The following is a 70445-nucleotide window of genomic DNA, read 5'->3' as shown; positions in this document are numbered from 1 at the left end:
ATATACCGGCGTATAAGACGACTTTTTCATGCAGGAAAATCTTATCAAAAGTCGGGGATCATCTTATATGCCGGGCATCCCCCACCCCCTTCTCGGACTTGCCACCGCCTGGCCGATCGACTGGCCACTCCAGCGAGGGAGCTCCCTGCAGCCAGCCCAGTGACGACAAGGGCCCAGGGGCAGATCCCAGCATTGCCACAGTCGCCGCAGCCTGCTCTTTGACCTGCCCCCTTGATGATCGAGGCCAAGGCCACCCGGGGTGCCGCCGCCGCCACTGTGTCCTGCCCCCACGATGATCGGCCAGCCCCCACTGAGGCCAAGGAAGGCCACCAGGGGTGCCACCGCTGCTGTTCTGTCCTGCCCCTGTGACAATCAGCCGGCCTCCGCCGAGGCCAAGGAAGGCCACCTGGGGTGCCATAGCCACTGTTCTGTCCTGCCCCGCAACGATCGGCCTGCCTCTCCTGAGGCCGAGGCCACACAGGGTGTCGCCGCAGTCTCTGCTGTGGGGTAGTCTTATAAGGCGAGTATGTGCCAAAATCTATATTTTAACTGGAAAAGAGGGGGGGGGGTCGTCTTATACCCCCAGTCGTCTTATACGCCGGTATATATGGTACTGGAATACAAGGGATCCCCAAAAGTAGCATTTTGATCTGCAGCAGAACACAGGAACTCTCCAGGGCCATGACTGGCTCTATATTCAGAAAGACAGACAGACAGACTGACGTATGGACGCAAACCCATAACCATAGTAGGACTAATTATGGGACACAACACTACCCAACTCGTTTCACCGAATATTTAAAAAAGAGACTGTTTAATTTATATTTCCCACTTTTTAAAAAACAACAACAACATACTGGCTGCTTTTAGAATAGGAACATGGAGGCAATTGAGTCCATGAAAACTTGCAACATTCGAAGGTATTACAAACTAATTTGGTTTGCTTTCCAACCCGGAGTTCTTCCTAGACGGAAGAGGATTGTTCAAGCTCAACAATCTGACCACGTGAACATCTCTGTAAATAAAATCTCCTTCTGGCTACTACGACTGCATGGTAAAGTGGTTAAATGTGGCAAGAAGTTGTTCTTTTTTTTAAGTATTATTAAATAAGGAAATATATTTAATTGGTAAATGTTTCTGAACTTAGCTAGTTTTACTCTTTTTTGCATGCTTCTGCTGCTAACCATAAAAAGACCCTAACATTCATTTAGATACTGGAGCTCAGCAATGGGTTTTAGAAATGTCTGTTGTTTATAAATAATATTCTGATTTTTTTTAATTCTTTCTTTGCGGAGCACCATGAAATACAGCCACTTCACTTAGGAAAAAAAATCTGACAGTGGTCCAGGTTTCCTCGATATTTGCCGCATTATCTTTGGGCCATATTCATTTCAGTGGAAAAATTGTAACCCCACCATGAAACTTTTAACTTGTATTAAACATGAAAGCCGTGGTCCCAGTTAGTTTCCCGAGAAACTTATTCTGATTAGTAACTAATTTTCTGTTTCACATTCCTGCTTTCACTGTTCATTCTTCATTATTTCATTAAATGCATGGGGCTTGATAAACCTGACTTGCATAAACAAAGAGGGATTTTATTCCAAGAGGCTACTGAGTGGATGGTACAAATCACACTTTCGGAAATGACTCGAGGCAGAAGCTGACTTTTAATCCAGTTATAGAGCATGTTATTAAATCCTCTGGATGAATAACATAAGGCAGAATTATTCATTAAACTTCCAGCACCGTCCTTTCTGCATGAATGGCGTTATCAGGTTAAAACGTTGGACTGCTACCAGGTCAGATCCCTGTTCTGTTGCAAAGGGCACACAGGGGTCTCGAACCAGTCGCTATCCTTCACCTACGCATACAGCTGCCAGCTCCAACTGGGGAAATTTCTGGAGATTTAGGAGCAGTGTTTGGGGAGGGAAGAATTTGGGTTCTGGATGGAACTGAGGAGGGATGTGGTACCATACACTCTGTAAGTTTTTGTTTCCTTTAAGGCAGTGGTGGGATCCAAAAAAATGTAGTAACAGGTTCCCATGGTGGTGGGATTCAAACTGTGGCGTAGTGGCCGGGCATTCCGAGGGCATAGCCGGGCATTCTGGGGGCGGGGCATTCCTGGGCGGGGCTGTGGCAAGGACGCAGCCGCTGCGCTGGTCCTTGGGTGGGAAACAAATGCACACAGGTGCAGGCTGCCACGCACGCCGGTGCACCTCCTGCTAGACTGCTTCCAGTTCTGTGCGCTACTGCTGAGAGGAGGGGTGTAACTAAGGCAAAAATCACATGGCAAAATCACAAATTAGTAACCCCCTCTCGGCACACACAAATAATTAGTAACCTACTCTCAGGAACCTGTGAGAACCTGCTGGATCCCACCTCTGCTTTAAGGGAACTGATCAGTGTAATCTATTATACCCTCAGGAGTATTCCAGGCCCCACCTAGAGATTGCCAGCCATATATCTAGCCTACTCCACAGAGTTCTTATGAGAATAACAGGTGGAGGTGAAAGGCCTGTGATAGCTACACAAAACTCCTTGAAGAAGGGTGGTAGAAAAAGCTAATAATAAGCCATTAACAGTCCAATTTGGGGCACGGATGAATCCACTTGTGGAGGTGGTGTGGGTCCACACAGGTGACTTTTGCTTCCATGGGCATTTACCCCTGCAGAGGGGCAAACACATTGGTGGTAAGATGTCATGGCCCTCTAACACACCTGGATGTGGCGCCAGGCACTGTGTCAGCACTCCCTTGCTGCCATCAGCTCTGGCCCTTTCCCCACTTACCTTAAGCCCTGCGCTACTCTCCTCAAATAGTGTGGGGTCCCCCGGCACTCCCCACTACAGGGGCGGCAACAATGCAGCCGCCCCGACGCTGCCACTCTCGGGCCCCCTCAGCAAGCGGCATCCCTGGCACTCCTCGAAACGGCACCTTTTGATGACCCCGCACAGAGCGCGGGGTCGTGGGGATGCCCGGGCGCACGCCAGAGATGCCGCGCGCTGAGAGTAGCAAAGGGCAGCAAAGGTAAATGGGGAAACACCCTCTGACAGTGCGGCAGGGGAATGACAGTGGCATGCCCAGTGGTAGGACCAACCCTAGCTTCCACCCTGAGTTTGTGGTCAATTACACCACAGTCCCAAGTGTAGACTTATGTCACCCCATGGAGGGCTTTCTGGCACTGATGGAAAGCCCTCTGGAGGCGACGGGGCAGCACGGCAGAGGTGCTGTCCCTGCTGCCTGGGAGTCTGAATTATCTGCACAAACTATAAAACACCCAATCATTTTTGCTCTCAACATTACTAAATGCTAAAACCTGGGATCCACCTGTGTTCCCCAAGATGTTAGCTCAGGACCCACTGAGCTACAAGCATGAAACAGGAAGTGACACACACCTTACAGTCACATGCCATCCAAGTTTGGCTTCCAGCCCGAGCTGTCAATCCACTGGGAGGAAGTGAGAATGAACAAATGAATAACCTTATTATTATAACCATGGGCCTGACAAGATAGCAAGTTAGAGCAAACATAAGTTAAAATGGGGATGAAACGAAACATGCAATAGAATATCTAAAATTAATAGGAAAAAAGTCAGACAAAATTAAAATAATTAAGCAGGTCAGCTAGTTGGTGCACCAAGATAATTTTCATATTTCCCCCCGTAGATTAACTGATGATAAAATAAAAGATACAACTGCATAAGTAATCAATGGAAAGACATCTGCTAACAAAACCTGAATTTGGTCTTCAACCGAAGTGGAAAGGTTTAACAGACAGCGTTTTCCCACTTACCTTCTGCGGTGCGCTACTGCAGCCAAGTAGCGTGGGGTCCCCCGGCACTCCACACTACAGGGGCGGTGACAATGCAGCCGCCCCGATGCTGCCGCTGTCGCGCCCCCTCAGCACGCGTCATTCCTGGCGCTCTTCAAAATGGTGCCTTTTAATGACCCCGAGCAGAGTTGTGGGGAAGCCAGGGCGCGTATCAGAAATGACGCGCGCTGAGAGTAGCATGCGGCATAGGGGGCTCATGGTAAGTGGGGAAACGCTCAGAGTTAGGTTCAGCTGGGTCCAAATAGAAGCATACCATGGACAGCGATGTACCTAATGAATAAAATGAAATGGGGAAAGGGGAACGGCGTGCTGGCCGTGCACTGGTATGCAACATCACTTCTGTCGAAGAACAGGAAGTGACATCATTGCAGGGGGGAAAACCATAAAGTTTTGGCTGAACCCTAGAGTACTGCCTGAACACAATGATGTCATTTCCAGATTTGGGCCGGAAGTGATGTTGCACATTGGCAAAACGCTGAAGAGCTTCCCCCATGTTTTCTCCCAGGCAGACTGTGAAGTGATAGCAGGAAATTGGGAGCTGAGGCTGGGAGGCATCCAGTTATAACCGGTCCTCCTAAGAACAGACCGTGTTTCAAGCGATTAAGACAAATGGAGCACAACAAAGCTGACAGCGTGAGCAGGGATTTACAGTTTCCTCTACTCTCATGAAGACTCTGGCTGCCCGCCTTCTCCCCCTCCTTGATGCCTGGAGCACAAAAAACTACAAAAGTAATTGCACCTCCCCCCCACCCCTGGGGCACTGGGCTTGCATTTCTTGAACAGCCCCTCCTCTTGACCTGGGACAAACCAGTTCTATGCCTTTCAAACACCATCGGTTATATGGCATCAGGGTCTTTGCAGAACATAGCCAAGTGCTCTGCAATAGAACACCAGGGCTGTTCCTGCACGGCACAATTACACCGGGGTTGAACTGGGATCGTATATGAAGGGAGTTTTGTCTCTCAAAACTTTATACCCTGAAAATTGAGCTGGTCTCCAAGGTGCAACTAGACTCAAGCCTAGTCATACGGGTCGGATATTCAAAACATCCACTTTGTATCCATATACAAACATTGCCTTTCAAGAAATCTTATTGCACTTTAAAAATATACTGCCATGCATAGCTTATTTTAAGAGATGCATGTATGTAATATCTACTCTGACAATACATACACGCATGGTTGTCTAATGTGAAAAGTTCTCTGTATGACATCATTATTGCAGTTGTTTTTTAATGAAGCATTTTGCACATTATTATAGGAGTAATTGCATTTTATGGAATAGATTTTTTCTATTCTATGCTCATTATTATTATTATTATTATTATTATTATTATTATTATTATTATTATTATTATTATTATTATTATTATTATTATTATTATTTGATATACCGCCCCATCCCCAGAGGGCTCTGGGCGGTGAACAACACAAAAACAGTATACATAAAATCATTAAAATATAATTATCATAAATGTTTGGAACTTCAAATGGACAATATACAACTACACAGGAATAAAGTAAGCTGTGCCCCCTGCAGGCCAAAGACTTAAGCAATCTTTGGAGCATTGCCCTTTTAAGAAAGTAATAGAGACTGGCCGCTTGAGCAGCAGCTTCCTTGAAGCCGAGCCTCAGAGCCTGCGGGGAAAGGAAAGGGTGAGTGAGTGAGGGGCCAGTGCTAAAAGGGGGCGTGGTCGAGCTGCAGTGGGTTGCAGTGCAGGGCTGATCGTGGAGCTGCTTCATTTCCCACCCTTGACTTATACCCGTGTCAATACGTTTCCCCAGTTTTTTTGTGGTTAAATTGGGTGCCTCGACTTATACTTGGGTCGACTGATACATGAGTATATATGGTAATATTAGGGATTGGTCATAGGAATAGAGTATTGTCTCTCAAGTAATTGTTTTGTTCTGTTCTGTGTGCTGTTCTATTATCTTTGCACTTTTCTACTTTTAAAATCACCTGTTTTCTTAATTGTTTTGGATTTTGGGCCAGTGGGCAGAGTGCAATAATTGTTGTACAGATAGCATTTGGAGTCACGTCCATCGGCTTGATGCTTATTGTGTTGTTTATGAGTACTTGGCATTAAACCTTGATTAGTATTCTACTATTGTCCTATCTTGTCCCACGAGGTTTAGTGCTTCTTGGTTTATGTGTTAGCCAAAACTTTGGTCATGTCACAAATAAATCTTAAAATCCTGGGTGGGGCGTTTACTTGTGTCACAACTCTTCTTGTAAGTTTACATGGTTCTCTTTCTCGATATATGATTTTTGTTCTTCATTGTTCGTTTCAACAAGAGAGAAATGAATCTTCCGCAGAGTAACTACTGCTGCAGTCCTCCGCAGAATTACACCTTTCTAAATCCACTGAAATAGGCTTGGAAGCCTGTAACTCTCATTAGGACTGTAGTGACAGTCAGTTTTATTGGAGGGACATCATTCAGAGAAATGCACCATAAATTAATAGCTGGAATGGGGAAGTCCAAAGAGCACCCAGTTCTATTGCCTTCTGCAGTGTGAAATGTCTAGAAAGCAGACATAATTCATTTATGGAATATTTAACCAGTCCAAAATGGAGTTGGAGTTAATACTCGCACAGCTCTAGTGAGATTGATATTCTGAGAGCACGGGCAATTGCCCCGGGAGAATTCCTTTTCTTTGTTTCCATATAAAGAGGGCAGATTTTGACCTTGTAGCTTGTCTGGTTGCTCAGCTGCATCTCTTTTAGTTTTCCTTCACAGGAAAAACATGGGCATGCCACGCACAACAAATTGTTCCTACCCTTCAACTGATTTTTATTTCATCCTTGATAAATGTAATGAATTTGAATTTCTGCTGCCCATGTCCATATTCATATACATGTATACACACACACACACACACACACATACACATGCAGAGAGGGGGGAGAGAGAGAGAGAGAGAGAGAGAGAGAGAGAGAAGTGACGTGGCATCCATTAAAAAAATCTCTTGTTTCACCGAAGGATTCATAATCCCACTCTTATATTTGGACACTAAGACAAGGGATGGTGGAATTTAAGCATAAGCATTTTATTGTCATTGTGCACGCACAACGAAATTTACAGCAGCATTCCTTGATGCACACAATTTCAGACTCAAACCCCATCCTCACTTTCCCCTTCCTCCAGCCATCCCTACACAGCCCCAAACACATCAACACGAAGCCACGGAGTTCAGCATAGCCACAGCTCTAGAGTAGAATCTGTCTCTAAGCCTCTTTGTCCTAGTTTTGATAGACCTGTATCGTCTGCCGGATGGTAACAGTTCAAAAAGAGAGTGTGCTGGATGAGACGGGTCTCTCAGAATATTTTGGGCTTTCTTTAGGCTTCGGGAATTATAGAGTTCTTCCAAAGAGGGGAGAGGGCAGCCGATAATCCTCTGTGCAGTAGTGATCACCCATTTGGAGCGCCTTCCTATCTGCCACTGTGCAACTGGAGAACCATACACAGATGCAGTAGGTTAAGACACTCTCTATAGCACAGCGGTAAAAGGACACCCTTTGGGGAGGGGAGGGATCTCAAATGTTATGGATTCCACCCTCCAAAGCAGCCATTTCCTCCAAAAGAAGCTACCTCTGTAATCTGGAGATCAGCTATAATAGCAGGAGAGCTTCAAGCCGCACCTGAAAGTTGGCAAACTATCCATATGATTACATCCTCCTTTTCCTCCTCCACCCCAACCACAATTCTGACTTGCTGAAATAGGTTCACAACACAAGCGGGAAATACTTTTATTTATTTGTTTGTTCGTGTTATGAATAGTCGATTTTTCTTGCTTGGATTGCAGGTGCACAGAGGGAGAATGGAATCGGAGATGGGACATTCACTCAACAATGCAACACAGTTGTGTAAAAACTAGCAGTCTAAAATGCAGAAGTGAAGCTGAGCATAAGCATTAACACGACCCTTTAAATAATGCAAAATTCCCGACCAGGATCCTGGTTTCAACAAGCTGTACACAGCAATGTGGGTCACAGTGCCTAAAAATTTTTTTCTAAGTAACGGTGTGAGTCACTCAGTGCAGCACAAGTCTATTGTTTACATAGAAAAGCCTGTTAAATAATTCAGTTTTGCATAGTTTGCAGGAAGTCAGGAAAGCAGGAGCCTTCCTGACCGCCTCAGGAAGGGTGGGGGTGGGGGGAATGGAAAAGAGACATGTACAGGTAGTTGTCAACTTTGCCATTTGCAGGTTGGCAGCTGCAGAAGACCCTGCTTGGATAAGCGAAGCTGTTGTGGCATAGAATAAGGAGAGAGGCAGACTGGCAGATATGAGGATCCAAGGTCATTGAAGGACAGCCAACATCTTCAATTGAACCTGGCAGCTGATGAGCAGTCAGTGAGGTGCCCGCAGGATCGGTATCCTATGCGTGCTCCATGTAGAACCAGCTGTTAGATTTAGTTGAATTATGGATCAGCCCAGTAGTGTGGGTGAGTGCAGCTTATAGAAACTTCCCAAGAGAGAAATGTCAAAGATAAAACTGACATGTATTCAAGCATCTCCAGTTCACAGCTTTGTTTCAGGTAAGAGGTAGATAGGAAGAAACCCTAATCTAAGAGTTACTTTCCCTACAACAAGTGGGCGCTCCGCAACCCCCAAGCGGCGTGAAGCCGCTGTTTCTGAACCTCGCTCCCTGGCTGAGATTTTTCAGAAACAGCGGCTTCCAACTGCTGCAGTGCGAACGGCAGTGGCTGGAAGGTGCCATTCCCTCCCCCTTTCCCGAACATCTTACCTTCCCTCCGACCTTCCGGCGCATCGACTAGGCCTGGGGACACACACCTCCTTCCCTGCAACTCCAGAGCTGTCGTGCAGGGCAGGGGGCGTGTCCCCTGGCCTGGGTGACGTGCCGGAAGGTTGGAGGGAAGGGAAGGCATTCGGGCGAGGGCGCAGCCTCTGCGCAGGCTGCGCCGTCTTCCCCGCCCCTACCGGGACCGTTCGTGTGAACGGTCCCGGGGGGGGAGGGGTGCGTCGGCGTCATGTACGCCGACGCACCCCCCGATTGTGGCTGTGCGGAAACGGCCTAAGTCTCTGCTGGGGAAAGGAGTGGGGTATAAACATATAAACAAATATTTATTCGACTTTTATACCGCCCCATCCCCAAAGGGCTCTTTTAAATAAATAAAATACATAACTTGAGACAAACAAAGCTCCCTTTACCAACCTTCCCACAATCAAAGAAGGAAATGGTTGTCCTTAACAATGACGGACCAGAGTTTGCTCTGTCATGAGGAAAAATGAGACATTTGCCTCAAGAATTAGATTCTGAAGGGTGGCAAATGGTCATTTATTAGCCTTTTGTGCATATGTGGGAAGACTCAGGTGCCTCAGGCGGGAACTGCGGATGACTCAATGTGAGGGCAAAGGGAGAAAAAATATGAGTGTTAGGTCAGCTGCAAGACGGCTTAATGTAGTGCTGGAAGGCTGGGGAAGTGGTGCGGAGGTAATTTATTACATCATTATAGAAACAGGGCCTTTTTAAAAAGAAACAAGGCGGGAATAATGAGAAAAGGACAAATGCCTTTGGGACACGAGGGCTGCCAAAATTCATTAATATCGAGTTTCTCGTTGAATTATGAGGCCTCAGCATTCAAACGGTATTTACCAAATGTTGCTGACGATCTCAAATTTGGCCATGACTTTGTGTGGACTAAAGAACAAGATTTATAAGCGGCGGGGGGAGAGACTTTGATGCCAGATTTTTACATTGGGGATGGGGGTGGAGACATGAGACAGGATTCAGCTGTCATGAAAAAACAGCATGGACTATGGTAGTAATGGCACAGCACTGTGTTGTCATTTTCTGATTTCTGGCCTTATTGTTTTGTACGTGAAGTGGAATTCGCATTGTCTGTATTACTGCAACACACCTTATATTTACAAATTGCATCACTTTTTGTATAGCTGGGCTATATTTTTTTTTTCCTTTTTGGCATGCGATTTGTTTTCAATAACCCATTTTGTGGTTTGTTTACTATTACAGTTGCCAGATACTGAAAGGGCTGCGGATGGTGGCTCAGGGAGGGAACAATGGCCCCTTCCGCACACACAAAATGATGCGTTTTCAAGCCACTTTCACAACTGTTTGCAAGTGGATTTTGCTATTCCGCACAGCTTCAAAGAGCATTGAAAGCTGTTTGAAAGTGCATTATTCTGCATGTGCGGAATGAGCCAATGTCGCTGACATTGCTATTACAAGGAATAATAATTGGGTTGGAGTCTGATGGTCTCCCCTTCTCACATCATCTTAGCATGAGAAGAATCCCTCCCACCCACGTACATTAGTCAGACAAGAGGTTGCATTCCATGGATCAATTCCACTGGTGGTTACATTGCTATGTCACTTCCGGGTTCAGCCCAGGAGTCCCACAGTGATGGCAACAGAATTGCTCCAAAAAAAAATCTCCCACCACCCCTTGCAGCGATGATGGTCAATGGCGCTTCTTGCCATGATGCCTCCTACTATAGTGAACCCTCTTTATTCCTCATGCTCAACTAGCTATACCACATATTCAAGAAGAACGTTTAGAATGCATGCCATAATTCAACATAACTCATCTGTCGACTCTACCATCACCTCATAGGAGCAGCAGTGGCGTAGGAGGTTAAGAGCTCGTGTATCTAATCTGGAGGAACCGGGTTTGATTCCCAGCTCTGCCACCTGAGCTGTGGAGGCTTATCTGGGGAATTCAGATTAGTCTGTACACTCTCACACACGCCAGCTGGGTGACCTTGGGCTAGTCACAGCTTCTCGGAGCTCTCTCAGCCCCACCTACCTCACAGGGTGTTTGTTGTGAGGGGGGAAGGGCAAGGAGATTGTAAGCCCCTTTGAGTCTCCTGCAGGAGAGAAAGGGGGGGTATAAATCCAAACCTCCTCCTCCTCTTCCTCTTCCTCTCCTCCTCCTCCTCCTCTTCCTCTTCCTCTTCCTCTTCCTCTTCCTCTTCCTCTTCCTCCTCCTCCTCCTCCTCATTATTGCTGGGGGCAAAAGCTTTCCCATTTCCATAAGAGCAGGGAGTAGACGTAAATAGATTTAAGGGAGCCCTAGTTCGTATTCCAGTACTCACTAACAACTGGCCAATGAGAGAGGTGGATTTAAAAGGTTTTTCTGAAGAAATTTAGAAGAGGGTGAAGATACAATAATCCTTAGGTTGGATCTCATGGATCCAACCATGTAGTGGAAGAACCTCTAGCATTGGAGAAACAATGGGTAAAAGGTGTAACCACCAGGGGAATTGATCCATGGAATGCAACCTCTTGTCTGACTACTTGGCTTGGGGGGGGGGGATCCTTCTCGTGCTAAGACGATGTGACACGGGGAGACCATCAGACTACAACCCAATTATTATTCCTTGTAATTTCTTTTCCTGCTAACGGTTCTGGAAAGTTTTATGCATGAAGAATGCTGGGTTCGTGGCTGTTATGGAGGAGAAAAAAAGAACTCAAAAGTATATAACAATAGACCCCTGAAAGCTTCCTTTTGGCTAGACAGTTAGCAACTTGAAGATGAGGGCTGACATCATCCAAGTCACACCTGGGTATCTCCCAGAATTACAGATTTTCTCTAGAGTACAGAGGAGTGTGGCTCATTGGTAGAGTACCTGCTTGGCATACAGAAGGTCCCGGGGTCAATTCCCAGCATTCCTAGTTAAAAAGATCTTGCAGCTGGAAATCTCAACGACCCTGTAAAGTGTCAGGACTGAGCCTGTCAGTGCCAAATGGCAGGTAGGGCAGGGGGAGGCAGTTTTCCATCCTCTGATGTGGGGCGAAAGTCTGGTGTCTTCCCCTCGGCGCCCCAGGGTATCCCGGACGCAGATCATATCAAAGGAAGGTGTGAACTGTTCCCAGCCTAGCAATGCTTTTTAGTAAATGCTTTGTAGTTTGTAGAGGGGAGTAGGAGTCGTTTGGCTCGGTGGGAGGGGGCAACGGGATATAGGCAGTGGGTTTGCGCGGGGAATCGCCAGATTCCTCTTTTTTACGATGTTACCTATGCTCTGAAATAAAGGCTTTACAACAAATCTACAGTTTCCATGATTTCCAGATACGAGGTTTGACATAAAGCCACTTCCAATTTGAGTAAATGCCAACTGTGATGGAGCAAGGATGTGACTCAGAATAAGGCAACCTCATAAATTCCTGCATTCATATAGGTTTCAGTTCGCTTAGGGAAAAAATGGCTGTTTTGGAGCATGGATTCTATGGCAACATATCTTTCCTGAGTTTCCTTCTCTCTCCAAAATTTGCCCTCCACAGGCTCCACCCCCCCAAATCTTCAGGAACATTCCAACACCCTGTTGACAAATCTAATGGCAATGCAAAGAAGTATTTGGGTCTTCTTTTCATTTCACTCTCTGTCAAAATGTTTGGAAAGTTTTGAGCATCAAGAATTCCAGATTTAATGACTGAGGAGGAAGCAGGAACTTAAAATATGCCACACACTTCCCTCCAAAGACAGGGGAGGTGGGCACATTTTTAATTTATTAGCGACTCTGTGCTAGCAATCCAGATAAATATTTGTGCTAGGAGGACTGATTTAACGTTCTCCGAAGAAGAGAAAGCAAAAAACGAATGGCAAAAAAAATGTTATTTATAATGTCGCCAGGAAACCTGCAGCGGTAGCATGCCTTCCATAGTGTAAAAAAAAGAAGAGAGAGAGAGAGAGAGAGAGAGAGAGAGAGAGAGAGAGAGAGAGAGAGAGAGAGAGCTCCAATACACCCACACTGTAAGCAACAGCTATTTTCAATTTATTGTGCCATTTCCAAGCATGCTACATAACAATGTAGCTCCAAGTCATTTGTCTTTCCAAAAAGGCTACCAGCAAACGAGCTGAGCTAGGATCATGAAAGTTGCAAGAATGTTCCATCCCTCGATCTGGCCGAAGGGAGAGTCTAGTTAATCATCCTTAATCAGTGGCGTAATTTTAAACACATTCTAGCAAGCATGTTGGGGTTGCATAATGGAGTCACACACGTCGCTTAATACCAAGAGCAAGCAAAGAAACATCAGGATGTGGTCAATTATCCAGTGCTCCTGGCAGCAACAGCTATTTCCTCACCATTCACCATCCAAATCCAGAGGGAATAATTCAATGCTTTTTTTTCTAATTTAAGGACCAGTTGCATATATAACCAAAGCAATTCCTCCTATTCAAATCCAAATCCAAAACCTTTATTAGGCATAAAACCGGTGCCAAGAATTTCAAATACAATAAAAAGACCATTATTGCTCAACTTGCAGTACACAGAGTAAAACTATAGCAACAGCTTCAGATATTTCAACATTAGAATTATTTAGAAGCTTAGCCATTTTTATCTTATCGGAAAGGAGCATAAATCCTGTTGGTAATACAGTTCTCAAATCAGCTCTGATGTTGTTGTATTTTGAACAATGAAGCAGAATATGAGAAAGTGTATCAGTTGTGTCAGGACAAAATCGACAGAATTCCTCCTATTAAAAAAATAAAGGTAATAGGGTTGCCAAATCCAAATAGGGTTGCAAAACTGAGACTGGGAAATTCCTGGAGAGTTGGGGGACAGGCATAGTTTACGGCCCTGGCCCCGGCCTGGTGGAACGCTCTTCCTCCAGCTGTCTGGGCCCTGCGGGACCTTGGTGAGTTCCGCAGGGCCTGTAAGACGGAGTTGTTCCGCCGGGCCTTTGGAGGGACCGGCCGCTGAAGGTACCCCCCTCCTCTCCCTCCCCCCTTTTTTGGCTCTTTACATCTGGGCCCTTCGCCATCTGATGGGACTCGCTGTCCCTCCCTCCTGGGGGAAAATTTTTCAAAATGGGATTGTTGGACGCCACTTATTATACTCATTATACTATTTTTTCTTATTATTCCTATCGCTGTTTTTAAAGGTTTTAGTAATTATTTATAACTGTATTGTGATTTTATGCTGGACACCACCCGGAGCCCCTCGGGGATGGGGCGGTATAGAAGTCTAAAGAATGAATGAATGAATGAATGAATGAATGAATGAATGAATGAATGAATGAATGAATGAATAAATAAATAAATAGTTTGTTAAAGGGAGAGAACTTCTATAGTCTACTTTCAAAAGCAGTCATCTTCTGCAGGGGAACAGACCTTTGGAGATCAGCAGTAAATCCAGAAGATCTAAGGGATGACAGGCTCCAGGTAGGACCAGGTGATCTCCCAGAATCACAGCTCACCTCCAGACCACTGAGGTCAGTGCTCTGGAGAAAATGGATGCTTTGGAGGATAGACTCTATGGTATTGTACGCCTGTATGATCTCTGTTCTCCCCAGGATCCATCCCCAAATTTCAAGGAGCTTCCCAACCTGGTAGCCAGGAGGGATCAGGCAACCCTAGGAGATCTCCAGGTGATGTCAAGGGTTGCTTAGCAACCAGTGGAAATCTGAAGGTTAGGTCACAATGGAGCTCCCTCACTTCTGTGATGTCAGTCTACATTAGGTAGATCCTACAGTGAACTGATGTCCTGTCCATGTTGTCCCCATAACAGACACTTCTGGAAGGGAAGTCAGACTGAGGGCTACATTTACCGCTTGTAAGTCTCTTGCTGGTTGGTTGAACAGCACCAGGGTGATGGGGCTCAAATTGGGGCATCTCCCACCCCAGGAAGAGGTGGGGCAGTCCTACCCAAACTCCATCTTCCACAGACTCTGCCCTAGGGTGGTCAGCTTCCAGGTGGGGCCTGGAGATCTCTTGGAATTATAACTTATTTTCAGTTCATTATAACTGATCTTCAGTTCATTATAACCGATCTTCAGTGAGAGAAGTTCCTCTGGAGAAAACGGCTTCTTCAGAGGGCGGGCTCTACGGAATTGACTCCACTGTGCATCCCCCCCCTTAGTTTCCATCCAGTGGTGGGATTCAGCAGGTTCACACCACTTCGGCACAACTGGTTGTTAAAATGGTTCTTGTAAACAACCAGTTATTAAATTGTTTGAATCCAACCACCGGAAACGGTTGTTAAATTATTTGAATCCCACCACTGGTTCCACCCAGAGGTGGGATCCAGCAGGTTCTCACAGGTTCCCGAGAGTAGGTTACTAATTATTTGTGTGTGCCGAGAGGGGGTTACTAATTGGTGATTTTGCCACGTGATTTTTGCCTTAGTTACGCCCCTCCTCTCAGCAGTAGCGCGCAGAACTTGAAGCAGTCTAGCAGGAGGTGCCCCGGCGTGTGTGGCAGCCTGCGCCTGCATGCATTTGTTTCCCACCCAAGGACCAGTGCAGCAGCTGCATCCTTGCCAAATCCCTGCCCAGGAATGCCCCACCCCGGAATGCCCGACCACGCCCCTGTCGTGCCCCGCCCAGCCCCATTGATGCTATGCCACAGTTTGAATCCCACCACCATGGGAACCTGTTACGAAAATTTTTGGATCCCACCACTGGTTCCACCCCCAAATCTCCAGGAAATTCCCTATCCAGATTTGGCAACCCTAATTACTTCTCACAACTCCCGTGCTATTTGAATACATTGTTTTGCTTTTAGCTTATAATTTTAACTGTATTTATACTGTATGTTCTGTATGCCAATAATGGCTTATTGAAATGGAAATTGACATTGACGTTGTTTTGCATGGTGCTTTGAATCACAGTGAGAAAGGAGGGACACAAAATAAACAAACATAAATCTCTCAGATGAGAGGAACCTTGCGATGAGCTTCTATAGCCATTAAACGTAGAGTTTTAAATTGTGGTACCGCGCCACTGCAGAGGATTGAAACTCCACGACTGATATAAGGGAGATTTCGCTCCCAGTTCCTAGATAAGTGTTGTTGCACAGGCTTTTTATAAAGAGGCACCATCTTTGCAGAAGTTAAATGGCCAAGTGCTCAGAGGTCATGCCTCTGGCCTTTGATTACTTTTCTCCCAAAAGAAGCTTTTTTTATTTCAGTTGGACACATTTTGTGTCGTTACTGTGCTCGGGTCTTTCTGTGCAGCAACATAGGAAACATGAAGCACCGGGAAAGGTCAGAACCTGTGGCAAATGAGCCGCAGAAGGAAGGAGCCCGTGCTTTTGGGTCATGGGGAGAGAAGCTTACCAATAAGGTTATGTCTGTCGTTATTTTTATTTTGTCAGCCAGAAACAACTTGGCGAGAGCAAATGGTGTTCATTTACAACTTCCATTCACATCCCTTGCGCAAGTTCTTTTTTTACAAATTGACTGCAGCCAGAAAGATTCTAGAACCCTGAAGGGCCCAGGCAAAATTTCAGAAAACCCACGGGAGGAATTCCCCAGGAAGAGCTCCTTGTGAAAGCTCATAGGGTTGCCAGACTCCAAGACTGAAGCTTGAGCAGTTGCTGATATAGTGTTCTATTGGCTGGAACTGTAATTTTCCCCCCAGAAAGCATATGGTTTAAGAAGAAGAAGAGTTTGGATTTATATCCCCCCTTTCTCTCCTGTAGGAGACTCAAAGGGGCTTACAATCTCCTTGCCCTTCCCCCCTCACAAGAAACACCCTGTGAGGTAGGTGGGGCTGAGAGAGCTCCGAGAAGCTGTGACTAGCCCAAGGTCACGCAGCTGGCATGTGTGGGAGTGTACAGGCTAATCTGAATTCCCCAGATAAGCCTCCACAGCTCAGGCGGCAGAGCAGAGAATCAAGGATTAAGGATGATTATTTGTGGCTGAGTGTACATTCTCTGTATCGTCACAGGCTTTCACGGCCGGATTCAACTGGTTCTGGTGGGTTTTTCCGGGCTGTATGGCCGCGGTCTGGTGTACCTTGTTCCTAACGTTTCGCCTGCATCTGTGGCTGGCATCTTCAGAGGAAGGGCAACATCGGGAAACAGCGGCTTCGCGCCGCTGGGGAGGCGCAAGGGCGGCGCGGCTGCAATGCAGCTACGCCCCCCATGCGAACATTTCCCTGGGGACTGCGTTTTTGCCATCCCCAGAGCGCTGTTAAAGGCCCGTGCGGAAAGGGCCTTTGTGTCTTGCTTGCAACTAGTGAAATATGCCAACTTTCCCCCATCTCCCATTTCCTGGAGATGAGGGTATGTCTGTCACGGTCTTGGGTAATTCACAACAATACTGCATTCACACTATTTCTTTTCAAGTGAGCAGTTGTGGGAATCAATGGGAGGGGAGAACTTCTGAAGGGGCTACGGTTCAATGTTTGAAGATATCAACTAGCTGCAAAAGTTTGAGCGCCAGCGCTGGCTTTCTTCAGCTGAGGTCTTGACACAGTTCAATAAAGCTCTTGAAATTTTCCTGAGTCTCAATCATTGATTGGAGCAACAGACCCTTACCCCTCCCATACTATTCAATGCATCTTGTGCAGGAGAGCCACCTAATAATTGTCACATCATCAAGGCTGAATCACGAACATTTTCAAGGTGGAACTCAAACAGTAGCCTGACAATAAAGCCCCTTCCTCACATGCAAAATAATGCATTTTCAAACCACTTTCACAACTGTTTGCAAGTGGATTTTGCTATTCCGCACAGCTTCAAAGAGCACTGAAAGCAGTTTGAAAGTGCATTATTTTGCATGTGTGGAATGAGCCTAAATCAGTCCAGAATGTCTCTCACCAGTGATCCTTCTGAGCAAGGCCGTGAATACTCATCAGCGGGAATGTATTGGGTGTGTGCAAAAGTTCCAACCAGGTGACTACTTTTGACTAAGGTCAAACAAGTGGATGCAAGTCAACAGTTGCATCTGCCAGGGGAGCAATTATGACAGCCCGGTTAAACTCTCTCCAGTCCCTTGAGTGGTACGAAGCCTGAGGCCAGCACTATAGGGCACAGATGATATAGATGTAAGCTGTGTGCTTTTATTGCCGTATATCTATTTACAACTCCCGAAATGGGATCTTGTGGAAACAAGCAAGTGCCTGTAACTGGCTCACAAATACTAATCTTGCGTCAAGTTCAGAAACTGAACAACTGCAAAGTGCTTTTCAGCCAACTTGCAGATTATGTGGGTTTGTGAGGTGATTCATAACTGCCTGGTTTTCTTACAGATATCCTGAAGGGCCGTGGAGTCAGACTCCAATGGGCAGGTAAGCCCAATAACTATGCATAATACACAAATATACAATATGCATAATATACAAACATAATATATATATAATATGCATAATATACAAACAAGATAGTTACAGAAGCCAGCCATGTTATTCTGAGGAAGAACAGCTAGACCTGAGTCCTAGAGACCAACAAGTATAAGCTTTTGAATATACAATTTAAAGAGTGTTGGTATACACAAATGTCAGCTCTTTAAAAAGTTAATGATGCCACTTGCTAGTAAACGTTAGCTAGATTAGCATAGCCAATAGGGTGTTGAGTAACTAGTTACCTGCATAAAGTGTTCCATTTATTGTCATTGGCTAATCAATATGTTGGCAAAGACTGTGTGTTTCCAACACAAAAAGAAGTTGAGAGGAAGCTGTAAAAGCAGTTTCTAATCTTTGTTGTCAGAGTCACTTCTCACAATGTAGAAGGAGCATGTAGCTCATCTTAGAGAAGATTATTTTTCTTAGTAAACTTTATTTAAACTAACCAGCAGCATCTGTGATTATTTTCTCTGCTAACTGTTTATATTTCTCACCGCCCATTAGCTTTTGAGAGTCAAAACTCCCTTTATCGGGTATGTGATGAAGGGAGATTTAACTCTCAAAAGTTTATACCCAAAATAGTTTGTTTTCTAAGATGCTACTAAACTCAAATCTAGCTAAACATACCACAAGACAGCATTAATAAAACCTTCTCATTGGTGAGATGCCTGCTTTGACAATAAGAATTTTCTATAACAAATTATTGAAATATACAAATGTTAAACTACCCCTCCAGATCAAGCTAATATAATACTAGTGCAATCAAAAAGATTGTTAAAGCTTTTGTTACTATTTCATCAGTGTAAATAACATCATACCAATACAGCATTCCTTCTCTTAAATTAACAAAATGACTCATCACCTATAAATGATCTATATTTGATGGAAATATCTAATATAGCAATTGATGTACTCTACGCTGTTCATAGCAGCACTGCACAATTATACCAGTCAAAAGATAAACTTATCTCTCACCTCCAGAAATCAAAACATGATTTCCAACAAGCAAAAGAAACAGGATTTTTTTTTTTAGCCCGCCACTTCTGTGATGAACTGTTCCGGTTAACTTGGATGGTTTTAAAGTCGGCTAGATTTTTTATCAGACATGATATAACATTCAAATGTGTTGTTTCACTTTGTTTTGTTTAATCTTTCCAGCTTTTGGCAATTATCGCTTCAGCAGCTATGATGAGTTCCAAAATCACAGGACTAAGCTTGAAAGCAGTTATGTTTTCTAGACCCAATCATGCCCTGTCCACACAACACAGGCCTTGACAAATATGAATGTCACCATGGAAATGACCCACACATTTGTCCAAGCTACATGTTACATCTATCATGGAATTACCACAGGAACTGGAAGCAGGAAGCAATGGGAACTCACTTCAGAAGTGTTCCAGGGGACAATTCAGTTTGAAAGTGTAGTGTGGTAGGAGAAAGGTTTCTTACTTTACTCTCCCCCTGATTCAAAATGGCCCTTGGGCAGTGGTGGGATCCAAAAATTTTAGTAACAGGTTCCCATGGTGGTGGGGTTCAATGGGGCTGGGCGGGGCACGACGGGGGCGTGGCCGGGCATTCCGGGGGTGGGGCATTAATAATTTCTCTTTTACTGTAAAAAAAACTCTTACTGTAAAAAAAAAGTTCCTAATTTCCAGCTGGTATCTTTCTGTCCATAATTTAAACTCATTATAGCAAGTCCTATCGTCTACTGCCAACAGAAACAACTACTTCTCCTCTAATTGACCACCTGTCAAATACTTAATACTTTCAAATACTTAATTTTGTTTCTAGAAATCAAAAGAAGGATACTTTCCTTAAACAAGGAACTTTACCGTATTACTAAAACATGTTTTTAAAACAGCCCAACAGGGAGAATTATCCCGTTTTCTACCTTTGCTAACCAGCACATAGGAAACAACAGGACTTTATGATTTTTGGACCTAATGGAATTTCTAATGGAAAAGCTCATTGGTATTAGCTTTAGTAACCCCCTCTCGGCACACACAAATAATTAGTAACCCCCTCTCGGCACACACAAATAATTAGTAACCCACTCTCGGGAACTGGTGAGAACCTGCTGGATCCCACGTCTGCCCTTGGGGGTATTTTCCTCCTGCAGGGGGTTCATGTACAAGCATGCAGTGTATCTACAGCACCTTGATAGGGCAAATAACCCCCACAGCACATTTGGGGCCAAAGAAAACATAGGTTGAGGACCTTCTCTCCTCATGCTGCTGTTTTGATCTGAATCAGGCCTCTGTGGTAGCTTTGCACTGAGTTCTCACAAGGAACTTGCAGCTATTGTACGGTGGGAATTCCCCTGGTGATCACGTGGGAAATGTAACATGTAGTTTGGACTGTGCTTACAAATTCCTCTTGCTTCCCTTGTATAATTTACGTTATAATTCAGCTGCCCTGTACTAAGAATTTCATTTTACTGTCATGTCCCGAGTATTTTTGCTAGAAATTTCAGAGCGTCTTCAGTTCAGGACAAACTTAGGGAGGACCTATAGAAGGAGACCTCCCACTCTGAACTTCAGGTGTCTGCTGGTGCTCAGTAGAGTGGTGAGAGAGAAATGGGGCAGATGGGGCCCGTCTGGTGCAAACCTGGAAGTGATGTCATTGTGTCTGTGCAATGCTCTAGGATAGTTTTGGTAGAACCTAGAGCATCACATGGACTGGTGACATCACTTCCAGGTTTGTGCCAGAAGTGATACTGCAGCATTGCAGCAATTCCTATTACCCCTCTATATGCTTATCCCCATTTGTAAGCCTCCCGTCAGTTGCTAGCGCCTGGCTGGAAAACTAACCTTTTTTTTTTTTTTTTTTAAAAAGGACTTATGTAGTGTCATATTCTCAGTGGTGGGATCCAAAAATTTTAGTAACAGGTTCCCATGGTGATGGGATTCAAACAGTGGCGTAGCACCAATGGGGCTGGGCGGGGCATGACGGGGGCGTGGCCGGGAATTCCGGGGGCGGGGCATTAATAATTTTTCTGTTACTGTAAAAAACTCTTACTGTAAAAAAAAGTTCCTAATTTCCAGCTGGTAACTTTCTGTCCATAGTTTAAACTTTCAAATACTTAATTTTGTTTCTAGAAATCAAAAGAAGGATACTTTCCTTAAACAAGGAACTTTACCATATTCCTAAAACATGTTTTTAAAACAGCCCAACAGGGAGAATTATCCCGTTTTCTACCTTTGCTAACCAGCCACATAGGAAACAACAGGACTTGATGATTTTTGGACCTAATGGAATTTCTAACGGAAAAGCAGACCCAATTAGTCACCCCCTCTCGGCACACACAAAAAATTAGTAACCCACTCTCGGGAACTGTTGAGAACCTGCTGGATCCCACCTCTGCATATTCTATGTTAGCTATTAACATGAAAATGTGAAGAGCTCCTCCCATTCAAGCACTGGGTACAATGTGTAACAGACTTCCCTCTGTGATACACCTCTGAAGATGGCAGCCACAAATGCAGGCGAAACATTAGGAACAAGATCCACCAGGCCACGGCCACACAGCCCGGAAAATCCACCCGAACCAACTGGGTACAGTGTTTGCGATCATAATTTTCTTGACCCCATGGTTTATCAACAAAATTTTGCAGGAGGTCACCCATAAATCAAATGGCTGTTTCATTCAATTAATTTTCAGTAGCTATACATGAACTCTGAAATCGAATTTCATGTAATAATTTCCGCCGACAGATAACATAATCAAAGCAGTGTTCTATTTCAACTTAGTGCGTGACAGTTTAATGCAGCATATACAGTATAATATATTTTCCAGTGTCATCCTGAGAATAATGAAAAATACGTGCCACTATGACGAGACTGAGAACCACCAAGTAGCATTAAAGTCGCTGCCTGGCCAGAATGCAGGATCATGTGGAGTGATTAATGGAAAGAGTGGCAGAAATATACCCACTCACCCACCCCGCCCCCATCTTTAGAATGGCTCATACACTTCCTGCAGATGTCTTATATAGGTACATAGTCCATCCCAGCCATAGTTTCCTGCTGTTATTGGAGCAACCCCACAACTTGGACGATGTTTAGATGAATCGGGGTGCTGTTTGGTTTCCGGGCTGTATGGCCGTGTTCTAGCAGCATTCTCTCCTAATGTTTCGCCTGCATCTGTGGCTGGCGTCTTCAGAGGATCTGTTAGAATCAGATCCTCTGAAGATGCCAGCCACAGATGCAGGCGAAACGTCAGGAGAGAATGCTGCTAGAACACGGCCATACAGCCCAGAAACCACACAGCACCCCAGTTATTCCGGTCGTGAAAGCCTTCGACAATACATTTAGATGAATCCATCTAAATATTACGAGGACAAAAGTATTGACTACTGGGGAATTTTTGAAATTGTTCCAGCTGGTCTATTCCGTGGCTCCATCAACAATCAAAAGTGAGACTGCAACCAAGAAATCAGAAGCGGATTGATATTGGGAAGGGCAGCTAGGCAGGAGGTAGAAAAAAAATTCTTAAGTACAAGGATGTGTCGCTAGCAACCAAGATTATTCCCTTATATATTTTGAATGGGTGCAGAAGTTGGGTGATGATGGGGAGAAAGTAGATTCCCTTGGAATGTTAGGCCCCTTCCGCACACGCAAAATAATGCGTTTTCAAACCACTTTCACAACTGTTTGAAAGTGGATTTTCCTATTTCGCACATCTTCAAAGAGCACTGAAAGCAGTTTGAAAGTGCATTATTCTGCATGTGCGGAATGAGCCTTATATTCAAGGAGAATTTTACGGATGCCATGGACCACCAAAAGGACAAACCCCTGGGTTCTAGATCAAATCAAGTCTGAACTGCCCCATGAAGCTAAACTGATTAAACTGAAGCTATTGTATTTGGTCACATACAGGGAACACTTACCTTGGGCCTCTTAACTGCACTGTGGGGCTGCAGTGCGGTGTCCTTGTTTACATGTGATGAAGCAGCCCGCAGCCTGCAGTGCAGCCTTTCTGCTGAACTCTACTAGACCTCTAGTTCTCTCAGTTCTCTTAAGGCCACCCATCAAGAGCCTTAAAGGCACAGATCTCATCACACCCAGGAGTCTCAGCACTAGAGCTGATATTCTTTTCCCCTCACTTCCCTTCCTCTCTCTCTTTCTCTCTCTGTCTCCGACTGCTGCAAGAGAAGATGAGAGACTTGTTATGAAACAAGTCTTGTCTGAAATAAAGTTTTAAAATCTCTTCCAATCATCGGGGAGGGCAGAAGCAGAGTGGGGAGGTGGGGTGGAGCCAAAAAGATGCCCTGCTTGTACTGTTCCTTGCAAAAGCCTGATATTGACCCGCTTGAAACCTAGAGATCAATATCACGTCATCAGCATAAAGTAGGAGTGCTTTGGGTTTGTTTGAAAGAACCGGGCTGTGTGAGTTAACATCTGACAATATGTGTATCAGATCATTAACAAATAAGTTAAACAAGACTTGAGCCAATACACAGCCTTGCTTAACATCTTTCACAGCAGGAATCTTTGGGGTTAGGTCTCCAGAGTTTGTACATTTTATCTGGCAGGTTGTGTGTGAATAGAGAAATTTGATAAGTAATAATAATCTAACATCGATTCCCATCTCTGTTAGCTTAAGCCATAGCAACTCTCTTACTACTGAGTCAAAGGCACTTTTCAGGTCCAAAAAGGCAGCAAAGATCTTAGATCGCTCCCTTTTTTGTATTTTAATAGCAGGACATTGAGGATCATACAGTGATCAAGTGTACAGCAGCCTTTTAAAAATCCTATTTGATCAGGGTAAAGAATTTGTCCATCATTGATCCAGGTACAAAGCCTATTTAACAGATGTTTGGCATAAAGTTTACCTGAGACAGATAAAAGGCTAATGGGACAGTACCTGAGCTATCAACCATAGTAAACAGGGAGGCCGGAAGGGGGGCTCGCCAGTCCGGAAATGCTTTATACAAATCTGGGGGCATTAGATCTGGGCCAGGTGATTGGTGCAATTTCAGCTGGACAATTAGTAGTCTGATTTCTGGGACTGAGATTGTGGGCCAAGGTGATGTTTGATTAAGTAATGTCAGGTTGTTCTGTAAGGCCAATTCATTGTCTCCTTCAAATAGACTTTGAAAACATATAAACCAACTCTGGGGACTGACATTAGACGTTAAAAAGGTTGAAGTGTGCTTGGCTCCTGCAATTAATGACTAGAACTCTCTTGTATTGTTACTCCTTGTAGCTTGTATTAGAGCGTTCCACAGGGATTCAGTGGTCCTTAGTTTGTTTTCACGAAGTAGTTGCATTAGCTGGGACCCTGTGCTCTGTTATTTCTATCTCTGTGCACATTTCCGCACATTTCCGCACATTCCCCCTCCAAAATGCACTCCAAACTTCAAGGCCAGTCCTCATGGGCAGTCATCAAAGTAGTAGTAGTAGTAGTAGTAGTAGTAGTAGTAGTAGTAGTAGTAGTAGTAGAAGAAGAAGAAGAAGAAGAAGAAGAAGAAGAAGAAGAAGAGGAGGAGGAGGAGGAGGAGGAGGAGTTTGGATTTATATCTCACCTTTCTCTCCTGCAGGAGACTCAAAGGGGCTGACAATCTCCTTGCCCTTCCCCCTCACAACAAACACCCTGTGAGGGAGGTGGGGCTGAGAGAGCTCCGAGAAGCTGTGACTAGCCCAAGGTCACCCAGCTAACGTACGTGGGAGTGTACAGGCTAATCTGAATTCCCCAGATAAGCCTCCACAGCTCAGGCGGCAGAGCTGGGAATCAAACCCGGTTCCTCCAGATTAGATACATGAGCTCTTAACCTCCCACGCCACTGCTGCTCCTAGTAGCTATGAACTCTGACTCCTCTCCCCACTAAGGAACTAGACATCTTATTTTTGTGGCTTTTGAACCACAATGCAGCAACACTCACTCAAGTAGTTACTTAAGCACACGGTATCCATTGCAGGGTTCAAAATCACCGGGGGAGGGGGGTGGCATTAAAATAAAATGTTGCACCACGTTGATTCCCGGGTTGAACCTCTGATGATTTACTGTCCTGATGATTTGAAGAAAAGCAAAACACTTGGAAGCTGTAAAAGAAAAAATGTTGCCATTGCTTCCATTTCTGTTTGATTAATGCACGGTTTATAGTTAGCTGACAGAGCTAAGGTTTTATCTCTCTCCAGATCTGTCATCTGTTCCAGAGACCGAAGTGGAAAGTCTGGAGAGAAATAAATCTCTGTTTGATTCCATCATATTTCACAAGTTTCCCTGACTTTTCATAAATTAATGTATTTGTCCAGATATTTTGCTGAGGAGGCAAGCGGGGGTCAGGCCGTAGGAGGAGGGGGTCCCATTAAGACCTGATGTGATTTCCTCTCTGATGCTCCAAAGGGAAGATTTCCTTGTGCTTAATAATTCTTTAAGTAGATTTGCTTGCTGTAGAGTCAGCATTTCTGCCTTCACAATTTTCTGGGATATTTATTACCATCATATTCAACCTGCACTGTCACTATTCCACAAGCATCTATTTTCTTAGATTCTTCACAAGGGTTTCAGCTGGTATGCCGAATAAATGTTAAGTGCAGCTGTTGAAAAGAAAGCTATCTGAATCTTATTGATAGTTTCCTGCCAATCGTAACAGAGTCTTCTCTTTGGTGGCTCCTGATTGAGGGACGTTCTTCCCTCAACAGTCTGTCTGGTGCCTAACCATTCCAACCCCCAGGTGTAATCTTTGGGCACTTTCACACGTGCCAAATAATGCATTTTCAATGCACTTTGCAACTGGACTTTACTGCATGAAACAAAATCCACCAGTAAACACTTGTTCAAGTGCATTGGAAGTGGATTGAAAGTGTGTTATTCAGCATGTGTGAAAGGGCCCTATATTTGCTCAGGTATTTGGGTTAGTTTTTCTGTTTAAAAAATCCTGTTCTCTATTTACTGCTGTACAGCATGGCTGTTTTGAAGCCATTTTTAAATATTCTGTTCTTCTTTTGCTTTTGTAAACCTTGGTTGAGTTGTTTCTTCATGTTGTCATCCACTGAGAGGTTTAGACAGTGGAATGGGCTATTACAAAATGCCACACCTGAAACATTTGGTTTGCATGGTTTTCTAATTCTGTAATTCCAAGCATTTCCCATTCTAGAGCCGGCAACCCTTCATACCATAAGCTATTTAATCACATAACCAAAATACTTTGTCATTTCTCTCCTGTGCTCCTTTTAATGTTCTTTTATGCTATTGAAGCTTAAAGGGTTTATTGGTTCTTGATTATATGGCTGGGATGGTTTTGTCATTGGTAGGATTAATTTCACTTTTTTGAGCTGTTGTTTTAATTGGTATTTTTAATTGTTTCAAATATCATTGTCACCGGCCTTGAATAGATCTGTGGAGCGGCAGGGATACAAACATAAATAAATAAGCAAACAAAGGCATACATAAAGAGCGGTTAGATTTTACAGTCATTGTTTTCTTCCCATCCTGCGAAAGATCTGAATGCATTTTGTCTCAACCATTGTTATACGCAACCTTTGCAAAAAATTCCTAGGGCTACATAAGAGTTAGATTCCTTGTGCAACAGTAATTATTCTGTTCAATTTATCATGTGCTTTAAATCACAACTGCTTTTTCTTTTCCCATAAGTATGACTCAGATGCAAACATATACTATATTAGATGTTGATTTCGTCCCTCAGAATTTTCAATTATCCACCCAGGTGGTGCGAGTCCTCTGCATGCAAAAGGAAGCCTAGATTTTGCACACAGCCAATAAACGCTGCCACACAGTTTCTGAGCAAGATGTTTGTGCATCATGGCAATCACAGCTTGATTGCTCTGGAAGATACCGCATTGCCTGGCTAGCCCAGACCACCTTCAGTTCAAGATCTTTCTTTTTTTAAAAATCATACAAGTCATGCTGTCTCAAGCCATGATTTGCTCTTCCAGCCCTGTAGGCTGAGCCGGGGGGGAGACATTTGTAAACAAAGCTTTAAAAAGGACAACACTAAAAATAACCCACACAGCAAAAAACCACTTAGCCAAATATCATTACAAGAAGTGCTGACAGGGCAGAACACACAGAACCGCACCAGTTATAGTCTTCAGACAGACGCCTACTCGAGGTGCCCTCAAGACAGTCGTCTCTCTTTCTCCCTCCACAATTATGCACCCTGCAAAGGACATCCTTTTCAGTGGGAGGTAGCCATCAATTTGTGTAAAATGTTGTAAAGTAGCAGCCGACTTTTGGTAACCCCAGCAAGGGGCTCCCAAAGCAAATGAGAAGCAAAGGTGATTTGCCACTGTTTCCCTCTGCAGAGTCTTCCTTGGTGGTCTCCCATTGAAGTACTCACCCTGCTCAACTTCTGTCATGAGCCAGTCCCTGGGTACTTACCAGGACATAGAGGACTCTGAGGCAGAACCTGAGGACACAGTGCAGCCAGAATTGACTGCTCCTGAGGAAGACCAGGCAGCAGAGCCAATGCCCAGCCCTTCCCTGCCTGATGGCATACAGGTGGAGGAGCCTCATCATACCCAGTGATGAACCGGCTATGCATAGGAGGCAGAAGCAGAGGCTGCTACTGCAGAAGCAAAGGAGTGCTCGTTTGGCAGCAAGGTATTGGACATTAGAAGTCTCTGCATCTGATGAGGAGTAACTCCTTGCAGAATCCCAGCCCCATGAACAAGGCTCTCTACATAAGCCATGCTGTGAGCTTGCTTCTGCCTGGGTGCAACAAGTGTGTTACTTGCTGCCGCTCTGTGCCTGGTTCTTCGTTGATTCCCAGCCTGCTTCTTGGTCCTCCCGTGCCTTGACCTATTGGACTGCGACAAGACTACACTTTGCCTGCCACCTGCCTTGACCCATTGGACTGTGACTTGACCATGCTTGTGCTTGCCGCTTGTTTGGCCCTGCGGGGTCAGACCCGGCCACGATCTTGCCTGCTGGCAGCACAGCTTCTGAGATCTGATGAGACTGAGCATTGTGTCTTCCATTTTTTACCTAGTTACAACCATAAACATTTGTATGAAAAATGTAACAACTTTTTTCAAAAAAGATTGTGTGGCATGGGACCCTGTGCCACCCTTGCTGCCTGGGAATGGGGAAGCTGAGGGCTACCCTCTGTACTGGTCACATGGTGCCCAGAGGACAAGGTTGTTAAAGGCTGGTTGGCACAGGGTGATGAGGTCAGTTGGGGGCGGGGTGCATGGCCATATATGGCTGAGCAAGACAGAACATTTGTCTCTTTTCTCTGCACTCATTGGTTACAACCTTAAGTATTAGCATGAAAAAATGGAACAACCCTTTCAAAAAAGATACAAATCCTATAATGATAGATTGCTTCGATAGTTTCATTTCTTTTATGGAAAATACTTATACCCTGCTTCTCCAGATCATTAATATGCTGCATTGTTACAAATCATGCAGCTGTATGCTCGATCGTGATAAGGGGGGAAAATGACACAGAGTTTGACGATTCAACAGCTGTCCCCGAAGCACATTTTATTCTTATGATTGCAATCAGAGCAACATGCTGAGAATCTCTTGAACAGAGAAAGGGAAACAAACACAATACTTGAATCAATGGGATGAAAAAAAATAGTTCTAGGGAGTAAAAGGAACTAGTAATCTTTTGAATCAAGCAAAACATTACGGGGCAAAAACAATGAGTGAGGCAACGGACCTGAACCTCACGGGTATAATTAACAACTATAACAAGTGCATGTTTTATCATAAGAACATAAGAACATAAGAACTAGCCTGCTGGATCAGACCAGAGTCCATCTAGTCCAGCATTCTGCTACTCGCAGTGGCCCACCAGGTGCCTTTGGGAGCTCACATGCAGGAGGTGAAAGCAATGGCCTTCTGCTGCTGCTGCTGCTGCTCCTGAGCACCTGGTCTGCTAAGGCATTTGCAATCTGAGATCAAGGAGGATCAAGATTGGTAGCCATAGATCGACTTCTCCATAAATCTGTCCAAGCCCCTTTTAAAGCTATCCAGGTGAGTGGCCATCACCACCTCCTGAGGCAGCATATTCCAAACACCAATCACACGTTGCGTGAAGAAGTGTTTCCTTTTATTAGTCCTAATTCTTCCCCCCAGCATTTTCAATGAATGCCCCCTGGTTCTAGTATTGTGAGAAAGAGAGAAAAATTTCTCTCTGTCAACATTTTCAACATTATCATATTATAATCAGGACTAATGCCGTTTTTAACAACTGGTGTATTACCAAAACTGCAGGGCCTCGTTGAGATGAAGAATGACAAGACGCTTCACAACTCACAAAGCAAAAATAACCACTTCCCGTCACAAGCAAGAATTGCTGTTAAATGTTTCTTTTCATTCTCCGTCACACCTACGCCGCAAAGGATGACCTGGATCCACGTCCATGGATTAAAATTCACTTCCAACTGTTAAACATGGCTCCTGGCAATTAATCAACTAAACATCTGGTTGACTCATCCACAAATCAAATGCCGCAGCATGAGCAGATAGTGATTTTATTTGTGTCCTGTTCTCTTCTAAGATGACCCAGGTAGCACACACTTGATGGTCACCTGAATGGTCAAAAACCGTAAATCCTGAGGTCACTCTCTGAGGCTCAGAGCAGAGGTGGGGGCTTCCTGCGCATGTGCGACACCGGCTAGTCGCAAATCGAGATACCTCCGGCAGAAATAAATAAAATACCAGCAAAAGAATGAAAATATAGCCAGATCAAACAGAAATCTCTACAACCTAATTAAAAGACAACTCCGGGCAGCAGTGCAAAGCCTCAGCGGAGTCGGTGAGTGAATTTAAACTCATTAAAAGCTATATAAACAAGCCGGACGGTTGAGACGCAGAAAGCTAGCTTGGCAAATCCAAAATGTTTACTGAATCCATCTGGAAGCTAAAACAGGCATTTGAGACCTTTAAAAAGGCAACTATGGAGAGCTTGAAAGGGGTCTGGAAAGATATTGAAAAGATAATAAATAAAATCGTACAGACCCCTGAAGAAGCTGGAGAAGTTGCAGAAATGGCAGAGAAAGAAAGCTGGGTTCCTTTTGAAATCTCCCAAACAAAATTCAAACGGGCAGAAAGGCCAGTTAGAACAACAATGGAGAGCAAAGGAACGAAGCAAGGGAAAGAGAACACAAAGCCTGACTTGATGAAAACATTCATACAAAAGAAAGAAAACCAACTTCTGATGAAAGTGATTCCGGAAAAATACATTGTCTTCGAAACAGATGCCGTAACTTAAGGAGGAAAAAGCAGAATCTGGACCCAAGGAGTAAAGACTTCTTCAGTAGAATAAAAGCTGTTTTCTGTCTGTCTTAACTTTTCACACTATTACTAATAACTTACCACTATAACTTTAATAAAGACTAATAAACTAATATAGTTTTAAAAGTTTATTAACAGATTAATGGCAAAAATAACACCGGCCCTATTTTTTAAGACTAAATAAGTGTATTGGCTAAATGCCAAGAAACTAAAGAATGTAAATAACTTTCCTACGGATTGTAGATAAGCGAAACCAGAACAGAAAGAAAATTAAAAAAAATAGAAAGGACCTGTATTAGAAAATCACACACAATTGGAGAAAAGGGGTTTTTTGCTGGTAATTTTTATAATAATATTAAGAAGTAATAGAATGCCGGGGGGGGATCGGGGTGTGCTGAAGCCCATAACAAAGCTCCAACATGGTGGGGGGAAGTTTATCCCCATAAGAACAGTTGGAGAAAGGGAGGGGAACAGGGAGAGGGATAGAGGGGGGGGAAAGAATTTGAAAATGTACAAACAGCAGAGGGTTCTGAAAAAAAATAAAAGTACAGTTACCTGAAATGATGTGTGCAAGTAAGGTAAAAAATAGCTTCAATTAACATAAATGGCTCTAAAACTCAGACTCCAAGAGATACAAAGCTTCTACCAGGTTTATTAAACAAACACGTCCGGATTTTTTATGCCTTCAAGAGACCCATAAAAAGAAGATAGAGATGAAAGATTTAATAAGAATGCCAGGGGGGAAAATTGCTGGGGAATCTACGATGCAATGTAAAAAGAAATGGTGTTGCTATTATTTTTGATAAGAGAGAGCATTGATTTTCAGTTAGAAAAGTTAGTCAGATCAGAATGGCCATTGGATTATTGTTAAAGGGAAACTAAATGGAGTTCAAATAACAATAATGAATTTATATGCCCCGAATAAAAAACAGAAAAAGCTTTTGGATAAACAGTTGGAGGCAGACTCCAAAGTTTTTTTTCTCAGGAGACAAGCTAATTATATGGGAGACTGCAATATGGATTTAAAAAAAGTGGACATGAAATATTAAAGAAATGGAATCTTGTAAACATGTATAATGAACTGGAGTGGAACTCTCAACAACCAACCTACTTCTCAAATAGACATAAAAAAATATACTTTATATAAGATCTATATTTTGCTAAAAAAATAAGAGTAATTTGCACAGCTTGAGAAAAATAGAAAGCGATTATAAGGAATGGATTTCGGACCATGCCCCGCTTAGTTGCCTTACGTTCAGGAGTAGTAGAGGGAGAAACAAAACAATATAGATGGAGATATAAAAAATATAGTATGGAAAAAAATGAGAAAGACAGAAAAAGAATTACAAGAAGAAAAAATAAGGCACTACTTTTGCAGAAAATAAAGGATCGGTCTCAAATGAAATAGTGTGGGATGCATCCAAGGCAGTTATCAGAGAGCTATTGTTTCATCTAGAGAAGCCAAGTATTTCTGGGAGATAAAATAGTAAATCTGGAAAAGGAAAAAAGTTAGTAGAAGAGAGATTAAAGATAAAAAGGTTGCAACTCCAGACTAATATATGATATTATAACGAAAAAAGCGAAGACTAAATAAGTTAAAAAAAGCACAGCTAGATGAGTTAGATAAAAGCAGAGATGTGGAAAAAAAAGGAAATATGGATTAAAATGAATTTCAAAGAACAAACATAAACTCAATGAAAAGATTAGCAAAATTATTTGAAAAAGAGAAAGGAGAAACAAAAGAATAAAAAAGAGTGATAAAAAGACAAAAAAATAATAGAAATTGATAATAGAAAATAAAAGGAAATAAGGAAAGAAATTCCGAAGAATCTTTTTATAAGGAACTATTTAGTTATGTCCATAATGAGAAAATTTGATGACAAACCAAAAAAAGGTTATGCAACACACAGGAACAGAGAGAGATCAAATGGAAGAGCCCATTTCACAAGTAGAAATAGACAAGGTAATTAAAGGGTTGAAAAATAAAAAATCCCCAGGGTTAGATGGATTTACAGCAAGAATATTATAAGGAAATGGCAGAAGTATTAATTCGAGATGCAAATATTGTTTTAATCAAATTCTAAAAAGGACAGAAGGTGCCAGAGACATGGAGAGAAAAGCAGGAAATAATAACTATTGCAAAACCAGAAGGATGGAATCCAGAACAAGTGGAGTCATATAGACCAATAAGTTTATTAAATCCAAGATTACACAAGATCTTTCTTGAAAAGTATTAGCAAACAGATTAAAAATGTTCTTCCGGAATTAATAGGACAAGAGCAACATGGGTTTTATAAGAGGTAGAGACATAGAAGTAACCCCACTAAAGAGATGTATTAAGCATTAATAGAACATGGTAAGAATAAAAAAATATGCAATGATAAAGTTAGATGTATATAAAGCGTTTGATACAGTTAGTCACAATTATCTAATTCCAAACTTTGGAAAATTTTGGCTTTGGAAATCAACTTATAAATACTTCAATGAGAGTTATATCAAAGAGGAAAGGCAAAGATAAGAATAAAATGATGGATGGACAGGAACAATAAATATTGAAAGAGGGGGCAAAGCTAAGGATGCCCACTTTCGCATACATTTGTTTATAATGGCAATGGAATTCCTACAGAAAGGATTAATAATAATGGAAGGATAAAAGGATATAAAAGTAAAAACACGAAGAGATAAAGTGATTTGAACTTATTTGCAGATGATATATATTTAATAATAACGGATTGAATCCGTAGATACAATGAAAGAACTAAAAATTATTCTAGAAGATTTTCAAAATTACTCTGGATTAAAAAAGTAAACATGGAAAAAAAACAGAGAGATAATGGGGGTTAATGTGGAAAAAAGACAATTAGATAGAAAACTAGTAAAAAAGAAAAAATTAAAATATTTAGGTATTATAATAAATCAATAAGAGAAAAGGAAAAAAGATGTTTAAATATAATTATGAGGAAAGATGGAATAAAATATTAAAACAATTAAAAAGAATGGGATAAAGAAAAATTCTACTCTGATTACAGGGAAAATCAAAGCACTAAAAATGTGTGCATAATGCCAAAAATGTTTTATCTATTTCGAACCTCTACCTTTAGAAATTAAGAAGAAGCAATTTGAGAATGGGACAAGGAAAGCTGAAAGCATGGGTGTTTTAATCAAAAAAATCCACAGAATTCATGAACAAGATAATTTACATGGCGAAAAATTATTTAGGATGGGGGATACCTAAAATGCAAGAGTATTATGAAGCATTCCAGATTAAAAAATCTGATGAACATAAAATGAAGAAAAAATAGTGAAAGATGGGTTAAATTTGAAAAATGAAATAAATGAAGGGATTGGAGCCTATGGAATATTTAATCAATGAGTTGGAAGAGAGAGGAACCAAACTGCAATAGGAGCATACAAGAAAAGGTGTTATTAGGATATATAGGGGAAAATGGAGAGGTAAATGGATGCCCGTTGTTACACTGGATGTGGCACCATGTGGCAAGTGTGGCCGGAAAAGGAGGATGGGAAAAAAGCTTGATAAAAAATAATATTGAGAAAAGACGAAGGGATTCAGACTGTTGCAAATCCTGATAGAAGAGAAGGAGGGAGAAATTATGACTGTACAAAAATTTATAGAGTTAGGAGGTAATGAGAGCTGGTTGGTCCTGAGGGGCATCTGGGAAAAGATAAAGGTTTCACGAATAAGAGGAGAATGTATAATGGCTAAATGCTTAGAACTATATGAAAAATGTAAAGGGAAAATTTTGGGACATATATATAAGTATATGGTTGATGATAGAGACTTTATGATAAGAACATTGAAACAAAAATGGGAGAAGGAAGGTTCTCAGGACACTGGGAAAACTGAAAATCTAATTGATAGTTGGAAAAAACAGCAAGATTTTGAGAAATATATGGAATTGGAAAGAAAAGTTATATTGAAGTGGCATAGAACACCAAAAAACAACTAGCATATATGATTAAAGGACTCAGCCCTAAAATGCTGGCATTAAGTGGAGATCAGCAGGCATATTATAGCCATATGTGGGATGGAATGTATAGAAGTGAAAAAATTTTGGACAACTGTAATATTATATATCGCAGAAACTAAAGTGAAGATTAATATTGAGATAAACAACTAATTTAACAAGTTCATGGGTGTAATGGAGGATAGAAGGGTAGATAAAAAATATAGCTATATGTACAAAATAATGATCAAAGCAGCACATGCAACAATAGCTTTAGGCTGGAAAGAAAAGAAAAAATGGACACTCCAGAAATGGTTGGATTACATCTGGGAACAAGTGACACTGGACATTTTCTATATAATAACGAAGAATAAACTGTGGCAAGATAAACAGAGCGAAATCTTGAAGATATGGACTATATACGAGGACTGGATGAAAGAAGCTGGAGTCAATGAAGAGAAATGGGAGAAAAGATTACAAAGAATGAACTTACTGCTGTTTGTTTGACAAAAATATGAAAAATATAGGGGGGAGGGAAAAAAGGGGAAAATGTATTGTTTGAAAACAAATGAAGAAAAGCATTAATATAAATGTAATATTCAAATGATACAATAAAAAAATTATTAAAAAAAAAAAAAGAGCAGAGGTGGGATCCAGCAGGTTCTCACCAGTTCCCGAGAGTGGGTTACTAATTATTTGTGTGTGCCGAGAGGGGGTTACTAATTGGGTCCACTTTTCCATGCCTCCCCAAGAGGCCTACTGCCTTTGAACGTGAAGGTTCCATATAGCAATTGCGACTAATAATGTAACTTCCTGAACTTAGAGACCACATTACCCCGTATGCCCCTACTCGGCCTCTGCGTTCAGCAGAGGCCAATTTGCTGGTGGTTCCTGGCCCCTCAATGATGCGGCTGGCCTCCACACGGGCCAGGACCTTCACAGCCCTGGCCCCGGCCTGGTGGAACACTCTTCCTCCAGCTGTCCAGGCCCTGCAGGACCTCGGTGAGTTCCGCAGGGCCTGTAAGACTGAGTTGTTCCACCGGGCTTTTGGAGTGCCCAGTCGCTGAAGTGCGCCCCCCCTCTCTATATCTGATTACCATCATATGCTACCCTCCTAGAGGGGAGTCCGGCCATTCCCTCTCTTAGGGGGGCCTCTAATTAAATCGGGTTTCTGGGACGCCTGATATTTTTGTATTGACTGCTGCTTTTAATAGATTTCAATAGGTTTTATTGGTTTAAATAACTGTATTGATTGTGACGATAAACTGTACACATGTGAATATTGCTGTGCACCGCCCAGAGCCCTTCGGGGATGAGGCGGTCTACAAATTTAAGTAATAAATAAATAAATAAAAATAATCCCTTTCAGGTACTGCAATTCATTGATTCTCAGCCTTTCATACCTTTTATCTCACCAGTCTCTATCAATGAACCGGTGTGTTTCACCACTGCTGTGTTCAGATTTGTGAGTTGGGGCATTTTCTATAATGTGATGATGATTTAGAAATGACCTGGTGCAAAAGAAAAATTGGAGGGGTCGTGGTGGGGTGGCTGCCCATGGGGGGGGGCATCCAACTCAGGTTTTGCCCAGGGCTCAGGTTTGCTTAGGTACGCCTCTGCCGCCTTTGCTGAGGGAAAGCTGGCGAGGGAACCTGTTACTAAAATTTTTGGATCCCACCACTGGCTCAGAGTCCGAGCTATACTGGTAGAGCAGGATATGAACCCGGCTCTCCCACTTCTATGTCACCATCTCTTCTTAAAGTGAGGGGAAAGAAAAACAATGCATCAAAGCCAGTAATAATAATGATTTTTGTCGTTGCAGGTTGGTGGGTTTCTGAAGTTCGAAAGCTTGGAATTCTTGAGGTCCTTAAAAGACCACGCCATCCAAAGTCTGAAACTATCTTGTGGCACTTGCCACCCACCTCACTGTCAGCCTTGCCAATTCTTGCAACCACTCCCTGCCCAGTCCCATCCCAGTGTTTGAATGGAAGGGTGATATCTGGGCTTTCCTTATGCCTAAGAACAGAGCCCAAAGCACCAGCACTACTAAAGTGCCTGAGTTTATCCATAGCATCCAAAGTCCTAAAAAATGCTACATTTTCTATTGACCACATAGTTTTCCCTTCCCTTTTCTTCCCCCAAGGAACTTAACGAAATAAATACAGAGTTCCAAGTGTTCTCCAGTATTGCATATAAGAACATAAGAACAAGCCAGCTGGATCAGACCGGAGTCCATCTAGTCCAGCTCTCTGCTACTCGCAGTGGCCCACCAGGTGCCTTTGGGAGCTCATGTGCAGGAGGTGGAAGCAATGGCCTTCTGCGGCTGCTGCTCCCGAGCACCTGGTCTGCTCAGGCATTTGCAATCTGAGATCAAGGAGGATCAAGATTGGTAGCCATAGATCAACTTCTCCTCCATAAATCTGTCCAGGCCCCTTTGAAAGCTATCCAGGTGAGCGGCCATCACCACCTCCTGTGGCAGCATATTCCAAACACCAACCGCACATTGCGTGAAGAAGTGTTTCCTTTTATTAGCCCTAATTCTTCCCCCCAGCATTTTCAATGTATCTAGAGGACTTCACACACACACACACACACACACACACACATACACACACACACACACACACACAAATGCTGTAACTTTGGAACAGGCTTGAAAGATATACACATCATTTTCAGATCTCTTTGGAACATAATTTGTTCCAGCTGAGATTGTTCAGAACAGAAGGGGGGACTTGCATACTGTTCTGTGAGGAATTAAAGAGTGACCACTATTCAGCTGATGTTTTGTACAGGGAATTTAATCTCCCATAGAGTCCAAAATGCTGTACCTTTTGTTTTTGAAACTTTGGCTCCTTCCGCACGTGCAGAATCATGCACTTTCAAACTGCTTTCAGTGCTCTTTCAAGCTGTGCGGAACGGCAAAATCCACTTGCCAACAGTTGTGAACGTGGTTTGAAAACACATCATTTTGCGTGTGCGGAAGGGGCCAGCATTTCAGAGCTGTTCTGGGACCTCAATCTGAACATGTGTCAAACCAGACATAAGCATGGAAGTTTGTACCCATGTGGCAGAAGTTAATGGGGAGAGACTACAGGGTTTAACAATATTAGGTCTGTAGACAGTGTTGGAATTTTGAGAACAGGTTATGTGGCATTCACCAGACATTGGTTCCCAGGGCCTTTGTCAACCATGGAACAGTTACTGGAGTACTGTGGTCAATCCCAAAATGCTGGATGGGTCCAATCCAACTGTCCTTCTATGACGGAATCACCTGCTTCCAAATAAGGTCTCCTTGCAGACACATATGTGAAACCTCTGGAGCACTTCAAAAGGACCTCCTGATCTAATGAGGTGGGGTTTTTTTTGGTTTTATTTTGTTTTGTTTTGCTTTGAAGAAGTAAAAAAAAAAAAGATAAAAGGTGCAAACACCAGGAGAAACATCAGATAAAGGTGCGAACGGCCTACGCAAACACCAGGTCACTACTGATTTATGGGGTAAGATCACATCACAATGGAAGCAAATATCTGCTACAGAGGTACATCGATCATACCTTTAAAAGTAAAACCCTATGTTTATTACTGCCTTTCCTGTCATCTACAATTCACCCTCCGTAAACTGATAGGTCTCGCAACTGTAACCCTGCCCTTAAGTTCTTACACTGTTAAGCTGGGTAACACAACCTTACGCCAATAAATGGACTCTGGGGTATTGATCAGTAGCATTTATAGCCCTCAAAACACCACACTTGACAAAGCCAATTCTGACAAAGCTGGCATTCACAGTCCCCTTTATCCCCCATAGAGAACCCCCCCCCTCCTGTTTTCCCAAGGGTTTATGAAAAACAGTCTTTGGAGCTTAGGCGCCCCAACGTCGGAGGCAGATAGCAGGAAAGCCACCTGGCTTTCTGCCCTATGAGATAACGGATGTAACACAGTTCCCAAGGACAGGAGTACAAGGGGAAGCCTAGTTGTCTACAAAGCGTGTGAAGACATAAAGATCAAGGAAAGAATGCACAGATGGCAGTGGATGCATGTAGCATGCTGGTTACATATATTTTCTAGCAGCAGCAATTTGTTGTTTTAAGCAGTTGCACAGTTCCAGGGATGTATCTCAATCATCTAGATAGCATCCCCCTGACACGAACTGGGCACTTATTTTACCATCCTCGGATGGATAGAAGGCTGATTCAACCTTGAGTTGGTTTCCTGAACCTGACTACTGTCAGGATTGAACTCAGGTCATGAGCAGAGGTTTGACTGCAGTACTGCAGCTTATCACTTTTCACCATTGAGAGTAAATTCACCTCACAGGGTGTTCGTTGTGAGGGGGGAAGGACAGGGAGATTGTAAGCCCCTTTGAGGTCTCCTACAAGAGAGAAAGGGGGGATATAAATCCACCTTCCCTCCTCCTCCTCCTCCTCCCCCTCCCCCCCCTCCCCCCCTCCTTCTCCTCCTCCTCCCTCCTCCCCTTCTTCTTCTTCTTCTTCTTCTTCTTCTTCTTCTTCTTCTTCTTCTTCTTCTTCTTCTTCTTCTTCTTCTTCTTCTTCTTCTTCTTCTTCTTCTTCTAAATTCAGGATTAGGATTTTTAAGTTATTGTATCAGTTTTATGTTACATAATTACTATGGTGTTGACTGCCCTGAGCCCGGAAGGGGTGGGGCAGTCTAAAAATGTTGTTGTTGTTGTTGTTGTTGTTGTTGTTGTTGTTGTTGTTGTTATTCATCACCATCACCATCACCATCACCATCATCACAGTGACTGAGGACAAGACAGTGACCATCATTGGTGTAGCAATACCAGGGGACAGCAGAGTAGACAAAAAAGAACATGAGAAGGTCACTAAATGTCATGATTTGAAGGTTGAGTTTTAGCAACTATGTTTGAAGCAAGCCTTTATTGGCATAGACAGCAGTACAACAATAATTAAAAAAGGATTAAAAAGCATATACAATACAGGAAATACATGTTAGGATGAAGGAAACCTACTGGCGTTTAGTAATTTCCAGGAGAAAGTCTGCCACTATCATACAGAGAGAAGGACCAGGGTTGTCCAACAAGTAGTGTAATCTAATTAAATCGGGGAGATGGGGTAAATGTAAAGGAGTAAGATTCACATACTTGGATCTGATTTCCTTGAATCTGAGATGGTGAAGCAAATGAAAATAGATCCAACTTGTCATCAAAGCATGGGCACAATCTTTTAGCCTTGTCTTCCGAAAGCAATCTGCTATGTAGCAAAGGCAGAAGGTACGGCCGATTAAAACTGGCGAGCATTATGGCTCTTCTTTGAACAGGGAATATTAAGCAATACAGGTAGCGGTACCAAGCGGCCCCACTAAAATGGGAGAGGAAAAGGACAGGGGGGAGCACGTTTTCTTGGCTGCGGTGATTAGTGTAGAGAACTCTCTACCCAATAGTTGACCTATTAATGTCCTATAAGCTCCTGAATAGGAGAAAGGGCAAAGTGAATCCACGGACAGTCCACGAGGGGAATTATTTCTTCAATCATGGAAAACCAGGGGTTGGAATGAAGTGTCAGATATGCAGATGGTAACGGTGGAATTACAGTCCAAGAGAATTTAAAAGTCCTCAGCCAAGCGGGCTGATTCCTAAGGAGTTTTGACCTAACTCCCAGTTGTAAAGGGCTGGCCAGTGCATGCACCATTTGGGAGTCCAAAGCCATTCTGCAAAAAATTGGACGAAGAGAATTCCGGCGTCACTCCTTCAGGAAGGCAGCCCTGTGTAGGATCCAAATTAGCCATTGGCTGATACGTTACAATATCCTAGGCTTCTGGGTGAGGCTTGAATTGTAATGAAAGGCCAACAACCAGATAAAGAACCAGCAGCTGTGATAGCAACCAAAATATAATCATGATGATCATGGGAAGTAGAGCACAAGAAAATGCATTTGAGCAGCCCCGTGGCCTCCTAGGCAGCATTACACAGTCTGACCATATCTCCTTATATTCCAAAAACTCAGAACTACGTCTGCCTTAGAGTATGCCTGACATTTAGGGACCGCTGACATTTCCTGTACAATTGCCAGCACAAATGAAACTGTCATAGCAACGTCTCACTTTAGCCACTGAAACTAACATCCTTCAATGACCCAGCCTAATGCCAACTCACCTAAAGAATGAATCACAAGCAATAATAAATGAACTATTCCAGTAAAAAAAAAGTATCAGCAGAATATCATCTCCGCTCTTGTGTATGGCAGGGATCGTATCGTCTAGCCCAGGGATCCACAACTTTTCTGGCAGAATGGGCACAGCAACAAAATGGCTGCCATAAAATGGCTGCCACAGGAGGTGGAGTCAACCACAAAGGTGATTGCTGCAGCTTAACTTGAATCACATGGTGAAGATGGTTGTGCTGTGGTGGTAGTTGCTGCCAACGGATCATTTTTAAAAGTTTGCCTGGCCAATCAGATCTTCAAGAGTCAATCAGATGACTTGCTGGGCAAAAGCTCTACTTGGCCCTGCCCATTACGTAAAACCAGTTGGAGGGTACCAGAGAAAATATCAGCAGTTGCCATGGCACCCTCAGGCACCACACTGTGGCCTCCTGAGCTAGCCTTTAGGCAAACCTTTGGCACTCCAGATGTTATGGACTACAATTCCCATCAGCCCCTGCCAGCATGGCCAATCAGCAGGGGCTGATGGGAATTGTAGTCCATAACATCTGGAGTGCCAAAGGTTTGCCACCACTGCTTTAGGCTGATTCACAAACCTTTGTTCACCACTTAATGACTGAAGCATAATATCCACAAGGTTATGAGCCATTACAGATCACTGCATGAAAAGCTCCTATCATTTGACACGAATGATTTGCCTCTCTTGCCAATGCCATGTTTGTATATCATTCAGTTTCTTAGAGACCGATGACTAGAACTGGAGCGGACAAAATGGCTCCACTGAAAAGCACAGCATTTGAGGAGATGAAATCAGCCTTTGTGGCTCTGGGTGCATGATATAAGATGCAGAAATGAAAAAGAAGAGTTTGGATTTATATCTGGCTTTTCTCATCTGTAAGGAGTCTCAAGATGGCTTCCGAACTCCTTCCCTTTCCTTCCCCATAACAGACACCGTGTAAGGTAGGTGGAGCGGAGAAAGTTCTGAGAGAAGTGTGACTAGCCCAAAGTCACCCAGCAGACTTCACGTGGAGGAGCAGGGAAAACAAACCTGGTTTTCCAGATTAGAGACAGCAGCTGTTACCATGACACCAAGCTGGTTCTCCTCACTCTTGGCTGCAGTCATTATGTCAACATCATGTATGTAAAAACCAAATCGAAGTGTGGAGAAATAATATGCTGAACATTAGTACATGCACGTGCCCAGAGGTGGGATCCAGCAGGTTCTCACAGGTTCCCGAGAGTAGGTTACTAATTATTTGTGTGTGCCGAGAGGGGGTTACTAACTGGTGATTTTGCCACGTGATTTTTGCCTTAGTTACGCCCCTCCTCTTCAGCAGTAGCGCGCAGAACTTGAAGCAGTCTAGCAGGAGGTGCACTGACGTGCATGGCAGCCTGCGCCTGCATGCATTTGTTTCCCGCCCAAGGACAGTGCAGCGGCTGCATCCTTGCCACAGCCCCGTTCAGGAATGCCCCCCCGGAATGCCCAGCCACGCCCCCGTTGTGCCCCGCCCAGCCCCATTGGCACTACGCCACTGTTTGAATCCCACCACCATGGGAACCTGTTACTAAATTTTTTGGATCCCACCACTGCACCTGCCCAAAGTGACACAATGAAACATAACTGAAAGACGGCAAATCGACTTTGAATTAACTACCCCGGTTTAGAGCGGCAAATTTCAAAAGTGTTAACAACTCTCCTTTCTCAACGTCATATATCACACCCTGCATATGGTTTGAATGGTCAATTGAAACAGGCAAGGCAATTAAACTGAACAGAAGAGTGGTTTCAGTGGTTTCAGCCTTCCATTAATTCCTACATCTTTAAACAAATAAGTAAGACAAAGACGTTACAATACGTCCCTTGTGAGATACCATTAAGCTGAGTTTATTTATTGGGAATGATGCTTGGCTGTGTCCCAGTTGTTCAAATACGGCTCTCGTTGCTATGTTATTTGTTAGACGAGCTCATCATGCTTACACAAATCTGGGAAAGGTAGTCAAGTGCAGCGTAATCTACCATTCTCTCCACTAAAGTGCTTTATGGACATTTTGTTTCAGATAACTGCTATTACATTTATTGCAGCCCAACTACTGTGTTTCTCTAACCAAGTATGGGCCCTACTCCCAAGAGGTAGAGAAAATTCTTAAAACTGTCTTTTTCAGACTACGCAATCCTTTACTGGCATAGACAACAGTACAACAATAATAAAAACGGATTAAAAGCATATACAAAACAGGAAATAAATGTTAGGTCGAAGGAAATCTACTGGCGTTTGGTAATTTCCAGGAGAAAGTCTGCCGCTATCATACAGTGAGAAGGATCAGGGTTGTCCAACAAGTAGTGTAATCTAATTAAATCGGGGAGATGGGGTAAATGTAAAGGAGTAAGATTCACATACTTGGATCTGATTTCCTTGAATCTGAGACAGTATAGTAATTGGTGGGCCAGAGATTCAACTGAGCCATCGTTACATGGGCACAATCTTTTAGCCTTTTCTTGCTTATTAAATCTGCCATGCAACAAGGCAGAAGGCATAACATTAAACCTGGCAAGCATTATGGCTCTCCTTTGAACAGGGTTTATTAAGCAATACAAGTAGTGTGCCAAGTGGCCCTGTTCAAATGGGAGAGAAAAATACAAGAGGGAACACGTTTTCTTGGCTGCGGTGATTAGGGTAGAGAACTCTCTATCCAATAGTTGACCTTTTAATTTCCTACAAGCTTCTGAATAGGACAAGGGGCAAAGTGAATTCACTGACAGTCCAATAGAGGCAATTTTTTCTTCAACTATGGAAAACCAGGGGTTGGAATGGGTGTCAGAAAGCAGGGAATTACAGGTGGACCAGGGAATTACAGTCCGAGAGAAAATGAATTCGCAGCCAGAATCTAAAGGTCCTCAGCCAAGCGGCTGATTCCAAGGAGTTTTGACATAACTCTTTTTAAAAAAAATGTTTTAAGTTTGAAATGGTTGAATTTCCAAAAGCGCTTCTTGTAGTAGTGCACTGCCGACCCAGCAGTGCCGTAGTAGAACGTTGGGTGGGGGGTGAGCGCTAGGAACACGGACCTCCGGTCTCCCGCTGCTGGCGATCTCCACCAGATGTTATCTCCGCGTCTCGTCTCGTTCTTACGCTGACCGCGTGGGTCGACTACAGCTTCTAGGTTTGAATCTTCTGCATCCAACTACACACCTAAATGCTCTGCTTTGAGTACACTCTACTAAAAAAATAGAACCTTTGTTGTCCAGAAACAATAGTAATTCCATATGGGCTGCAAGATGTCAAAAAAGAAACTGTACAATGCCCATTTTGGAACTATGGAAAGCAATTATTACATTTTTGTGATGGCTCAATTTTAATAGGGAAATCTTTGAAGGTATAAGCTGAACAACATATTAAGAACCCCTGTTTGGTCCCAGGTTCCCTATATGAATCTTGTAGGTGGGGGAGGCTCAGGTATAGGACTTGAAGGTTAATAAGAAAATTGCATTATGTGATATACGTATACATAGAAGAAATGTCCAGCATAGAAGTCATTCCAATCTGTGCAATGCAAACCTATATGGGCACAATGGATTCATATGGAGCTATAAACTGGAAAAAAAACTTGTGCGTCCCAATGTATATTTATGAGCAGATGTGCCAATAACTTTCTCACAGCGGAATGTGCTGATAGCTAGAAAGGCAGGGATATTCACAGCAGACGATGAACAACAAAGCCGGAGAACAATCCAGAAGATAAGAAACAAAATTAACATGTAAAAGCCATAGTAGCACTATACATTTTTCTCTTGCCCACCCCCCGCCACATCAAATGCATTTTTAACAATATTGAAACAGGGTTTCCATTGGAAAGCTTTGTTATTCAAATGTGGATGCGTTGACTGTTTAACAGAAATAACAACAAACATTGCCACTTCAGAGAGAAAATGGTCCCAGATCTCCCGGCACTGCAGAAAGCTAAACAAGGGTGACAGGAAAGTGCTCAAGGCTCTCTGGGTAATATAGGTGCCAAATTAAAAACTACCTCCAGACAAAGGAGAATTCCTGCAGTTTACATGGTTCTTCCATTAGAGGAGGAGCCATTAGGTTCTTCCATTAGAGGAGCCATTTACATTAGACTCCCTGAAGAATGGCTGGATTTACCGCAGCATGACCCATGTCAGAAGTAACATCTAGTTTGAGGACTACATTTAAGACATCCTTGTGTATAAACCCTTCTCACCAGTGCCATCCATGCAACCGCAAGAGGCTCAGCTCAGTCCTGATCACCAGCAACAGGCTCAAGAGGTGACAATCACTGCTTCCTGGATCCATGCTGCTAACCAGCTGGGTCCAAGCCAAACCTTTGCAGAAGGTTTTGAACATATACTGCTTGGGCAAAAAAAGTGTCCTGTACGTACTGACCCTGACTACAGACCCTCGGATTCTCAGCTCCATGGCATGACAGATCAAGAAGGGCTGACAGTGGGAGAAGATGGGGGTGGGGGACACATGTACTAGAATGCCTCCCATTCCTCCCATTGGCTGGTTAAATGCTGTTGAAGAATGGCGGTACTCACCAGGGGAAAAAGGGTACAGAAAAAAGACTACTTTTTCTCATTATTGTGCTCCATTGTAACATTGTAACAATACTCTCACAATAATAGAACCAGGGGGCATTCATTGAAAATGCTGGGGGGAGGAATTAGGACTCATAAAAGGAAACACTTCTTCACGCAACGTGTGATTGGTGTTTGGAATATGCTGCCACAGGAGGTGGTGATGGCCACTAACCTGGATACCTTTAAAAGGGGCTTGGACAGATTTATGGAGGAGAAGTCGATTTATGGCTACCAATCTTGATCCTCTTTGATCTGAGATTGCAAATGCCTTAACAGTCCAGGTGATCGGGAGCAACAGCCGCAGAAGGCCATTGCTTTCACATCCTGCATGTGAGCTCCCAAAGGCACCACTGCGAGTAGCAGAGAGCTGGACTAGATGGACTCTGGTCTGATCCAGCTGGCTTGTTCTTATGTTCTTATGCTCTTAATACTTGTTGAGTGAAATGTACCCATGAAGGAGCACTCACTGCCAAAATTCCATCCAATAGAGGGGTTAAACAGGGTTGTATTCTCGCCCCTATACTCTTTAACCTTTTCTTAAATGACTTAGCCTGAGTGGAGTGGATGCATAAAGCCGTACCACCAGGAAGTCAAGGATCCCTATCCTGCTTTACGCATTGATGCCCTCCTACTTAAATGCAGAAAGGTGGACCTAAATCGACTGTTAAACCAACGCATGTGTTAGGCCTGCGCCATACTCGGCCTGGCAGTTCGTACGTAGGCAGCCTGGGTGCAGCAATTATCATTGCCTAAGGCCATGGGGTCTCTTTCCTTTGCTCGCAAGTAACTAGCAACAATGCTTAAACTGTTTCTCCTTATCTGCCTTACTGAGGGAGTAACTGCCTGTCCCCAAAACAATGTCTCTTTCTCACTGTCCTTTCACATGTTAATATTATGGGAATGCGAGGGTTGGGGGATTGTGGGTTGAGTCAAACTGTAACCTTCAGGTATATACCAGGGGCCAAAGAGCCAAACCCCAGTTTTGGCTATCTGGCCATTGGGCCGACACAGTTCTAAAAAGCTCTTGAACCATTCTCGAGACTTGTTATTGCCTGGGGTAACAGACTCTTACATTTAGCTGAAACTACTGGATCCCCTTTTCTATACCCAGACCTACTCTCAGTAGGGCTGGGCAGAAAGGGAACCAAACTTCATTCAACAGTCGGTCGGACAGCAATGACGGAGCTGCTGGTGGGGAACGGCCGCCCCCTCCCCCGAGGGATGTATTCACCCCCGCTCTCGATTGTGGATTGGAAACCCTGGCTGGGGGCTTTGGATGGGACTGCATCGGTTACTCCCCAGGGCGTCGGGACTCATGGCTGGGACCGGCAGGCCCCACTCGACGCTGGGAGCGGAAGCGCAAGGGCACCCTCAGGGCCAGCGATCGATGGGAGTAACAATGAAGATAGCAAGGTCAATAGGTGGGAGCATCTGAATAGGATGACTATAGACCAGTGGTGGCGAACCTTTGGCACTCCAGATGTTATGGACTACAATTCCCATCAGCCCCTGCCAGCATGGCCAATTGGCTGATGGGAATTGTAGTCCATAACATCTGGAGTGCCAAAGGTTTGCCACCACGGCTATAGACAAAGGAAACAAAGGCCAGGATACTTCTATTCAGATGCTCCCACCTATTGACCTTGCTATCTTCATTGTTACTCCCTTGCCATAGACTTCATTGTTACTCCCATGCCATAGACAGATGCAGGCGAAACATCAGGAGAGAATGCTGCTAGAACACGGCCATACAGCCCGGAAACCACACAGCATTCAAATGCTGTTAAAATTCATAAAGGGACACAGATACTGCCTGACACAACTTGTTCACACCCTATCAGCACAGACAGCGCCAATAAGAGGTACAGGCACCCAAGATAAAACAGTATAAGAAGAGAATATGGGTGAGGACATCAGCCAAACCCCATTCAGATCAATCAGAATGACAGAGGAGGAGGCAGTTGAGAAGGAATCCAAAGAATCAGAAGTTCCACCGATAAGAATCATTTCCGACCTCCGAGGACCTTATTCCACACAAAGAAGCAGGGCAGCACAGAAGCCCCACAAAACGCTTAAAAGCACGAATTAAGGCAGCTCTTTCCACTTTCTCCTTCTGCATGTCATTAACCTTTTTCTTTCATCTCTCTTCGCACTCCTCAAGACTACTCAGCACCGTCTCGGCACGGGGGAGCGCTTTGATTTTTCGCTCAAGAAGAGCTGTTGGTGGAGAGGTTTGTTTTCTAAGACGGTTCTAATGAGCTACTTTCCGGACCACCCCAGATCATTAAAATATCCAGGCGAGCTTTCAAAGCAGCTCTTTGCTTCATTGGCTCTGTCCTGAGGAGCTGGGAGTCTAACTGGTACACCAGAGATGCTAAGCAAGTTGATCACATGGGGTCTCTATGAAAAATTATCTCCAGTTCACAGTTGGAGCAGGGCTGGTGTCATGAGCCAGACCAGGACACAGAGGACCAGGACCTGAGGACACAGTGCAGCCAGAGTTGGCTGCTCCTGAGGAAGACCAGGCAGCAGAGGCAGCTCCCCGCCCTTCCCTGCCTGATGGCATACAGGTGGAGGAGCCTACAGATCCTCCTAGGGAACCCAGTGATGAGCCAGCTGTGCATAGGAGGCAGAAGCAGAGGCTGCTACTGCAGAAGCAAAGAAGGAATGCTTATTTGGCAGCAAGATATGGGAGTTTAGATGTCTCTGCATCTGATGAGGATTAACTCCTTGCAGAATCCCAGTCCCTTGAACAAGTCTTGCTGTGAGTTGCTTCTGCCTGGGTGCAACAAGGGTGGTCCCTGTTGCTTCTATGTGCCTGGTCTACTGCTGATCTCCAGCCTGTTTGCCTGATCTCCAGTGCTATGACCTGCTGGATGGTGATCTGACTATGCCAGGGGTAGGGAACCTGCGGCTCTCCAGATGTTCAGGAACTACAATTCCCATCAGCCCCTACCATGGGGGGGGGGGGGTGGGGGGGGGGGGGGGTGGGGGGGGGGGGGGGTGGGGGGGGGGGGGGGTGGGGGGGGGGGGGGGTGGGGGGGGGGGGGGGTGGGGGGGGGGGGGGGTGGGGGGGGGGGGGGGTGGGGGGGGGGGGGGGTGGGGGGGGGGGGGGGTGGGGGGGGGGGGGGGTGGGGGGGGGGGGGGGTGGGGGGGGGGGGGGGTGGGGGGGGGGGGGGGTGGGGGGGGGGGGGGGTGGGGGGGGGGGGGGGTGGGGGGGGGGGGGGGTGGGGGGGGGGGGGGGTGGGGGGGGGGGGGGGTGGGGGGGGGGGGGGGTGGGGGGGGGGGGGGGTGGGGGGGGGGGGGGGTGGGGGGGGGGGGGGGTGGGGGGGGGGGGGGGTGGGGGGGGGGGGGGGTGGGGGGGGGGGGGGGTGGGGGGGGGGGGGGGTGGGGGGGGGGGGGGGTGGGGGGGGGGGGGGGTGGGGGGGGGGGGGGGTGGGGGGGGGGGGGGGTGGGGGGGGGGGGGGGTGGGGGGGGGGGGGGGTGGGGGGGGGGGGGGGTGGGGGGGGGGGGGGGTGGGGGGGGGGGGGGGTGGGGGGGGGGGGGGGTGGGGGGGGGGGGGGGTGGGGGGGGGGGGGGGTGGGGGGGGGGGGGGGTGGGGGGGGGGGGGGGTGGGGGGGGGGGGGGGTGGGGGGGGGGGGGGGTGGGGGGGGGGGGGGGTGGGGGGGGGGGGGGGTGGGGGGGGGGGGGGGTGGGGGGGGGGGGGGGTGGGGGGGGGGGGGGGTGGGGGGGGGGGGGGGTGGGGGGGGGGGGGGGTGGGGGGGGGGGGGGGTGGGGGGGGGGGGGGGTGGGGGGGGGGGGGGGTGGGGGGGGGGGGGGGTGGGGGGGGGGGGGGGTGGGGGGGGGGGGGGGTGGGGGGGGGGGGGGGTGGGGGGGGGGGGGGGTGGGGGGGGGGGGGGGTGGGGGGGGGGGGGGGTGGGGGGGGGGGGGGGTGGGGGGGGGGGGGGGTGGGGGGGGGGGGGGGTGGGGGGGGGGGGGGGTGGGGGGGGGGGGGGGTGGGGGGGGGGGGGGGTGGGGGGGGGGGGGGGTGGGGGGGGGGGGGGGTGGGGGGGGGGGGGGGTGGGGGGGGGGGGGGGTGGGGGGGGGGGGGGGTGGGGGGGGGGGGGGGTGGGGGGGGGGGGGGGTGGGGGGGGGGGGGGGTGGGGGGGGGGGGGGGTGGGGGGGGGGGGGGGTGGGGGGGGGGGGGGGTGGGGGGGGGGGGGGGTGGGGGGGGGGGGGGGTGGGGGGGGGGGGGGGTGGGGGGGGGGGGGGGTGGGGGGGGGGGGGGGTGGGGGGGGGGGGGGGTGGGGGGGGGGGGGGGTGGGGGGGGGGGGGGGTGGGGGGGGGGGGGGGTGGGGGGGGGGGGGGGTGGGGGGGGGGGGGGGTGGGGGGGGGGGGGGGTGGGGGGGGGGGGGGGTGGGGGGGGGGGGGGGTGGGGGGGGGGGGGGGTGGGGGGGGGGGGGGGTGGGGGGGGGGGGGGGTGGGGGGGGGGGGGGGTGGGGGGGGGGGGGGGTGGGGGGGGGGGGGGGTGGGGGGGGGGGGGGGTGGGGGGGGGGGGGGGTGGGGGGGGGGGGGGGTGGGGGGGGGGGGGGGTGGGGGGGGGGGGGGGTGGGGGGGGGGGGGGGTGGGGGGGGGGGGGGGTGGGGGGGGGGGGGGGTGGGGGGGGGGGGGGGTGGGGGGGGGGGGGGGTGGGGGGGGGGGGGGGTGGGGGGGGGGGGGGGTGGGGGGGGGGGGGGGTGGGGGGGGGGGGGGGTGGGGGGGGGGGGGGGTGGGGGGGGGGGGGGGTGGGGGGGGGGGGGGGTGGGGGGGGGGGGGGGTGGGGGGGGGGGGGGGTGGGGGGGGGGGGGGGTGGGGGGGGGGGGGGGTGGGGGGGGGGGGGGGTGGGGGGGGGGGGGGGTGGGGGGGGGGGGGGGTGGGGGGGGGGGGGGGTGGGGGGGGGGGGGGGTGGGGGGGGGGGGGGGTGGGGGGGGGGGGGGGTGGGGGGGGGGGGGGGTGGGGGGGGGGGGGGGTGGGGGGGGGGGGGGGTGGGGGGGGGGGGGGGTGGGGGGGGGGGGGGGTGGGGGGGGGGGGGGGTGGGGGGGGGGGGGGGTGGGGGGGGGGGGGGGTGGGGGGGGGGGGGGGTGGGGGGGGGGGGGGGTGGGGGGGGGGGGGGGTGGGGGGGGGGGGGGGTGGGGGGGGGGGGGGGTGGGGGGGGGGGGGGGTGGGGGGGGGGGGGGGTGGGGGGGGGGGGGGGTGGGGGGGGGGGGGGGTGGGGGGGGGGGGGGGTGGGGGGGGGGGGGGGTGGGGGGGGGGGGGGGTGGGGGGGGGGGGGGGTGGGGGGGGGGGGGGGTGGGGGGGGGGGGGGGTGGGGGGGGGGGGGGGTGGGGGGGGGGGGGGGTGGGGGGGGGGGGGGGTGGGGGGGGGGGGGGGTGGGGGGGGGGGGGGGTGGGGGGGGGGGGGGGTGGGGGGGGGGGGGGGTGGGGGGGGGGGGGGGTGGGGGGGGGGGGGGGTGGGGGGGGGGGGGGGTGGGGGGGGGGGGGGGTGGGGGGGGGGGGGGGTGGGGGGGGGGGGGGGTGGGGGGGGGGGGGGGTGGGGGGGGGGGGGGGTGGGGGGGGGGGGGGGTGGGGGGGGGGGGGGGTGGGGGGGGGGGGGGGTGGGGGGGGGGGGGGGTGGGGGGGGGGGGGGGTGGGGGGGGGGGGGGGTGGGGGGGGGGGGGGGTGGGGGGGGGGGGGGGTGGGGGGGGGGGGGGGTGGGGGGGGGGGGGGGTGGGGGGGGGGGGGGGTGGGGGGGGGGGGGGGTGGGGGGGGGGGGGGGTGGGGGGGGGGGGGGGTGGGGGGGGGGGGGGGTGGGGGGGGGGGGGGGTGGGGGGGGGGGGGGGTGGGGGGGGGGGGGGGTGGGGGGGGGGGGGGGTGGGGGGGGGGGGGGGTGGGGGGGGGGGGGGGTGGGGGGGGGGGGGGGTGGGGGGGGGGGGGGGTGGGGGGGGGGGGGGGTGGGGGGGGGGGGGGGTGGGGGGGGGGGGGGGTGGGGGGGGGGGGGGGTGGGGGGGGGGGGGGGTGGGGGGGGGGGGGGGTGGGGGGGGGGGGGGGTGGGGGGGGGGGGGGGTGGGGGGGGGGGGGGGTGGGGGGGGGGGGGGGTGGGGGGGGGGGGGGGTGGGGGGGGGGGGGGGTGGGGGGGGGGGGGGGTGGGGGGGGGGGGGGGTGGGGGGGGGGGGGGGTGGGGGGGGGGGGGGGTGGGGGGGGGGGGGGGTGGGGGGGGGGGGGGGTGGGGGGGGGGGGGGGTGGGGGGGGGGGGGGGTGGGGGGGGGGGGGGGTGGGGGGGGGGGGGGGTGGGGGGGGGGGGGGGTGGGGGGGGGGGGGGGTGGGGGGGGGGGGGGGTGGGGGGGGGGGGGGGTGGGGGGGGGGGGGGGTGGGGGGGGGGGGGGGTGGGGGGGGGGGGGGGTGGGGGGGGGGGGGGGTGGGGGGGGGGGGGGGTGGGGGGGGGGGGGGGTGGGGGGGGGGGGGGGTGGGGGGGGGGGGGGGTGGGGGGGGGGGGGGGTGGGGGGGGGGGGGGGTGGGGGGGGGGGGGGGTGGGGGGGGGGGGGGGTGGGGGGGGGGGGGGGTGGGGGGGGGGGGGGGTGGGGGGGGGGGGGGGTGGGGGGGGGGGGGGGTGGGGGGGGGGGGGGGTGGGGGGGGGGGGGGGTGGGGGGGGGGGGGGGTGGGGGGGGGGGGGGGTGGGGGGGGGGGGGGGTGGGGGGGGGGGGGGGTGGGGGGGGGGGGGGGTGGGGGGGGGGGGGGGTGGGGGGGGGGGGGGGTGGGGGGGGGGGGGGGTGGGGGGGGGGGGGGGTGGGGGGGGGGGGGGGTGGGGGGGGGGGGGGGTGGGGGGGGGGGGGGGTGGGGGGGGGGGGGGGTGGGGGGGGGGGGGGGTGGGGGGGGGGGGGGGTGGGGGGGGGGGGGGGTGGGGGGGGGGGGGGGTGGGGGGGGGGGGGGGTGGGGGGGGGGGGGGGTGGGGGGGGGGGGGGGTGGGGGGGGGGGGGGGTGGGGGGGGGGGGGGGTGGGGGGGGGGGGGGGTGGGGGGGGGGGGGGGTGGGGGGGGGGGGGGGTGGGGGGGGGGGGGGGTGGGGGGGGGGGGGGGTGGGGGGGGGGGGGGGTGGGGGGGGGGGGGGGTGGGGGGGGGGGGGGGTGGGGGGGGGGGGGGGTGGGGGGGGGGGGGGGTGGGGGGGGGGGGGGGTGGGGGGGGGGGGGGGTGGGGGGGGGGGGGGGTGGGGGGGGGGGGGGGTGGGGGGGGGGGGGGGTGGGGGGGGGGGGGGGTGGGGGGGGGGGGGGGTGGGGGGGGGGGGGGGTGGGGGGGGGGGGGGGTGGGGGGGGGGGGGGGTGGGGGGGGGGGGGGGTGGGGGGGGGGGGGGGTGGGGGGGGGGGGGGGTGGGGGGGGGGGGGGGTGGGGGGGGGGGGGGGTGGGGGGGGGGGGGGGTGGGGGGGGGGGGGGGTGGGGGGGGGGGGGGGTGGGGGGGGGGGGGGGTGGGGGGGGGGGGGGGTGGGGGGGGGGGGGGGTGGGGGGGGGGGGGGGTGGGGGGGGGGGGGGGTGGGGGGGGGGGGGGGTGGGGGGGGGGGGGGGTGGGGGGGGGGGGGGGTGGGGGGGGGGGGGGGTGGGGGGGGGGGGGGGTGGGGGGGGGGGGGGGTGGGGGGGGGGGGGGGTGGGGGGGGGGGGGGGTGGGGGGGGGGGGGGGTGGGGGGGGGGGGGGGTGGGGGGGGGGGGGGGTGGGGGGGGGGGGGGGTGGGGGGGGGGGGGGGTGGGGGGGGGGGGGGGTGGGGGGGGGGGGGGGTGGGGGGGGGGGGGGGTGGGGGGGGGGGGGGGTGGGGGGGGGGGGGGGTGGGGGGGGGGGGGGGTGGGGGGGGGGGGGGGTGGGGGGGGGGGGGGGTGGGGGGGGGGGGGGGTGGGGGGGGGGGGGGGTGGGGGGGGGGGGGGGTGGGGGGGGGGGGGGGTGGGGGGGGGGGGGGGTGGGGGGGGGGGGGGGTGGGGGGGGGGGGGGGTGGGGGGGGGGGGGGGTGGGGGGGGGGGGGGGTGGGGGGGGGGGGGGGTGGGGGGGGGGGGGGGTGGGGGGGGGGGGGGGTGGGGGGGGGGGGGGGTGGGGGGGGGGGGGGGTGGGGGGGGGGGGGGGTGGGGGGGGGGGGGGGTGGGGGGGGGGGGGGGTGGGGGGGGGGGGGGGTGGGGGGGGGGGGGGGTGGGGGGGGGGGGGGGTGGGGGGGGGGGGGGGTGGGGGGGGGGGGGGGTGGGGGGGGGGGGGGGTGGGGGGGGGGGGGGGTGGGGGGGGGGGGGGGTGGGGGGGGGGGGGGGTGGGGGGGGGGGGGGGTGGGGGGGGGGGGGGGTGGGGGGGGGGGGGGGTGGGGGGGGGGGGGGGTGGGGGGGGGGGGGGGTGGGGGGGGGGGGGGGTGGGGGGGGGGGGGGGTGGGGGGGGGGGGGGGTGGGGGGGGGGGGGGGTGGGGGGGGGGGGGGGTGGGGGGGGGGGGGGGTGGGGGGGGGGGGGGGTGGGGGGGGGGGGGGGTGGGGGGGGGGGGGGGTGGGGGGGGGGGGGGGTGGGGGGGGGGGGGGGTGGGGGGGGGGGGGGGTGGGGGGGGGGGGGGGTGGGGGGGGGGGGGGGTGGGGGGGGGGGGGGGTGGGGGGGGGGGGGGGTGGGGGGGGGGGGGGGTGGGGGGGGGGGGGGGTGGGGGGGGGGGGGGGTGGGGGGGGGGGGGGGTGGGGGGGGGGGGGGGTGGGGGGGGGGGGGGGTGGGGGGGGGGGGGGGTGGGGGGGGGGGGGGGTGGGGGGGGGGGGGGGTGGGGGGGGGGGGGGGTGGGGGGGGGGGGGGGTGGGGGGGGGGGGGGGTGGGGGGGGGGGGGGGTGGGGGGGGGGGGGGGTGGGGGGGGGGGGGGGTGGGGGGGGGGGGGGGTGGGGGGGGGGGGGGGTGGGGGGGGGGGGGGGTGGGGGGGGGGGGGGGTGGGGGGGGGGGGGGGTGGGGGGGGGGGGGGGTGGGGGGGGGGGGGGGTGGGGGGGGGGGGGGGTGGGGGGGGGGGGGGGTGGGGGGGGGGGGGGGTGGGGGGGGGGGGGGGTGGGGGGGGGGGGGGGTGGGGGGGGGGGGGGGTGGGGGGGGGGGGGGGTGGGGGGGGGGGGGGGTGGGGGGGGGGGGGGGTGGGGGGGGGGGGGGGTGGGGGGGGGGGGGGGTGGGGGGGGGGGGGGGTGGGGGGGGGGGGGGGTGGGGGGGGGGGGGGGTGGGGGGGGGGGGGGGTGGGGGGGGGGGGGGGTGGGGGGGGGGGGGGGTGGGGGGGGGGGGGGGTGGGGGGGGGGGGGGGTGGGGGGGGGGGGGGGTGGGGGGGGGGGGGGGTGGGGGGGGGGGGGGGTGGGGGGGGGGGGGGGTGGGGGGGGGGGGGGGTGGGGGGGGGGGGGGGTGGGGGGGGGGGGGGGTGGGGGGGGGGGGGGGTGGGGGGGGGGGGGGGTGGGGGGGGGGGGGGGTGGGGGGGGGGGGGGGTGGGGGGGGGGGGGGGTGGGGGGGGGGGGGGGTGGGGGGGGGGGGGGGTGGGGGGGGGGGGGGGTGGGGGGGGGGGGGGGTGGGGGGGGGGGGGGGTGGGGGGGGGGGGGGGTGGGGGGGGGGGGGGGTGGGGGGGGGGGGGGGTGGGGGGGGGGGGGGGTGGGGGGGGGGGGGGGTGGGGGGGGGGGGGGGTGGGGGGGGGGGGGGGTGGGGGGGGGGGGGGGTGGGGGGGGGGGGGGGTGGGGGGGGGGGGGGGTGGGGGGGGGGGGGGGTGGGGGGGGGGGGGGGTGGGGGGGGGGGGGGGTGGGGGGGGGGGGGGGTGGGGGGGGGGGGGGGTGGGGGGGGGGGGGGGTGGGGGGGGGGGGGGGTGGGGGGGGGGGGGGGTGGGGGGGGGGGGGGGTGGGGGGGGGGGGGGGTGGGGGGGGGGGGGGGTGGGGGGGGGGGGGGGTGGGGGGGGGGGGGGGTGGGGGGGGGGGGGGGTGGGGGGGGGGGGGGGTGGGGGGGGGGGGGGGTGGGGGGGGGGGGGGGTGGGGGGGGGGGGGGGTGGGGGGGGGGGGGGGTGGGGGGGGGGGGGGGTGGGGGGGGGGGGGGGTGGGGGGGGGGGGGGGTGGGGGGGGGGGGGGGTGGGGGGGGGGGGGGGTGGGGGGGGGGGGGGGTGGGGGGGGGGGGGGGTGGGGGGGGGGGGGGGTGGGGGGGGGGGGGGGTGGGGGGGGGGGGGGGTGGGGGGGGGGGGGGGTGGGGGGGGGGGGGGGTGGGGGGGGGGGGGGGTGGGGGGGGGGGGGGGTGGGGGGGGGGGGGGGTGGGGGGGGGGGGGGGTGGGGGGGGGGGGGGGTGGGGGGGGGGGGGGGTGGGGGGGGGGGGGGGTGGGGGGGGGGGGGGGTGGGGGGGGGGGGGGGTGGGGGGGGGGGGGGGTGGGGGGGGGGGGGGGTGGGGGGGGGGGGGGGTGGGGGGGGGGGGGGGTGGGGGGGGGGGGGGGTGGGGGGGGGGGGGGGTGGGGGGGGGGGGGGGTGGGGGGGGGGGGGGGTGGGGGGGGGGGGGGGTGGGGGGGGGGGGGGGTGGGGGGGGGGGGGGGTGGGGGGGGGGGGGGGTGGGGGGGGGGGGGGGTGGGGGGGGGGGGGGGTGGGGGGGGGGGGGGGTGGGGGGGGGGGGGGGTGGGGGGGGGGGGGGGTGGGGGGGGGGGGGGGTGGGGGGGGGGGGGGGTGGGGGGGGGGGGGGGTGGGGGGGGGGGGGGGTGGGGGGGGGGGGGGGTGGGGGGGGGGGGGGGTGGGGGGGGGGGGGGGTGGGGGGGGGGGGGGGTGGGGGGGGGGGGGGGTGGGGGGGGGGGGGGGTGGGGGGGGGGGGGGGTGGGGGGGGGGGGGGGTGGGGGGGGGGGGGGGTGGGGGGGGGGGGGGGTGGGGGGGGGGGGGGGTGGGGGGGGGGGGGGGTGGGGGGGGGGGGGGGTGGGGGGGGGGGGGGGTGGGGGGGGGGGGGGGTGGGGGGGGGGGGGGGTGGGGGGGGGGGGGGGTGGGGGGGGGGGGGGGTGGGGGGGGGGGGGGGTGGGGGGGGGGGGGGGTGGGGGGGGGGGGGGGTGGGGGGGGGGGGGGGTGGGGGGGGGGGGGGGTGGGGGGGGGGGGGGGTGGGGGGGGGGGGGGGTGGGGGGGGGGGGGGGTGGGGGGGGGGGGGGGTGGGGGGGGGGGGGGGTGGGGGGGGGGGGGGGTGGGGGGGGGGGGGGGTGGGGGGGGGGGGGGGTGGGGGGGGGGGGGGGTGGGGGGGGGGGGGGGTGGGGGGGGGGGGGGGTGGGGGGGGGGGGGGGTGGGGGGGGGGGGGGGTGGGGGGGGGGGGGGGTGGGGGGGGGGGGGGGTGGGGGGGGGGGGGGGTGGGGGGGGGGGGGGGTGGGGGGGGGGGGGGGTGGGGGGGGGGGGGGGTGGGGGGGGGGGGGGGTGGGGGGGGGGGGGGGTGGGGGGGGGGGGGGGTGGGGGGGGGGGGGGGTGGGGGGGGGGGGGGGTGGGGGGGGGGGGGGGTGGGGGGGGGGGGGGGTGGGGGGGGGGGGGGGTGGGGGGGGGGGGGGGTGGGGGGGGGGGGGGGTGGGGGGGGGGGGGGGTGGGGGGGGGGGGGGGTGGGGGGGGGGGGGGGTGGGGGGGGGGGGGGGTGGGGGGGGGGGGGGGTGGGGGGGGGGGGGGGTGGGGGGGGGGGGGGGTGGGGGGGGGGGGGGGTGGGGGGGGGGGGGGGTGGGGGGGGGGGGGGGTGGGGGGGGGGGGGGGTGGGGGGGGGGGGGGGTGGGGGGGGGGGGGGGTGGGGGGGGGGGGGGGTGGGGGGGGGGGGGGGTGGGGGGGGGGGGGGGTGGGGGGGGGGGGGGGTGGGGGGGGGGGGGGGTGGGGGGGGGGGGGGGTGGGGGGGGGGGGGGGTGGGGGGGGGGGGGGGTGGGGGGGGGGGGGGGTGGGGGGGGGGGGGGGTGGGGGGGGGGGGGGGTGGGGGGGGGGGGGGGTGGGGGGGGGGGGGGGTGGGGGGGGGGGGGGGTGGGGGGGGGGGGGGGTGGGGGGGGGGGGGGGTGGGGGGGGGGGGGGGTGGGGGGGGGGGGGGGTGGGGGGGGGGGGGGGTGGGGGGGGGGGGGGGTGGGGGGGGGGGGGGGTGGGGGGGGGGGGGGGTGGGGGGGGGGGGGGGTGGGGGGGGGGGGGGGTGGGGGGGGGGGGGGGTGGGGGGGGGGGGGGGTGGGGGGGGGGGGGGGTGGGGGGGGGGGGGGGTGGGGGGGGGGGGGGGTGGGGGGGGGGGGGGGTGGGGGGGGGGGGGGGTGGGGGGGGGGGGGGGTGGGGGGGGGGGGGGGTGGGGGGGGGGGGGGGTGGGGGGGGGGGGGGGTGGGGGGGGGGGGGGGTGGGGGGGGGGGGGGGTGGGGGGGGGGGGGGGTGGGGGGGGGGGGGGGTGGGGGGGGGGGGGGGTGGGGGGGGGGGGGGGTGGGGGGGGGGGGGGGTGGGGGGGGGGGGGGGTGGGGGGGGGGGGGGGTGGGGGGGGGGGGGGGTGGGGGGGGGGGGGGGTGGGGGGGGGGGGGGGTGGGGGGGGGGGGGGGTGGGGGGGGGGGGGGGTGGGGGGGGGGGGGGGTGGGGGGGGGGGGGGGTGGGGGGGGGGGGGGGTGGGGGGGGGGGGGGGTGGGGGGGGGGGGGGGTGGGGGGGGGGGGGGGTGGGGGGGGGGGGGGGTGGGGGGGGGGGGGGGTGGGGGGGGGGGGGGGTGGGGGGGGGGGGGGGTGGGGGGGGGGGGGGGTGGGGGGGGGGGGGGGTGGGGGGGGGGGGGGGTGGGGGGGGGGGGGGGTGGGGGGGGGGGGGGGTGGGGGGGGGGGGGGGTGGGGGGGGGGGGGGGTGGGGGGGGGGGGGGGTGGGGGGGGGGGGGGGTGGGGGGGGGGGGGGGTGGGGGGGGGGGGGGGTGGGGGGGGGGGGGGGTGGGGGGGGGGGGGGGTGGGGGGGGGGGGGGGTGGGGGGGGGGGGGGGTGGGGGGGGGGGGGGGTGGGGGGGGGGGGGGGTGGGGGGGGGGGGGGGTGGGGGGGGGGGGGGGTGGGGGGGGGGGGGGGTGGGGGGGGGGGGGGGTGGGGGGGGGGGGGGGTGGGGGGGGGGGGGGGTGGGGGGGGGGGGGGGTGGGGGGGGGGGGGGGTGGGGGGGGGGGGGGGTGGGGGGGGGGGGGGGTGGGGGGGGGGGGGGGTGGGGGGGGGGGGGGGTGGGGGGGGGGGGGGGTGGGGGGGGGGGGGGGTGGGGGGGGGGGGGGGTGGGGGGGGGGGGGGGTGGGGGGGGGGGGGGGTGGGGGGGGGGGGGGGTGGGGGGGGGGGGGGGTGGGGGGGGGGGGGGGTGGGGGGGGGGGGGGGTGGGGGGGGGGGGGGGTGGGGGGGGGGGGGGGTGGGGGGGGGGGGGGGTGGGGGGGGGGGGGGGTGGGGGGGGGGGGGGGTGGGGGGGGGGGGGGGTGGGGGGGGGGGGGGGTGGGGGGGGGGGGGGGTGGGGGGGGGGGGGGGTGGGGGGGGGGGGGGGTGGGGGGGGGGGGGGGTGGGGGGGGGGGGGGGTGGGGGGGGGGGGGGGTGGGGGGGGGGGGGGGTGGGGGGGGGGGGGGGTGGGGGGGGGGGGGGGTGGGGGGGGGGGGGGGTGGGGGGGGGGGGGGGTGGGGGGGGGGGGGGGTGGGGGGGGGGGGGGGTGGGGGGGGGGGGGGGTGGGGGGGGGGGGGGGTGGGGGGGGGGGGGGGTGGGGGGGGGGGGGGGTGGGGGGGGGGGGGGGTGGGGGGGGGGGGGGGTGGGGGGGGGGGGGGGTGGGGGGGGGGGGGGGTGGGGGGGGGGGGGGGTGGGGGGGGGGGGGGGTGGGGGGGGGGGGGGGTGGGGGGGGGGGGGGGTGGGGGGGGGGGGGGGTGGGGGGGGGGGGGGGTGGGGGGGGGGGGGGGTGGGGGGGGGGGGGGGTGGGGGGGGGGGGGGGTGGGGGGGGGGGGGGGTGGGGGGGGGGGGGGGTGGGGGGGGGGGGGGGTGGGGGGGGGGGGGGGTGGGGGGGGGGGGGGGTGGGGGGGGGGGGGGGTGGGGGGGGGGGGGGGTGGGGGGGGGGGGGGGTGGGGGGGGGGGGGGGTGGGGGGGGGGGGGGGTGGGGGGGGGGGGGGGTGGGGGGGGGGGGGGGTGGGGGGGGGGGGGGGTGGGGGGGGGGGGGGGTGGGGGGGGGGGGGGGTGGGGGGGGGGGGGGGTGGGGGGGGGGGGGGGTGGGGGGGGGGGGGGGTGGGGGGGGGGGGGGGTGGGGGGGGGGGGGGGTGGGGGGGGGGGGGGGTGGGGGGGGGGGGGGGTGGGGGGGGGGGGGGGTGGGGGGGGGGGGGGGTGGGGGGGGGGGGGGGTGGGGGGGGGGGGGGGTGGGGGGGGGGGGGGGTGGGGGGGGGGGGGGGTGGGGGGGGGGGGGGGTGGGGGGGGGGGGGGGTGGGGGGGGGGGGGGGTGGGGGGGGGGGGGGGTGGGGGGGGGGGGGGGTGGGGGGGGGGGGGGGTGGGGGGGGGGGGGGGTGGGGGGGGGGGGGGGTGGGGGGGGGGGGGGGTGGGGGGGGGGGGGGGTGGGGGGGGGGGGGGGTGGGGGGGGGGGGGGGTGGGGGGGGGGGGGGGTGGGGGGGGGGGGGGGTGGGGGGGGGGGGGGGTGGGGGGGGGGGGGGGTGGGGGGGGGGGGGGGTGGGGGGGGGGGGGGGTGGGGGGGGGGGGGGGTGGGGGGGGGGGGGGGTGGGGGGGGGGGGGGGTGGGGGGGGGGGGGGGTGGGGGGGGGGGGGGGTGGGGGGGGGGGGGGGTGGGGGGGGGGGGGGGTGGGGGGGGGGGGGGGTGGGGGGGGGGGGGGGTGGGGGGGGGGGGGGGTGGGGGGGGGGGGGGGTGGGGGGGGGGGGGGGTGGGGGGGGGGGGGGGTGGGGGGGGGGGGGGGTGGGGGGGGGGGGGGGTGGGGGGGGGGGGGGGTGGGGGGGGGGGGGGGTGGGGGGGGGGGGGGGTGGGGGGGGGGGGGGGTGGGGGGGGGGGGGGGTGGGGGGGGGGGGGGGTGGGGGGGGGGGGGGGTGGGGGGGGGGGGGGGTGGGGGGGGGGGGGGGTGGGGGGGGGGGGGGGTGGGGGGGGGGGGGGGTGGGGGGGGGGGGGGGTGGGGGGGGGGGGGGGTGGGGGGGGGGGGGGGTGGGGGGGGGGGGGGGTGGGGGGGGGGGGGGGTGGGGGGGGGGGGGGGTGGGGGGGGGGGGGGGTGGGGGGGGGGGGGGGTGGGGGGGGGGGGGGGTGGGGGGGGGGGGGGGTGGGGGGGGGGGGGGGTGGGGGGGGGGGGGGGTGGGGGGGGGGGGGGGTGGGGGGGGGGGGGGGTGGGGGGGGGGGGGGGTGGGGGGGGGGGGGGGTGGGGGGGGGGGGGGGTGGGGGGGGGGGGGGGTGGGGGGGGGGGGGGGTGGGGGGGGGGGGGGGTGGGGGGGGGGGGGGGTGGGGGGGGGGGGGGGTGGGGGGGGGGGGGGGTGGGGGGGGGGGGGGGTGGGGGGGGGGGGGGGTGGGGGGGGGGGGGGGTGGGGGGGGGGGGGGGTGGGGGGGGGGGGGGGTGGGGGGGGGGGGGGGTGGGGGGGGGGGGGGGTGGGGGGGGGGGGGGGTGGGGGGGGGGGGGGGTGGGGGGGGGGGGGGGTGGGGGGGGGGGGGGGTGGGGGGGGGGGGGGGTGGGGGGGGGGGGGGGTGGGGGGGGGGGGGGGTGGGGGGGGGGGGGGGTGGGGGGGGGGGGGGGTGGGGGGGGGGGGGGGTGGGGGGGGGGGGGGGTGGGGGGGGGGGGGGGTGGGGGGGGGGGGGGGTGGGGGGGGGGGGGGGTGGGGGGGGGGGGGGGTGGGGGGGGGGGGGGGTGGGGGGGGGGGGGGGTGGGGGGGGGGGGGGGTGGGGGGGGGGGGGGGTGGGGGGGGGGGGGGGTGGGGGGGGGGGGGGGTGGGGGGGGGGGGGGGTGGGGGGGGGGGGGGGTGGGGGGGGGGGGGGGTGGGGGGGGGGGGGGGTGGGGGGGGGGGGGGGTGGGGGGGGGGGGGGGTGGGGGGGGGGGGGGGTGGGGGGGGGGGGGGGTGGGGGGGGGGGGGGGTGGGGGGGGGGGGGGGTGGGGGGGGGGGGGGGTGGGGGGGGGGGGGGGTGGGGGGGGGGGGGGGTGGGGGGGGGGGGGGGTGGGGGGGGGGGGGGGTGGGGGGGGGGGGGGGTGGGGGGGGGGGGGGGTGGGGGGGGGGGGGGGTGGGGGGGGGGGGGGGTGGGGGGGGGGGGGGGTGGGGGGGGGGGGGGGTGGGGGGGGGGGGGGGTGGGGGGGGGGGGGGGTGGGGGGGGGGGGGGGTGGGGGGGGGGGGGGGTGGGGGGGGGGGGGGGTGGGGGGGGGGGGGGGTGGGGGGGGGGGGGGGTGGGGGGGGGGGGGGGTGGGGGGGGGGGGGGGTGGGGGGGGGGGGGGGTGGGGGGGGGGGGGGGTGGGGGGGGGGGGGGGTGGGGGGGGGGGGGGGTGGGGGGGGGGGGGGGTGGGGGGGGGGGGGGGTGGGGGGGGGGGGGGGTGGGGGGGGGGGGGGGTGGGGGGGGGGGGGGGTGGGGGGGGGGGGGGGTGGGGGGGGGGGGGGGTGGGGGGGGGGGGGGGTGGGGGGGGGGGGGGGTGGGGGGGGGGGGGGGTGGGGGGGGGGGGGGGTGGGGGGGGGGGGGGGTGGGGGGGGGGGGGGGTGGGGGGGGGGGGGGGTGGGGGGGGGGGGGGGTGGGGGGGGGGGGGGGTGGGGGGGGGGGGGGGTGGGGGGGGGGGGGGGTGGGGGGGGGGGGGGGTGGGGGGGGGGGGGGGTGGGGGGGGGGGGGGGTGGGGGGGGGGGGGGGTGGGGGGGGGGGGGGGTGGGGGGGGGGGGGGGTGGGGGGGGGGGGGGGTGGGGGGGGGGGGGGGTGGGGGGGGGGGGGGGTGGGGGGGGGGGGGGGTGGGGGGGGGGGGGGGTGGGGGGGGGGGGGGGTGGGGGGGGGGGGGGGTGGGGGGGGGGGGGGGTGGGGGGGGGGGGGGGTGGGGGGGGGGGGGGGTGGGGGGGGGGGGGGGTGGGGGGGGGGGGGGGTGGGGGGGGGGGGGGGTGGGGGGGGGGGGGGGTGGGGGGGGGGGGGGGTGGGGGGGGGGGGGGGTGGGGGGGGGGGGGGGTGGGGGGGGGGGGGGGTGGGGGGGGGGGGGGGTGGGGGGGGGGGGGGGTGGGGGGGGGGGGGGGTGGGGGGGGGGGGGGGTGGGGGGGGGGGGGGGTGGGGGGGGGGGGGGGTGGGGGGGGGGGGGGGTGGGGGGGGGGGGGGGTGGGGGGGGGGGGGGGTGGGGGGGGGGGGGGGTGGGGGGGGGGGGGGGTGGGGGGGGGGGGGGGTGGGGGGGGGGGGGGGTGGGGGGGGGGGGGGGTGGGGGGGGGGGGGGGTGGGGGGGGGGGGGGGTGGGGGGGGGGGGGGGTGGGGGGGGGGGGGGGTGGGGGGGGGGGGGGGTGGGGGGGGGGGGGGGTGGGGGGGGGGGGGGGTGGGGGGGGGGGGGGGTGGGGGGGGGGGGGGGTGGGGGGGGGGGGGGGTGGGGGGGGGGGGGGGTGGGGGGGGGGGGGGGTGGGGGGGGGGGGGGGTGGGGGGGGGGGGGGGTGGGGGGGGGGGGGGGTGGGGGGGGGGGGGGGTGGGGGGGGGGGGGGGTGGGGGGGGGGGGGGGTGGGGGGGGGGGGGGGTGGGGGGGGGGGGGGGTGGGGGGGGGGGGGGGTGGGGGGGGGGGGGGGTGGGGGGGGGGGGGGGTGGGGGGGGGGGGGGGTGGGGGGGGGGGGGGGTGGGGGGGGGGGGGGGTGGGGGGGGGGGGGGGTGGGGGGGGGGGGGGGTGGGGGGGGGGGGGGGTGGGGGGGGGGGGGGGTGGGGGGGGGGGGGGGTGGGGGGGGGGGGGGGTGGGGGGGGGGGGGGGTGGGGGGGGGGGGGGGTGGGGGGGGGGGGGGGTGGGGGGGGGGGGGGGTGGGGGGGGGGGGGGGTGGGGGGGGGGGGGGGTGGGGGGGGGGGGGGGTGGGGGGGGGGGGGGGTGGGGGGGGGGGGGGGTGGGGGGGGGGGGGGGTGGGGGGGGGGGGGGGTGGGGGGGGGGGGGGGTGGGGGGGGGGGGGGGTGGGGGGGGGGGGGGGTGGGGGGGGGGGGGGGTGGGGGGGGGGGGGGGTGGGGGGGGGGGGGGGTGGGGGGGGGGGGGGGTGGGGGGGGGGGGGGGTGGGGGGGGGGGGGGGTGGGGGGGGGGGGGGGTGGGGGGGGGGGGGGGTGGGGGGGGGGGGGGGTGGGGGGGGGGGGGGGTGGGGGGGGGGGGGGGTGGGGGGGGGGGGGGGTGGGGGGGGGGGGGGGTGGGGGGGGGGGGGGGTGGGGGGGGGGGGGGGTGGGGGGGGGGGGGGGTGGGGGGGGGGGGGGGTGGGGGGGGGGGGGGGTGGGGGGGGGGGGGGGTGGGGGGGGGGGGGGGTGGGGGGGGGGGGGGGTGGGGGGGGGGGGGGGTGGGGGGGGGGGGGGGTGGGGGGGGGGGGGGGTGGGGGGGGGGGGGGGTGGGGGGGGGGGGGGGTGGGGGGGGGGGGGGGTGGGGGGGGGGGGGGGTGGGGGGGGGGGGGGGTGGGGGGGGGGGGGGGTGGGGGGGGGGGGGGGTGGGGGGGGGGGGGGGTGGGGGGGGGGGGGGGTGGGGGGGGGGGGGGGTGGGGGGGGGGGGGGGTGGGGGGGGGGGGGGGTGGGGGGGGGGGGGGGTGGGGGGGGGGGGGGGTGGGGGGGGGGGGGGGTGGGGGGGGGGGGGGGTGGGGGGGGGGGGGGGTGGGGGGGGGGGGGGGTGGGGGGGGGGGGGGGTGGGGGGGGGGGGGGGTGGGGGGGGGGGGGGGTGGGGGGGGGGGGGGGTGGGGGGGGGGGGGGGTGGGGGGGGGGGGGGGTGGGGGGGGGGGGGGGTGGGGGGGGGGGGGGGTGGGGGGGGGGGGGGGTGGGGGGGGGGGGGGGTGGGGGGGGGGGGGGGTGGGGGGGGGGGGGGGTGGGGGGGGGGGGGGGTGGGGGGGGGGGGGGGTGGGGGGGGGGGGGGGTGGGGGGGGGGGGGGGTGGGGGGGGGGGGGGGTGGGGGGGGGGGGGGGTGGGGGGGGGGGGGGGTGGGGGGGGGGGGGGGTGGGGGGGGGGGGGGGTGGGGGGGGGGGGGGGTGGGGGGGGGGGGGGGTGGGGGGGGGGGGGGGTGGGGGGGGGGGGGGGTGGGGGGGGGGGGGGGTGGGGGGGGGGGGGGGTGGGGGGGGGGGGGGGTGGGGGGGGGGGGGGGTGGGGGGGGGGGGGGGTGGGGGGGGGGGGGGGTGGGGGGGGGGGGGGGTGGGGGGGGGGGGGGGTGGGGGGGGGGGGGGGTGGGGGGGGGGGGGGGTGGGGGGGGGGGGGGGTGGGGGGGGGGGGGGGTGGGGGGGGGGGGGGGTGGGGGGGGGGGGGGGTGGGGGGGGGGGGGGGTGGGGGGGGGGGGGGGTGGGGGGGGGGGGGGGTGGGGGGGGGGGGGGGTGGGGGGGGGGGGGGGTGGGGGGGGGGGGGGGTGGGGGGGGGGGGGGGTGGGGGGGGGGGGGGGTGGGGGGGGGGGGGGGTGGGGGGGGGGGGGGGTGGGGGGGGGGGGGGGTGGGGGGGGGGGGGGGTGGGGGGGGGGGGGGGTGGGGGGGGGGGGGGGTGGGGGGGGGGGGGGGTGGGGGGGGGGGGGGGTGGGGGGGGGGGGGGGTGGGGGGGGGGGGGGGTGGGGGGGGGGGGGGGTGGGGGGGGGGGGGGGTGGGGGGGGGGGGGGGTGGGGGGGGGGGGGGGTGGGGGGGGGGGGGGGTGGGGGGGGGGGGGGGTGGGGGGGGGGGGGGGTGGGGGGGGGGGGGGGTGGGGGGGGGGGGGGGTGGGGGGGGGGGGGGGTGGGGGGGGGGGGGGGTGGGGGGGGGGGGGGGTGGGGGGGGGGGGGGGTGGGGGGGGGGGGGGGTGGGGGGGGGGGGGGGTGGGGGGGGGGGGGGGTGGGGGGGGGGGGGGGTGGGGGGGGGGGGGGGTGGGGGGGGGGGGGGGTGGGGGGGGGGGGGGGTGGGGGGGGGGGGGGGTGGGGGGGGGGGGGGGTGGGGGGGGGGGGGGGTGGGGGGGGGGGGGGGTGGGGGGGGGGGGGGGTGGGGGGGGGGGGGGGTGGGGGGGGGGGGGGGTGGGGGGGGGGGGGGGTGGGGGGGGGGGGGGGTGGGGGGGGGGGGGGGTGGGGGGGGGGGGGGGTGGGGGGGGGGGGGGGTGGGGGGGGGGGGGGGTGGGGGGGGGGGGGGGTGGGGGGGGGGGGGGGTGGGGGGGGGGGGGGGTGGGGGGGGGGGGGGGTGGGGGGGGGGGGGGGTGGGGGGGGGGGGGGGTGGGGGGGGGGGGGGGTGGGGGGGGGGGGGGGTGGGGGGGGGGGGGGGTGGGGGGGGGGGGGGGTGGGGGGGGGGGGGGGTGGGGGGGGGGGGGGGTGGGGGGGGGGGGGGGTGGGGGGGGGGGGGGGTGGGGGGGGGGGGGGGTGGGGGGGGGGGGGGGTGGGGGGGGGGGGGGGTGGGGGGGGGGGGGGGTGGGGGGGGGGGGGGGTGGGGGGGGGGGGGGGTGGGGGGGGGGGGGGGTGGGGGGGGGGGGGGGTGGGGGGGGGGGGGGGTGGGGGGGGGGGGGGGTGGGGGGGGGGGGGGGTGGGGGGGGGGGGGGGTGGGGGGGGGGGGGGGTGGGGGGGGGGGGGGGTGGGGGGGGGGGGGGGTGGGGGGGGGGGGGGGTGGGGGGGGGGGGGGGTGGGGGGGGGGGGGGGTGGGGGGGGGGGGGGGTGGGGGGGGGGGGGGGTGGGGGGGGGGGGGGGTGGGGGGGGGGGGGGGTGGGGGGGGGGGGGGGTGGGGGGGGGGGGGGGTGGGGGGGGGGGGGGGTGGGGGGGGGGGGGGGTGGGGGGGGGGGGGGGTGGGGGGGGGGGGGGGTGGGGGGGGGGGGGGGTGGGGGGGGGGGGGGGTGGGGGGGGGGGGGGGTGGGGGGGGGGGGGGGTGGGGGGGGGGGGGGGTGGGGGGGGGGGGGGGTGGGGGGGGGGGGGGGTGGGGGGGGGGGGGGGTGGGGGGGGGGGGGGGTGGGGGGGGGGGGGGGTGGGGGGGGGGGGGGGTGGGGGGGGGGGGGGGTGGGGGGGGGGGGGGGTGGGGGGGGGGGGGGGTGGGGGGGGGGGGGGGTGGGGGGGGGGGGGGGTGGGGGGGGGGGGGGGTGGGGGGGGGGGGGGGTGGGGGGGGGGGGGGGTGGGGGGGGGGGGGGGTGGGGGGGGGGGGGGGTGGGGGGGGGGGGGGGTGGGGGGGGGGGGGGGTGGGGGGGGGGGGGGGTGGGGGGGGGGGGGGGTGGGGGGGGGGGGGGGTGGGGGGGGGGGGGGGTGGGGGGGGGGGGGGGTGGGGGGGGGGGGGGGTGGGGGGGGGGGGGGGTGGGGGGGGGGGGGGGTGGGGGGGGGGGGGGGTGGGGGGGGGGGGGGGTGGGGGGGGGGGGGGGTGGGGGGGGGGGGGGGTGGGGGGGGGGGGGGGTGGGGGGGGGGGGGGGTGGGGGGGGGGGGGGGTGGGGGGGGGGGGGGGTGGGGGGGGGGGGGGGTGGGGGGGGGGGGGGGTGGGGGGGGGGGGGGGTGGGGGGGGGGGGGGGTGGGGGGGGGGGGGGGTGGGGGGGGGGGGGGGTGGGGGGGGGGGGGGGTGGGGGGGGGGGGGGGTGGGGGGGGGGGGGGGTGGGGGGGGGGGGGGGTGGGGGGGGGGGGGGGTGGGGGGGGGGGGGGGTGGGGGGGGGGGGGGGTGGGGGGGGGGGGGGGTGGGGGGGGGGGGGGGTGGGGGGGGGGGGGGGTGGGGGGGGGGGGGGGTGGGGGGGGGGGGGGGTGGGGGGGGGGGGGGGTGGGGGGGGGGGGGGGTGGGGGGGGGGGGGGGTGGGGGGGGGGGGGGGTGGGGGGGGGGGGGGGTGGGGGGGGGGGGGGGTGGGGGGGGGGGGGGGTGGGGGGGGGGGGGGGTGGGGGGGGGGGGGGGTGGGGGGGGGGGGGGGTGGGGGGGGGGGGGGGTGGGGGGGGGGGGGGGTGGGGGGGGGGGGGGGTGGGGGGGGGGGGGGGTGGGGGGGGGGGGGGGTGGGGGGGGGGGGGGGTGGGGGGGGGGGGGGGTGGGGGGGGGGGGGGGTGGGGGGGGGGGGGGGTGGGGGGGGGGGGGGGTGGGGGGGGGGGGGGGTGGGGGGGGGGGGGGGTGGGGGGGGGGGGGGGTGGGGGGGGGGGGGGGTGGGGGGGGGGGGGGGTGGGGGGGGGGGGGGGTGGGGGGGGGGGGGGGTGGGGGGGGGGGGGGGTGGGGGGGGGGGGGGGTGGGGGGGGGGGGGGGTGGGGGGGGGGGGGGGTGGGGGGGGGGGGGGGTGGGGGGGGGGGGGGGTGGGGGGGGGGGGGGGTGGGGGGGGGGGGGGGTGGGGGGGGGGGGGGGTGGGGGGGGGGGGGGGTGGGGGGGGGGGGGGGTGGGGGGGGGGGGGGGTGGGGGGGGGGGGGGGTGGGGGGGGGGGGGGGTGGGGGGGGGGGGGGGTGGGGGGGGGGGGGGGTGGGGGGGGGGGGGGGTGGGGGGGGGGGGGGGTGGGGGGGGGGGGGGGTGGGGGGGGGGGGGGGTGGGGGGGGGGGGGGGTGGGGGGGGGGGGGGGTGGGGGGGGGGGGGGGTGGGGGGGGGGGGGGGTGGGGGGGGGGGGGGGTGGGGGGGGGGGGGGGTGGGGGGGGGGGGGGGTGGGGGGGGGGGGGGGTGGGGGGGGGGGGGGGTGGGGGGGGGGGGGGGTGGGGGGGGGGGGGGGTGGGGGGGGGGGGGGGTGGGGGGGGGGGGGGGTGGGGGGGGGGGGGGGTGGGGGGGGGGGGGGGTGGGGGGGGGGGGGGGTGGGGGGGGGGGGGGGTGGGGGGGGGGGGGGGTGGGGGGGGGGGGGGGTGGGGGGGGGGGGGGGTGGGGGGGGGGGGGGGTGGGGGGGGGGGGGGGTGGGGGGGGGGGGGGGTGGGGGGGGGGGGGGGTGGGGGGGGGGGGGGGTGGGGGGGGGGGGGGGTGGGGGGGGGGGGGGGTGGGGGGGGGGGGGGGTGGGGGGGGGGGGGGGTGGGGGGGGGGGGGGGTGGGGGGGGGGGGGGGTGGGGGGGGGGGGGGGTGGGGGGGGGGGGGGGTGGGGGGGGGGGGGGGTGGGGGGGGGGGGGGGTGGGGGGGGGGGGGGGTGGGGGGGGGGGGGGGTGGGGGGGGGGGGGGGTGGGGGGGGGGGGGGGTGGGGGGGGGGGGGGGTGGGGGGGGGGGGGGGTGGGGGGGGGGGGGGGTGGGGGGGGGGGGGGGTGGGGGGGGGGGGGGGTGGGGGGGGGGGGGGGTGGGGGGGGGGGGGGGTGGGGGGGGGGGGGGGTGGGGGGGGGGGGGGGTGGGGGGGGGGGGGGGTGGGGGGGGGGGGGGGTGGGGGGGGGGGGGGGTGGGGGGGGGGGGGGGTGGGGGGGGGGGGGGGTGGGGGGGGGGGGGGGTGGGGGGGGGGGGGGGTGGGGGGGGGGGGGGGTGGGGGGGGGGGGGGGTGGGGGGGGGGGGGGGTGGGGGGGGGGGGGGGTGGGGGGGGGGGGGGGTGGGGGGGGGGGGGGGTGGGGGGGGGGGGGGGTGGGGGGGGGGGGGGGTGGGGGGGGGGGGGGGTGGGGGGGGGGGGGGGTGGGGGGGGGGGGGGGTGGGGGGGGGGGGGGGTGGGGGGGGGGGGGGGTGGGGGGGGGGGGGGGTGGGGGGGGGGGGGGGTGGGGGGGGGGGGGGGTGGGGGGGGGGGGGGGTGGGGGGGGGGGGGGGTGGGGGGGGGGGGGGGTGGGGGGGGGGGGGGGTGGGGGGGGGGGGGGGTGGGGGGGGGGGGGGGTGGGGGGGGGGGGGGGTGGGGGGGGGGGGGGGTGGGGGGGGGGGGGGGTGGGGGGGGGGGGGGGTGGGGGGGGGGGGGGGTGGGGGGGGGGGGGGGTGGGGGGGGGGGGGGGTGGGGGGGGGGGGGGGTGGGGGGGGGGGGGGGTGGGGGGGGGGGGGGGTGGGGGGGGGGGGGGGTGGGGGGGGGGGGGGGTGGGGGGGGGGGGGGGTGGGGGGGGGGGGGGGTGGGGGGGGGGGGGGGTGGGGGGGGGGGGGGGTGGGGGGGGGGGGGGGTGGGGGGGGGGGGGGGTGGGGGGGGGGGGGGGTGGGGGGGGGGGGGGGTGGGGGGGGGGGGGGGTGGGGGGGGGGGGGGGTGGGGGGGGGGGGGGGTGGGGGGGGGGGGGGGTGGGGGGGGGGGGGGGTGGGGGGGGGGGGGGGTGGGGGGGGGGGGGGGTGGGGGGGGGGGGGGGTGGGGGGGGGGGGGGGTGGGGGGGGGGGGGGGTGGGGGGGGGGGGGGGTGGGGGGGGGGGGGGGTGGGGGGGGGGGGGGGTGGGGGGGGGGGGGGGTGGGGGGGGGGGGGGGTGGGGGGGGGGGGGGGTGGGGGGGGGGGGGGGTGGGGGGGGGGGGGGGTGGGGGGGGGGGGGGGTGGGGGGGGGGGGGGGTGGGGGGGGGGGGGGGTGGGGGGGGGGGGGGGTGGGGGGGGGGGGGGGTGGGGGGGGGGGGGGGTGGGGGGGGGGGGGGGTGGGGGGGGGGGGGGGTGGGGGGGGGGGGGGGTGGGGGGGGGGGGGGGTGGGGGGGGGGGGGGGTGGGGGGGGGGGGGGGTGGGGGGGGGGGGGGGTGGGGGGGGGGGGGGGTGGGGGGGGGGGGGGGTGGGGGGGGGGGGGGGTGGGGGGGGGGGGGGGTGGGGGGGGGGGGGGGTGGGGGGGGGGGGGGGTGGGGGGGGGGGGGGGTGGGGGGGGGGGGGGGTGGGGGGGGGGGGGGGTGGGGGGGGGGGGGGGTGGGGGGGGGGGGGGGTGGGGGGGGGGGGGGGTGGGGGGGGGGGGGGGTGGGGGGGGGGGGGGGTGGGGGGGGGGGGGGGTGGGGGGGGGGGGGGGTGGGGGGGGGGGGGGGTGGGGGGGGGGGGGGGTGGGGGGGGGGGGGGGTGGGGGGGGGGGGGGGTGGGGGGGGGGGGGGGTGGGGGGGGGGGGGGGTGGGGGGGGGGGGGGGTGGGGGGGGGGGGGGGTGGGGGGGGGGGGGGGTGGGGGGGGGGGGGGGTGGGGGGGGGGGGGGGTGGGGGGGGGGGGGGGTGGGGGGGGGGGGGGGTGGGGGGGGGGGGGGGTGGGGGGGGGGGGGGGTGGGGGGGGGGGGGGGTGGGGGGGGGGGGGGGTGGGGGGGGGGGGGGGTGGGGGGGGGGGGGGGTGGGGGGGGGGGGGGGTGGGGGGGGGGGGGGGTGGGGGGGGGGGGGGGTGGGGGGGGGGGGGGGTGGGGGGGGGGGGGGGTGGGGGGGGGGGGGGGTGGGGGGGGGGGGGGGTGGGGGGGGGGGGGGGTGGGGGGGGGGGGGGGTGGGGGGGGGGGGGGGTGGGGGGGGGGGGGGGTGGGGGGGGGGGGGGGTGGGGGGGGGGGGGGGTGGGGGGGGGGGGGGGTGGGGGGGGGGGGGGGTGGGGGGGGGGGGGGGTGGGGGGGGGGGGGGGTGGGGGGGGGGGGGGGTGGGGGGGGGGGGGGGTGGGGGGGGGGGGGGGTGGGGGGGGGGGGGGGTGGGGGGGGGGGGGGGTGGGGGGGGGGGGGGGTGGGGGGGGGGGGGGGTGGGGGGGGGGGGGGGTGGGGGGGGGGGGGGGTGGGGGGGGGGGGGGGTGGGGGGGGGGGGGGGTGGGGGGGGGGGGGGGTGGGGGGGGGGGGGGGTGGGGGGGGGGGGGGGTGGGGGGGGGGGGGGGTGGGGGGGGGGGGGGGTGGGGGGGGGGGGGGGTGGGGGGGGGGGGGGGTGGGGGGGGGGGGGGGTGGGGGGGGGGGGGGGTGGGGG

This window comes from Sphaerodactylus townsendi, linkage group LG08, assembly GCF_021028975.2.
Source record: "Sphaerodactylus townsendi isolate TG3544 linkage group LG08, MPM_Stown_v2.3, whole genome shotgun sequence".
NCBI lineage: Eukaryota > Metazoa > Chordata > Lepidosauria > Squamata > Sphaerodactylidae > Sphaerodactylus > Sphaerodactylus townsendi.
The sequence above is the reverse complement of the archived record's forward strand: the minus strand, read 5'-3'. Positions refer to the sequence as shown.